The following is a 72,089-nucleotide window of genomic DNA, read 5'->3' as shown; positions in this document are numbered from 1 at the left end:
TATTTTTCATCCCTTATCGATGTTCTCCCTCAACCGTCATTCCCATTTGATTACTGGGCCTCCAAATTAGACACCTGGCCAGAATTGGCAGAATATGCATTGCAGGAGCTTGCTTGCCCGGCAGCAAGTGTCCTATCAGAAAGAGTATTCAGTGCTGCAGGTTCAATATTAACCGAAAAAAGGACTCGTCTGGCTACCCAAAATGTTGACGATCTAACATTCATTAAAATGAACCACAACTGGATTTCGAAATCTTTTGCCCCACCTTGCCCGGCCGACACCTAGCTTTCCTATGAAAGGCTCTTGCCTGTGAATTACTTTTCTAATGTCTAATTTGCTGCAGCTGATTGTACAGCATACGACATGTTTACACCTCCCTAAATGGCCAAACTCCCCACACGGGGCCGTGGTATCGCGACTTGGCGCAAGCACCCGTGAGACTGCTGTTTGTCTGAAGAGGTGGGTGTGCTCGCTTTTGGTTGACGGCATTGCTACTGGGTCCCTCATAGTACAATGTAGTGTCTCTGGCGGTGGTGGTGCGCACCCAACGTCAGACACACCGTTGTAACATGAGGGGCCCTGGGGCGGTCCCGCCGGCCTCTAGAGAGTTCCCCCCTACCCCAGCTCAAAATGTGCTCTACCACATGCAAAATTATGTCGCACAGCTCCACCAATCTTTAGTCTATTCGCTGACATCATTCAATGTCTGGCACTGACAATACAAATTTGTAGACATCTATGATGCAACTTAAAGTAGTCTGTGTCTGTGTCCTATATTGGCACCATTAAATAGTTACTGCCAAATTACTATGTCAGAAACTCAGCAGATGAGCCCACCCCTGTACCTAAGTATGCCACCTTTTTTTTTGTTTTGGTTGTTTTGCGAGACATTAACATCTATTTATATTTTGGGAGTACTGGGACAGACACTCCTTGCACTACTCCTCCACTCACCACCAAGCTGCCCGTGTATCCATGTAACCGCTGTAAAACTGCCATGAGCCTATTGTTTGTTATTTTAGGCCTTTGAAGCCTGTCTGCGGTCCCTCCTTCCACTAGTCCTCCACTGACCAGACCACTGCTGCCCGTGTACCCCTGGAACCAATTATAAAGTGCCTACAGCCAGCCCATTTTTTTATGTTAGGCCTTTGAAGCCTGTCTGCGGTCCCTCCTTCCACTAGTCCTCCACTGACCAGACCACTGCTGCCCGTGTACCCCTGGAACCAATTATAAAGTGCCTACAGCCAGCCCATTTTTTTATGTTAGGCCTTTGAAGCCTGTCTGCGGTCCCTCCTTCCACTAGTCCTCCACTGACCAGACCACTGCTGCCCGTGTACCCCTGGAACCAATTATAAAGTGCCTACAGCCAGCCCATTTTTTTATGTTAGGCCTTTGAAGCCTGTCTGCGGTCCCTCCTTCCACTAGTCCTCCACTGGCCAGACCACTGCTGCCCGTGTACCCCTGGAACCAATTATAAAGTGCCTACAGCCAGCCCATTTTTTTATGTTAGGCCTTTGAAGCCTGTCTGCGGTCCCTCCTTCCACTAGTCCTCCACTGACCAGACCACTGCTGCCCGTGTACCCCTGGAACCAATTATAAAGTGCCTACAGCCAGCCCATTTTTTTATGTTAGGCCTTTGAAGCCTGTCTGCGGTCCCTCCTTCCACTAGTCCTCCACTGGCCAGACCACTGCTGCCCGTGTACCCCTGGAACCAATTATAAAGTGCCTACAGCCAGCCCATTTTTTTATGTTAGGCCTTTGAAGCCTGTCTGCGGTCCCTCCTTCCACTAGTCCTCCACTGACCAGACCACTGCTGCCCGTGTACCCCTGGAACCAATTATAAAGTGCCTACAGCCAGCCCATTTTTTTATGTTAGGCCTTTGAAGCCTGTCTGCGGTCCCTCCTTCCACTAGTCCTCCACTGACCAGACCACTGCTGCCCGTGTACCCCTGGAACCAATTATAAAGTGCCTACAGCCAGCCCATTTTTTTATGTTAGGCCTTTGAAGCCTGTCTGCGGTCCCTCCTTCCACTAGTCCTCCACTGGCCAGACCACTGCTGCCCGTGTACCCCTGGAACCAATTATAAAGTGCCTACAGCCAGCCCATTTTTTTATGTTAGGCCTTTGAAGCCTGTCTGCGGTCCCTCCTTCCACTAGTCCTCCACTGACCAGACCACTGCTGCCCGTGTACCCCTGGAACCAATTATAAAGTGCCTACAGCCAGCCCATTTTTTTATGTTAGGCCTTTGAAGCCTGTCTGCGGTCCCTCCTTCCACTAGTCCTCCACTGGCCAGACCACTGCTGCCCGTGTACCCCTGGAACCAATTATAAAGTGCCTACAGCCAGCCCATTTTCTTATGTTAGGCCTTTGAAGCCTGTCTGCGGTCCCTACTTTAAATACTCCTCCACTGACCACCAAGCTGCCTGCCCGTCTATCCATGTAACCGCTGTAAAACTGCAATGAGCCTATTGTTTGTTATTTTAGGCCTTTGATAGCCTGTCTGCGGCCCCTACTTGCAATACTCCTCCACTGACCACAATGCTGCCTGGAGTGCCTGCCTGTGTATCCATGTAACCGATGTAAAACTGCCATGACTGCCTACTGTTTGTTATTTTAGGCCTTTGATAGCCTGTCTGCGGCCCCTACTTGCAATACTCCTCCACTGACCACAATGCTGCCTGGAGTGCCTGCCTGTGTATCCATGTAACCGATGTAAAACTGCCATGACTGCCTACTGTTTGTTATTTTAGGCCTTTGATAGCCTGTCTGCGGCCCCTACTTGCAATACTCCTCCACTGACCACAATGCTGCCTGGAGTGCCTGCCTGTGTATCCATGTAACCGATGTAAAACTGCCATGACTGCCTACTGTTTGTTATTTTAGGCCTTTGATAGCCTGTCTGCGGCCCCTACTTGCAATACTCCTCCACTGACCACAATGCTGCCTGGAGTGCCTGCCTGTGTATCCATGTAACCGATGTAAAACTGCCATGACTGCCTACTGTTTGTTATTTTAGGCCTTTGATAGCCTGTCTGCGGCCCCTACTTGCAATACTCCTCCACTGACCACAATGCTGCCTGGAGTGCCTGCCTGTGTATCCATGTAACCGATGTAAAACTGCCATGACTGCCTACTGTTTGTTATTTTAGGCCTTTGATAGCCTGTCTGCGGCCCCTACTTGCAATACTCCTCCACTGACCACAATGCTGCCTGGAGTGCCTGCCTGTGTATCCATGTAACCGATGTAAAACTGCCATGACTGCCTACTGTTTGTTATTTTAGGCCTTTGATAGCCTGTCTGCGGCCCCTACTTGCAATACTCCTCCACTGACCACAATGCTGCCTGGAGTGCCTGCCTGTGTATCCATGTAACCGATGTAAAACTGCCATGACTGCCTACTGTTTGTTATTTTAGGCCTTTGATAGCCTGTCTGCAGCCCCTACTTGCAATACTCCTCCACTGACCACACCAATGCTGCCCGTGTACCCCTGGAACCTATTTAAAAGTTCATAGAGCCTAGTTATATATTTTATTTACTATTAATAAGGCCATGATGGACTACGCTGTACCACGCTACAAGCTAACCAGTCGACACTTCTTTTGCGAGAAAAGCCATCCCAACCCTCCACCAGCATGTAGAAGACCGCATTGTCCATGCACTCTGGCAATCTGTGAGTACAAAGGTGCACCTGACAACAGACGCATGGACCTGTAGGCATGGCCACGGAAGATTACGTGTCCATTACGGCGCAATGGGTTAATGTGGTGGATGCATGGTCCACAGGGGACAGCCTACTAAGTCTGTCTGCAGTCCCTAATTCAAATTGTCCTCCACTGTCTAAATCGGAGCTTCCACCTTCTGGCTTTCGGCCTATAGTATCAGAAATTAAACTGCATTTGGCCTTCAACTTTGGTTAGGGCCTACTAACGGCTTCTGCCCCTCCCTGGTGTTGCCCTCAACTAAATAAAGCTGAGCTTCAACCTTCTGCTCCAAATTACCATTTTAAAAAATGCAATAGGCTTTTCCGGCCTACTAAAGGTGTCTGTCTGTGTGCCCCTGCCTGGTGTTGTCCTCAACTAAATAAAGCTGAGCTTCAACCTTCTGCTCCAAATTACCATTTTAAAAAATGCAATAGGCTTTTCCGGCCTACTAAAGGTGTCTGTCTGTGTGCCCCTGCCTGGTGTTGTCCTCAACTAAATAAAGCTGAGCTTCAACCTTCTGCTCCAAATTACCATTTTAAAAAATGCAATAGGCTTTTCCGGCCTACTAAAGGTGTCTGTCTGTGTGCCCCTGCCTGGTGTTGTCCTCAACTAAATAAAGCTGAGCTTCAACCTTCTGCTCCAAATTACCATTTTAAAAAATGCAATAGGCTTTTCCGGCCTACTAAAGGTGTCTGTCTGTGTGCCCCTGCCTGGTGTTGTCCTCAACTAAATAAAGCTGAGCTTCAACCTTCTGGCTCTCATTAAGTGGTTTTAAAAAAAAAAAATGGTGGTTAGGGCCTACTAACGGCTTCTGCCCCTCCCTGGTGTTGCCCTCAACTAAATAAAGCTGAGCTTCAACCTTCTGCTCCAAATTACCATTTTAAAAAATGCAATAGGCTTTTCCGGCCTACTAAAGGTGTCTGTCTGTGTGCCCCTGCCTGGTGTTGCCCTCAACTAAATAAAGCTGAGCTTCAACCTTCTGCTCCAAATTACCATTTTAAAAAATGCAATAGGCTTTTCCGGCCTACTAAAGGTGTCTGTCTGTGTGCCCCTGCCTGGTGTTGTCCTCAACTAAATAAAGCTGAGCTTCAACCTTCTGCTCCAAATTACCATTTTAAAAAATGCAATAGGCTTTTCCGGCCTACTAAAGGTGTCTGTCTGTGTGCCCCTGCCTGGTGTTGTCCTCAACTAAATAAAGCTGAGCTTCAACCTTCTGCTCCAAATTACCATTTTAAAAAATGCAATAGGCTTTTCCGGCCTACTAAAGGTGTCTGTCTGTGTGCCCCTGCCTGGTGTTGTCCTCAACTAAATAAAGCTGAGCTTCAACCTTCCGGCTCTCATTAAGTGGTTTTAAAAAAAAAAAATGGTGGTTAGGGCCTACTAACGGCTTCTGCCCCTCCCTGGTGTTGCCCTCAACTAAATAAAGCTGAGCTTCAACCTTCTGCTCCAAATTACCATTTTAAAAAATGCAATAGGCTTTTCCGGCCTACTAAAGGTGTCTGTCTGTGTGCCCCTGCCTGGTGTTGCCCTCAACTAAATAAAGCTGAGCTTCAACCTTCTGCTCCAAATTACCATTTTAAAAAATGCAATAGGCTTTTCCGGCCTACTAAAGGTGTCTGTCTGTGTGCCCCTGCCTGGTGTTGTCCTCAACTAAATAAAGCTGAGCTTCAACCTTCTGCTCCAAATTACCATTTTAAAAAATGCAATAGGCTTTTCCGGCCTACTAAAGGTGTCTGTCTGTGTGCCCCTGCCTGGTGTTGTCCTCAACTAAATAAAGCTGAGCTTCAACCTTCTGCTCCAAATTACCATTTTAAAAAATGCAATAGGCTTTTCCGGCCTACTAAAGGTGTCTGTCTGTGTGCCCCTGCCTGGTGTTGTCCTCAACTAAATAAAGCTGAGCTTCAACCTTCTGCTCCAAATTACCATTTTAAAAAATGCAATAGGCTTTTCCGGCCTACTAAAGGTGTCTGTCTGTGTGCCCCTGCCTGGTGTTGTCCTCAACTAAATAAAGCTGAGCTTCAACCTTCCGGCTCTCATTAAGTGGTTTTAAAAAAAAAAAATGGTGGTTAGGGCCTACTAACGGCTTCTGCCCCTCCCTGGTGTTGCCCTCAACTAAATAAAGCTGAGCTTCAACCTTCTGCTCCAAATTACCATTTTAAAAAATGCAATAGGCTTTTCCGGCCTACTAAAGGTGTCTGTCTGTGTGCCCCTGCCTGGTGTTGCCCTCAACTAAATAAAGCTGAGCTTCAACCTTCTGCTCCAAATTACCATTTTAAAAAATGCAATAGGCTTTTCCGGCCTACTAAAGGTGTCTGTCTGTGTGCCCCTGCCTGGTGTTGTCCTCAACTAAATAAAGCTGAGCTTCAACCTTCTGCTCCAAATTACCATTTTAAAAAATGCAATAGGCTTTTCCGGCCTACTAAAGGTGTCTGTCTGTGTGCCCCTGCCTGGTGTTGTCCTCAACTAAATAAAGCTGAGCTTCAACCTTCTGCTCCAAATTACCATTTTTAAAAATGCAATAGGCTTTTCCGGCCTACTAAAGGTGTCTGTCTGTGTGCCCCTGCCTGGTGTTGTCCTCAACTAAATAAAGCTGAGCTTCAACCTTCCGGCTCTCATTAAGTGGTTTTAAAAAAAAAAAATGGTGGTTAGGGCCTACTAACGGCTTCTGCCCCTCCCTGGTGTTGCCCTCAACTAAATAAAGCTGAGCTTCAACCTTCTGCTCCAAATTACCATTTTAAAAAATGCAATAGGCTTTTCCGGCCTACTAAAGGTGTCTGTCTGTGTGCCCCTGCCTGGTGTTGTCCTCAACTAAATAAAGCTGAGCTTCAACCTTCTGCTCCAAATTACCATTTTAAAAAATGCAATAGGCTTTTCCGGCCTACTAAAGGTGTCTGTCTGTGTGCCCCTGCCTGGTGTTGTCCTCAACTAAATAAAGCTGAGCTTCAACCTTCCGGCTCTCATTAAGTGGTTTTTAAAAAAAAAAATGGTGGTTAGGGCCTACTAACGGCTTCTGCCCCTGCCTGGTGTTGTCCTCAACTAAATAAAGCTGAGCTTCAACCTTCTGCTCCAAATTACCATTTTAAAAAATGCAATAGGCTTTTCCGGCCTACTAAAGGTGTCTGTCTGTGTGCCCCTGCCTGGTGTTGTCCTCAACTAAATAAAGCTGAGCTTCAACCTTCTGCTCCAAATTACCATTTTAAAAAATGCAATAGGCTTTTCCGGCCTAGTAAAGGTGTCTGTCTGTGTGCCCCTGCCTGGTGTTGTCCTCAACTAAATAAAGCTGAGCTTCAACCTTCCGGCTCTCATTAAGTGGTTTTAAAAAAAAAAAATGGTGGTTAGGGCCTACTAACGGCTTCTGCCCCTCCCTGGTGTTGCCCTCAACTAAATAAAGCTGAGCTTCAACCTTCTGCTCCAAATTACCATTTTAAAAAATGCAATAGGCTTTTCCGGCCTACTAAAGGTGTCTGTCTGTGTGCCCCTGCCTGGTGTTGCCCTCAACTAAATAAAGCTGAGCTTCAACCTTCTGCTCCAAATTACCATTTTAAAAAATGCAATAGGCTTTTCCGGCCTACTAAAGGTGTCTGTCTGTGTGCCCCTGCCTGGTGTTGTCCTCAACTAAATAAAGCTGAGCTTCAACCTTCCGGCTCTCATTAAGTGGTTTTAAAAAAAAAAAATGGTGGTTAGGGCCTACTAACGGCTTCTGCCCCTCCCTGGTGTTGCCCTCAACTAAATAAAGCTGAGCTTCAACCTTCTGCTCCAAATTACCATTTTAAAAAATGCAATAGGCTTTTCCGGCCTACTAAAGGTGTCTGTCTGTGTGCCCCTGCCTGGTGTTGTCCTCAACTAAATAAAGCTGAGCTTCAACCTTCTGCTCCAAATTACCATTTTAAAAAATGCAATAGGCTTTTCCAGCCTACTAAAGGTGTCTGTCTGTGTGCCCCTGCCTGGTGTTGTCCTCAACTAAATAAAGCTGAGCTTCAACCTTCTGCTAAATAAACCTTCTGCTCCAAATTACCATTTTAAAAAATGCAATAGGCTTTTCCGGCCTACTAAAGGTGTCTGTCTGTGTGCCCCTGCCTGGTGTTGTCGGCTCTCATTAAGTGGTTTTAAAGAAAAAAAATGGTGGTTAGGGCCTACTAACGGCTTCTGCCCCTCCCTGGTGTTGCCCTCAACTAAATAAAGCTGAGCTTCAACCTTCTGCTCCAAATTACCATTTTAAAAAATGCAATAGGCTTTTCCGGCCTACTAAAGGTGTCTGTCTGTGTGCCCCTGCCTGGTGTTGTCCTCAACTAAATAAAGCTGAGCTTCAACCTTCTGCTCCAAATTACCATTTTAAAAAATGCAATAGGCTTTTCCAGCCTACTAAAGGTGTCTGTCTGTGTGCCCCTGCCTGGTGTTGCCCTCAACTAAATAAAGCTGAGCTTCAACCTTCTGCTCCAAATTACCATTTTAAAAAATGCAATAGGCTTTTCCGGCCTACTAAAGGTGTCTGTCTGTGTGCCCCTGCCTGGTGTTGCCCTCAACTAAATAAAGCTGAGCTTCAACCTTCTGCTCCAAATTACCATTTTAAAAAATGCAATAGGCTTTTCCGGCCTACTAAAGGTGTCTGTCTGTGTGCCCCTGCCTGGTGTTGTCCTCAACTAAATAAAGCTGAGCTTCAACCTTCCGGCTCTCATTAAGTGGTTTTAAAAAAAAAAAATGGTGGTTAGGGCCTACTAACGGCTTCTGCCCCTCCCTGGTGTTGCCCTCAACTAAATAAAGCTGAGCTTCAACCTTCTGCTCCAAATTACCATTTTAAAAAATGCAATAGGCTTTTCCGGCCTACTAAAGGTGTCTGTCTGTGTGCCCCTGCCTGGTGTTGCCCTCAACTAAATAAAGCTGAGCTTCAACCTTCTGCTCCAAATTACCATTTTAAAAAATGCAATAGGCTTTTCCGGCCTACTAAAGGTGTCTGTCTGTGTGCCCCTGCCTGGTGTTGTCCTCAACTAAATAAAGCTGAGCTTCAACCTTCTGCTCCAAATTACCATTTTAAAAAATGCAATAGGCTTTTCCGGCCTACTAAAGGTGTCTGTCTGTGTGCCCCTGCCTGGTGTTGTCCTCAACTAAATAAAGCTGAGCTTCAACCTTCTGCTCCAAATTACCATTTTAAAAAATGCAATAGGCTTTTCCGGCCTACTAAAGGTGTCTGTCTGTGTGCCCCTGCCTGGTGTTGTCCTCAACTAAATAAAGCTGAGCTTCAACCTTCTGCTCCAAATTACCATTTTAAAAAATGCAATAGGCTTTTCCGGCCTACTAAAGGTGTCTGTCTGTGTGCCCCTGCCTGGTGTTGTCCTCAACTAAATAAAGCTGAGCTTCAACCTTCCGGCTCTCATTAAGTGGTTTTAAAAAAAAAAAATGGTGGTTAGGGCCTACTAACGGCTTCTGCCCCTCCCTGGTGTTGCCCTCAACTAAATAAAGCTGAGCTTCAACCTTCTGCTCCAAATTACCATTTTAAAAAATGCAATAGGCTTTTCCGGCCTACTAAAGGTGTCTGTCTGTGTGCCCCTGCCTGGTGTTGCCCTCAACTAAATAAAGCTGAGCTTCAACCTTCTGCTCCAAATTACCATTTTAAAAAATGCAATAGGCTTTTCCGGCCTACTAAAGGTGTCTGTCTGTGTGCCCCTGCCTGGTGTTGTCCTCAACTAAATAAAGCTGAGCTTCAACCTTCTGCTCCAAATTACCATTTTAAAAAATGCAATAGGCTTTTCCGGCCTACTAAAGGTGTCTGTCTGTGTGCCCCTGCCTGGTGTTGTCCTCAACTAAATAAAGCTGAGCTTCAACCTTCTGCTCCAAATTACCATTTTTAAAAATGCAATAGGCTTTTCCGGCCTACTAAAGGTGTCTGTCTGTGTGCCCCTGCCTGGTGTTGTCCTCAACTAAATAAAGCTGAGCTTCAACCTTCCGGCTCTCATTAAGTGGTTTTAAAAAAAAAAAATGGTGGTTAGGGCCTACTAACGGCTTCTGCCCCTCCCTGGTGTTGCCCTCAACTAAATAAAGCTGAGCTTCAACCTTCTGCTCCAAATTACCATTTTAAAAAATGCAATAGGCTTTTCCGGCCTACTAAAGGTGTCTGTCTGTGTGCCCCTGCCTGGTGTTGTCCTCAACTAAATAAAGCTGAGCTTCAACCTTCTGCTCCAAATTACCATTTTAAAAAATGCAATAGGCTTTTCCGGCCTACTAAAGGTGTCTGTCTGTGTGCCCCTGCCTGGTGTTGTCCTCAACTAAATAAAGCTGAGCTTCAACCTTCCGGCTCTCATTAAGTGGTTTTTAAAAAAAAAAATGGTGGTTAGGGCCTACTAACGGCTTCTGCCCCTGCCTGGTGTTGTCCTCAACTAAATAAAGCTGAGCTTCAACCTTCTGCTCCAAATTACCATTTTAAAAAATGCAATAGGCTTTTCCGGCCTACTAAAGGTGTCTGTCTGTGTGCCCCTGCCTGGTGTTGTCCTCAACTAAATAAAGCTGAGCTTCAACCTTCTGCTCCAAATTACCATTTTAAAAAATGCAATAGGCTTTTCCGGCCTAGTAAAGGTGTCTGTCTGTGTGCCCCTGCCTGGTGTTGTCCTCAACTAAATAAAGCTGAGCTTCAACCTTCCGGCTCTCATTAAGTGGTTTTAAAAAAAAAAAATGGTGGTTAGGGCCTACTAACGGCTTCTGCCCCTCCCTGGTGTTGCCCTCAACTAAATAAAGCTGAGCTTCAACCTTCTGCTCCAAATTACCATTTTAAAAAATGCAATAGGCTTTTCCGGCCTACTAAAGGTGTCTGTCTGTGTGCCCCTGCCTGGTGTTGCCCTCAACTAAATAAAGCTGAGCTTCAACCTTCTGCTCCAAATTACCATTTTAAAAAATGCAATAGGCTTTTCCGGCCTACTAAAGGTGTCTGTCTGTGTGCCCCTGCCTGGTGTTGTCCTCAACTAAATAAAGCTGAGCTTCAACCTTCCGGCTCTCATTAAGTGGTTTTAAAAAAAAAAAATGGTGGTTAGGGCCTACTAACGGCTTCTGCCCCTCCCTGGTGTTGCCCTCAACTAAATAAAGCTGAGCTTCAACCTTCTGCTCCAAATTACCATTTTAAAAAATGCAATAGGCTTTTCCGGCCTACTAAAGGTGTCTGTCTGTGTGCCCCTGCCTGGTGTTGTCCTCAACTAAATAAAGCTGAGCTTCAACCTTCTGCTCCAAATTACCATTTTAAAAAATGCAATAGGCTTTTCCAGCCTACTAAAGGTGTCTGTCTGTGTGCCCCTGCCTGGTGTTGTCCTCAACTAAATAAAGCTGAGCTTCAACCTTCTGCTAAATAAACCTTCTGCTCCAAATTACCATTTTAAAAAATGCAATAGGCTTTTCCGGCCTACTAAAGGTGTCTGTCTGTGTGCCCCTGCCTGGTGTTGTCGGCTCTCATTAAGTGGTTTTAAAGAAAAAAAATGGTGGTTAGGGCCTACTAACGGCTTCTGCCCCTCCCTGGTGTTGCCCTCAACTAAATAAAGCTGAGCTTCAACCTTCTGCTCCAAATTACCATTTTAAAAAATGCAATAGGCTTTTCCGGCCTACTAAAGGTGTCTGTCTGTGTGCCCCTGCCTGGTGTTGCCCTCAACTAAATAAAGCTGAGCTTCAACCTTCTGCTCCAAATTACCATTTTAAAAAATGCAATAGGCTTTTCCGGCCTACTAAAGGTGTCTGCCCCTCCCTGGTGTTGTCCTCAACTGAACAAAGCTGAGCTTCCACATTCTGGCTTTCGCCCTATACTATCAGATATTGAACTGCATTTGGCCTACTAGTGTGGTTAGGCCCTTGAAACAGTGTCTGCTGCTCTTGGGTTTGCTACTCCACTGAACAAAGCAATGCCGCCTGTTTAGTCCTGTTACCAATTTTGAACTGCATGTAGCCTACTTTATTCTTTGGCCCTATATCTGTTTCCTCCTCATCCTGCCCATTGCCCAGCCACTGCTAAATGAGTCTGCTGGTACATTGACCTAGACCACTACATTCCCCTTGTACTCTACACAGCCAGAATCTGACCCTGCTGAAAGTAAGGTTCCCCTTCCCGCATGTTATACCACCTTACACAGGGACAAAGAGGAAGGTGCAGATGAAAGTGCAGGTTCCTTCATCAGGTGGGGGGGCATACTCGTTGGCGACGTCACTGGCACAGGGCCCCTCAGAGTACGCAAAAGTGACGCTGCTGGTGGGAGGCGCCCCCGCCATGCAAACACACCGCCGTACTTTGAGGGGCCCTGTGCCAGTGGCAATGCGAACGAGTGGGCCCCCCCCTGCTTGCTCAGGATCACAGCACTTGCAACGTTTAAATACTTACCTTTCCCTGCAACACCGCCGTGACGTAGTCCGCATTTCCTGGGCCCACGAAAAACTTGAGCCAGCCCTACTCCCCCCACAACTTTCCCCCAATTCCCTATGCCCAACTATTATTATACAGTTAATTAAGATTGGCAAGCTTCAGAAACAAGAATGGATGTTTTTGGCATTAAAATGGGCACTGTAGGTGTTTTCCTGGCCTCCACTCACTGCCGACTATGCTTCCCCATTGACTTGCATTGGGTTTCGTGTTTCGGTCGATCCCCGACTTTTAGCGATAATCGGCCGACTGCACTCGACTCGACTCTGGACAAAATCGGGTTTCCCAAAACCCTACTCGATCTTAAAAAAATGAAAGTCGCTCAACCCTAATCTCCAGCATTAGATAAAAATGTCAGAGAGCACAGCAATGTGATCAGCCTTTTCTTACCTCAGCACACCAGGTATTTCCAGTATTACATCTGAAAAACACTGTGGACAATAGTGTGAGTTGGATCGTCTTACCTCAGCACCCCTGGTATCTCTGGTAAAAGATCAGAAAGACCAGGATGAACAGCAGTGTGAGCAACCTCTTCTGACCTCAGCACCCTGGTATATGCAGTATTTGACCAGATAGACAATATGAACAGACTCTTCTTACCTCAGTACCCCTGGAATCTCTGGTAAAAGATTTGAAAGACCAGGATGGACAGCAGTGTGAGCAGCCTCTTTTTGACCTCAGCACCATGCTATCTCCAATATAATGTCAAACAAATATGGTGAAAGGCAGTGCAAGCAGCATTTTCTTACTACAGCCCTCTTCCTATCTAGAGTGTTAGATCAGACAAAAATGATGGAAGGAAATGTGTGCAGCTTCTTACCTCAGCACCACTGGTATATCCATTATTTGATGAAAAACAAAGTGCAGATAGCTTGCTTGCCTAAGCACCCCAACAGTGTGAGCAGCCTCTTCTTACTTCAGCACACTTAATATCTAGAATATTAGATCAGCCTGTTCTTACCTCAACACCCCTGGTATCTTCAGTATTAGATTGGAAACACAGTGTTAGGAACAGCCTGTTCTTACCGCAGTACTCCTGATATCTAGAGTATTAGATCAGACGGACACGGTGGAAGGCCATATGAGCAGCTTTTTCTTACCTCAGCACTCTGGATCTCCAGTATTAGATAAGAAAGACATGATAGTCAGCAGTGTGAGCAGCCTCTTCTAATCTCAGCATCATGGTATATCCAGTATTAGATCAGAAAGACAGGGTGGGTATCAGTATGAGCAGCCTCTTCTTACCTCAGCGCTATGGTCTATCCAGCATTATATCAGAAAGACCTGGTGGACAGCAGTATGAGCAGCCTCTTCTTATCTCAACATCACTGGTATCTCCAGGATTAGATCAGAAAGAAAGGGTGGACAGCAGTGTGAGCGGCCTCTTCTTACATGAGTACCATGGTCTATCCAGCATTACATCAGAAAGATCAGGTGGACAGAAGTGTGAGCAGCCCCTTCTTATCTTAGCACCATGGTTTATCCAGTATTATATCAGAAAGACAGGGTGGACAGCAGTGTGAGCTGTTTATTCTTACATCAGCACCACTGGTATCTCCTGTATTAGATCAGAGAGACAGGGTGGGCACTGGGCAGCAATGTGATCAGCCTCTTCTTACTGCAGCACCCGGGTCTTTTAGGTATTAGATCACATTATCTACTGGGAGTACAGCTTCCTACACATGAAGAGATGGGGAAGGACTTCATGCTGCACATGCTCACATCTTAACATTCTATGACAGGTTTCTGTCAGTGTAGCAAGATGTTTTATTTATTTCATAAAGCGAAAAAAAGAAGGTAAGCAGCACTCACCGATCTTCTAAAACAGGTTTGTCCTTTATTCAATCATAATAAAATCTTCACGGCTCGGGGGTGTGCAAAGATAAGAGTGTGCAGGTCCAGACGAAGGCCGTTTCGTGCCGGTATGGCGCTTCTACGGGTCACCCGTAGAAGATCGGTGAGTGCTGCTTACTTTCTTTTCTTCGCTTTATGGATTGCATCTCAATGTTTTTTCGGTAAAGCACCCGAGATCTAGAGGCAAGGTTCAGCCGCAATCAGGTGTGCCCGGTTCCCTAACCCAGACAATTGGTGGTGCTGTCATCTGTTTTTCTTCTGAAAGATGTTTTATTTATTTATTATGCTTTTACTTATATTACGCCAACAAATTCCGCAGCATTACAGACATCGTCATCACTGTCCTCGATGGGGCTCACAATCTAATATCCCTAACAGTTACCTAGAGGAGCAGAGGTGCGGGGGCCCATGTGTTTAGTCATAGCAGTGATGTCCAAATATTGGAAAAGTATCGTAGTATTCTCTACAGCATTACCAATTTACTGTACAACTGTTTACATGTTGTTTCATAAAGACTTTTTTGAAAATAAAAATTAAAACCCAAAAAATAAAAATCTGATACTTGGCATTTCCTCTATTCATCTTAATAAAGGTAATAGAAATTAGGTCTTGCACTGTCAATGTTACAGGAAAGATTAAAGCGGTTGTCTCAAGTTTGTTTTTCCGAAGCGCACAACTCCTCTGGTCTCCCGCTTTCCTGGGTTTGGTATGCTCCTGAAGATTAATAGTTCGGGTTGGTGGCATGGCTATGTCAATAGTTCACAGTCCAGGCTCCACAATGTTCTCCAAGGCAGCTTTGCATATGCAGCATCAGAGGAGTGCAGGAGCTCTGACGCGACCAGCCAGCTTCAGAGCAGGGCATACAAGCTTCATATCAAACAGCTTGCAATGACGTCCTATTTGCCTAGGAAACTTGCCACTGCTGAGGTGGACATAAGTTAGGCAGTGAACTGTAAACTTTTAATTTAAAAATCCCTTTATACTTGAGAATGGAGAAGTGGTAATTTTCAAAAAATGCTTGTTTTTACAAGTATTTTGCAATTTTACCCATTTGCTAAACTGAGACAAGGGGGTTGTACAGGAATAAGATATTAATTGCACTCTACATCATTACTGGTCAGTTGTACTCCAGTTCCACGGCCACCAAAAGTACACAGTGTACGTCGTCAGAACATCACAGCTCCATTCATGGTGTAGTGGTCAATCTTGGGTACTGCAGTTCTGTATCTAGTGAATGTCTACTACAAAGTGTAAAGAGCTGTAGTGTTCTTGTTCCTTATATCTGTACTTTTGGTGGCTGCGGGAATTGTTAACAATTAATCGGTCGTGATGCCAGACCCCACCGATCTGATCTTGATGAACTATCCTTGGGATAGGTCAACATCTTAACCCCAGGATACACATTGCATACAAATCAATCGGCTCATCATCTGACCAGCAGCCATCTTGGAAGACTGTTCCATACACAGGAGAGCTCGCATGGCCAAGTACTCCCGTTTTCTCTATGACAACATGTCAGGCTTATATCTCCAGGTCTATGAGACAATATAATTGGCTATGCCGGACCAATATTTATCCCAAAAATAAATTGCCTTGTCCACCCATGCACTTTAGACTGTCAAAACCGTCGATATTGGCAGGCTTTGCCAACATTAGTCTAATGTGTAAATGGGCTTTAGCTCTGGACAATGCTTTTACATTTGTGAGAATACAGTAAGAGGATATGCTAAAAATGTAATTATTTTGAATACTGTAGAATTAGTTTAGGATTATAAATGATTATTGTGTTTTATTTTTTGATTTTTATTGTTTTATGCAAATTTCTGTGCAAATTCATTTGGACCTTTTTATTTAACACAGATCATGACCTTGCATTCCCTGTACCGTGCACTCTTGTTGATTATGGAGATCTCGCAGGAACAATTTGTACTGACCTGAGATACCTTAGTAAGGACAGACTTTCCAGCATAAACAAAATCCATTTTTACATAGTCAACTAAAAAAACTTCAAAAGATATACCCATAAAAAGACTTTAAAGGGAACCTGTCACACCCAAAATCGAAGGTGCTAAGCCCACCAGCATCAGGGGCTTATCTACAGCATTCTGGCATGCTTAAATGAGGAGGGAAAAATACCGGAAGAGAGAGAAAGTTTGAATATTTTTGTTAGGTGAGAGGTGACAGCCGGGGAAAGGGACTGGAGGAGATGTGACGGAATGGGGTCACTGGTGCAAGTGGTTGGGCGAAAAGATGCAAGGAGCCTGATTGCTTCTTCTTCAGTAACTGGTTCAAAGTCAGAGAGTGAGCTAGATGCAGTGGCAGTGCCGATAATGTCATAAATAATATCAACCAATAAAACTGGATTCAAAGGGAAAAAAAACTAGGAGTATTTGATGAAAAGCTGAATGCTCAGGAGGAAAAATCAAACGCATTTCATCATAGATCTTCAACATGCAGAAAATAAAATGTGGAAAAAAAGTATACTTGAAAAATTCCTTACTATATGTCACTTAGGCTACGTTCACATTTGCGTTGTGTGCCGCAGCGTCGGCGCCGCAATGCACAACGCAAACAAAAACGCAGCAAAACGCATGCACAACGCTGCGTTTTGCGCCGCATGCGTCCTTTTTTTCATTGATTTTGGACGCAGCAAAAATGCAACTTGCTGCGTCCTCTGCGCCCGGACGCGGGCGCCGCAGGGACGCATGCGGCGCAAAACGCAAGTGCGACGCATGTCCATGCGCCCCCATGTTAAATATAGAGACGCATGACGCATGCGGCGACGCTGCAGCGCCGACCGCAAATGTGAACGTAGCCTTAGCCATGATAAACTTTTGGCTGTCTGCAGCCACCATTACACTGTGTGCTCAATTTATGACGTTTCCACTTATGTGTCTTGCTCAGTGGTGGTTGGGTTTCAGCCTTTCTCACTTTGGCCAAGTCTCTGAGCACTGAACACCTTGTACTTCTGGGCCCTTAGGGAGGTTGCAGTTCTGGACAATGACAAAACTGGAGGATATTGGGTTCCTGGTCGCTTCACGTTTTATTCTTCTCAAATGTTTGGCAGCTAATGTGCGTCTTTTTTTTCAACAAGTTTTTACGACCCTGTTGACTATATACACCGAAAAAATAAAGGCTTTTAAAAAGGGCTATGTATAAAAACAATATTTTCTTTTAATAAGCAAAGTCTAAAAACCCCAAATATGGGTACATTTAAAAAGTGAGAAACCACAGAAAAAACAAGTGGTTGGTATACCTGGATATAAATGTATAAATTAGTAAGATTATTTGTGAATAATCAATGCAAAGGCTCAATCAAGGGTTCAATGTGGTCTGGGCCAGATGAAAAAGACTGAAAAAGAGAACGACTCATCAGAAAGATCTTCATCTGTAAATCGCCATCCATAACTAGACTGTAATCTCCTATGTGTTCTGCAGGACTCTGATCTAGTAAAGATGAGCAAAACCAAGCTTAAAAGTTCAGGTTCACACTGGACAGCTAGTGTCCGGAGTTAAACCCTGAACATGGACTTCTCCCGGAAGTCTGTTGCAATGTTTGGTGTTGCAGAGAGAGAGGGAAAAAAAATTTACAGCTCAAAAGTCCAGGGCCTTTTGGGTTCGGGTTCTGGTTCAATTTTTCAGGTACAGTTCTGGTACCCGAATCGAACTTTGGAAGAAAGTACAGGTTGGGTACCAGAACCCGAACTTGCACGGGTCTGTCTGCTAATCACTATATCTACCACTAAAGGTGTGCTCAAAAGCTTGCATACCCAGGCGGAATTTTTGCTTTCTTGGCCTTTTTTCAGAGAATATGAAAGATAACACCAAAACTTTTTCTCCACTCATGGTTAGTGGTTGGGTGAAGACATTTACTAACTGTGTTTTCTCTTTTTAAATTATATTGACAACCCAAAACATCCAAAAGACCCTGATCAAAAGTTCACATACCCTGGTGATTTTGGCCTGATAACATGCACAGAAGTTGACACAAATGGGTTTGAATAGATACTAAAGGTAACATCATCATCTGTGACCTGTTTGCTTGTAATCAGTGTGTGCATAAAAGCTGAGTGAGTTTCTGGGATCCAGACAGACTCTTGCATCTTTATGGATTGTGAGTCATCGGGAAAACAAAAGAATTGTCAATGGATCTACGGGAAAAGGTAGTTGAGCTTTATAAAACAGGAAAGGGATACAAAAAGATATCTAAGGAATTGACAATGCCAGTCAGCAGCGTTCAAACTGTGATTGACAAATGGAAAATTGGGGGCCATACACGGTATTAAGAAAATGGGTATGTGAACTTTTGATCAGGGTCATTTGGATGTTTTGGGTTGTCATTATAATTTAAAAAGAGAAAACACAGTAGTTTGACAATAAATAGCTTCACCCAACCACTAACCATGAGTGGAGAAAAAGTTTTGATGTTATCATTCTTATTCTCTGAAAAAAAGGCCAAGAAAGCAAAAATGTTGCCGGGGAATGTAAACTATTGAGCATAATTGTATATGTTCACCATATGGCGGTTATATCAGTTTTGGCCTTTGTATATCCACTCTTAGGCTGCACCACCATAGTTGCAATTATGGTTACCTGGTTAGGGGCCCACTGAGATGTTTTGCCCCCCATGAGCTGAACCTCTAGCTATGCCTCTGCTATAAACCTTTTGAGGCTTCTGTGATCACGACTCAATATCTTAGCAATTTCAAGTGCTGCATCCCTCTGTAACAATGTTATAATTTTTGACTTTTCATTCATTTAAATCTCTTTTTTGGGATTCTGCACACTTTGATAAAGGGCGTTGTATCCTTAGCCTGGATGCTCCCTCATTACACAATCACCTGATATGCTTCATCCAATAGGCATTCAAGTTTATTCAGCTTGGCTTTGGAAACTCTGGACAAAAATGATATGATCAAAATCCTGATTTGCCTAATAATTCTGCACACAGTGTAAAGGGATCTTATTAAAGAGAAATTAGTAACAAAAATGATGAAAGCTGCATAAATCCGTCTGCAGGCTCCGCAGACTCCACTAGGTGGGTTATGTGTAGTGGGTCCTGGAACAATTGATTTTACATAGCTTTCAATTAGTCAGTGATGTTAATAAACAGGCGTGCATTTCACACACAATAATAGTTCATCAGAAAGAAAAATGTTCTAATTCACAGGCTGTCAAGTCATGAGAGGTATTAATCCGCAAAAATAAATTGTCCAGCGAGGATAATCTTTTGGATATGGATCTTTTTGGCACGACCATGAAGATTATAATGCCAAGCCAGCTAACTGCTGGGAACATAGTTGATTTGCATTTCATTAGCTAATCTGTAACTCATGCTAACCTAGAACACAACTGCTTAGAGAAGTGGTTCAGGAGAGACATCAATCGCTTAAAGGGGTTGTTCGACCTTAGCCTACAAGTCTGCAGTCACTCAATGTGATTGCAAACTTGTGGATCCTCACAACTCGTGCATTGTGTGCTGTGAGGGTTCTCCGGTGGCGGCGCCTAGACCTGGCAGTCATGTGACCGCAAGTATGAGATTTGCGACTAAACTCTGTCTAGCATCACTCAACACAATTGCATTGAGTGAGACTACGCATAGTCGGTATGTGACCGCATGTGTGCAAATCAGATACTTATGGTCACGAGCCTGATGCTCCCAGCACCAACACCGGAGAATTCTCACAGGGCACAGAGTGCGTTATGTGAGGATTCATAAGTCTGCAGTCACTTACCCACCTCAGCTGCAGCAGAACATCATAATACACCTCTGATGATGTCGAACAACATAATACACATCTGAGCCACAGCAGAACCTCATATTAGACACCTCAGCAGCTGCAGAATCTCATAATACACATATACTAAACAACTTAGCTGCTATAGAACACCATAATACTAACCTGAGCTGCTACAGAATCTCATAACATGCATCAGCTGCTGCATAACATTATAACGCACCTCAAGTGCTGCAGAACCTCATATTAAACACCTCAGCTGCTGCAGAACTTCATATTAGACACCTTAGCTACTACAGAACCTCAAAACCTCTGCTCCAGAATCTCACAATACCCACATCAGCTGCTGTAGAACCTCATAATACCCATCTAAGCTGCTGCAGAACCTTATAATACACTACTCCACTGTTGCATAACCTCAACCTCATAATACCCTCTTAAGCTGCTACAGAAGCTCATAATACACACCTCATCTGCTGCAGAACCCCATAATGCACAAATCAGCTGCTGCAGAACATCGCAATACACAGCTCAGCTGCTGCAGAACCTCATAATCCACCTCAGCTTCTGCAGAACTTCATAATACACACCTCCACTGCTGTAGAACAATATAATACCCACCTCACATGCTGCAGAATATCACAATACACACCTCAGCTACTGAAAAACATAATACATCCTCTGCTGCTGCGGAACGCCATAATACACACCTCTGCTGCTGTAGAACATCATAATACACCCCCTGCTGAAGAACACCATAATACACCCTCTGCTTCAGAACATCATAATACACACCTCTGCTGCTGTAGAAAATCGTAATTTACACCTGAGCTACAGCAGAACTTCATATTAGATGCCTCAGCTGCTGCAGAACCTCATAATATGCCTCAGCTGCTGCAGAACGTTATAATTAGAGTTGAGAGAATTCCCTCTTATTCGGCAAGCTATAGCGCTTACCGAATAAGCTGCAGAGGGAACCTGGCTTCCTGGATTGCGCCGGCTGATCAGCGCCGCAACTGCATGTGTCGCTGCTGTGTCACAGTACATGCATGGAGAGCCTGTGTGTAGGGCTCTCCATGCATGTGCTGTGACTGTGACACAGCCGCAACACATGCAGCTGCAGCGCCGATCAGCTGATCAGCCGGAGCGCTCCTTGTATCCGGTTTCCCAAACAATTTTACTGGCAGTTGTGGGCAAAATTTTTGTTGGCTTACCTGACCTCAGCTGCTGCAGAACATTATAATTAGAGTTGAGCGAATTTGCTCGGGTTCCCTCTTATTTGGCAATCTATAGCTATAGCTGATACAAGGAGCGCTCCGGCTGATCAGCTGATCGGCGCTGCAGCTGCATGTGTTGCAGCTGTGTCTCAGTCACAGCACATGCATGGAGAGCCCAACAAACAGGCTCTCCATGCATGTACTGTGACTGTGACACAGCTGCGACACATGCAGTTGCGGCGCTGATCAGCCGATGCAATCCAGGATGCCGGGTTCCCTCTGCAGCTTTTTCGGTAAGCGCTATAGCTTGCCAAATAAGAGGGAACCCGAGCAAATTCGCTCAACTCTAATTAAAATGTTCTGCAGCAGCTGAGGTCAGGTAGACCAACAAAAATTTTGTCCACAACTGCCAGTAAAATTGTTTGGGATGCAAAGAAAAACCCATAAATAACATCAGCTGAAATACAGAACTCTCTGAAAACTAACGATGTGGCTGTTTCAAGATGCACAATAAGGAGGCACTTGAAGAAAAATGGGCTGCATGGTTGAGTTGCCAGAAGAAAGCCAATACTGTGCAAATGCCACAAAGTATCTTGCCTACAATACACAAAACAGCAGAGAAACAAGCCTCAAAACTTCTGGAACAAGGTAATTTGGAGTGATGAGACCAAAATTGAACTTTTTGGCCACAACTATAAACGTTACAGTTGAGAGAGGTCAACAAAGCCTATGATCAGTGGTGGGATTCAGCCGGTACGACCCGGTACGGGGCAGCCGTTTACTAAAATTTCTATCTGCCAGCGTTCTGGTAATTGAAAATGGTTACCACGCCTCCGGACGGGTTGCTGTGCTGCTGGTGGGGATTGTTCACCCCGGGAGGGTGTAAACTACAATCCCCATAATGCAGTTCGCTCACACCGGAAGCGCCTCTACTGCAGGGCACGGGTAGAGTGGCGGTTAATGTGAGTGGCCGAGATAACTAGTAAACGCAGTGGCATGGTGGGAGGAGACTGGGAGCTATCGGCTGCCATGGTAACAGTGAGACGCCCCGTGCTGTGCAGCAGCTGCGGTTCCGGCCTGAGCGCGGCTTTGTTATGAGTCCCACTCCCAGCAGGAGCCGTGTATGAGGCGGCCCGGCGCTGCGCTATGGTGAGTGAGCCCATCATCTGGGGTCCTCCAGGGTCATGTGACCGGCGCCTGGGATTCACTGCTGACTTCTGTATTTCAGGCTGCCAGGAATAAGGCTGGATTTAAGGGTGAGTGCGCCGCTGTGTACTTGTCACTTAAGGTGCCGTTACACTGAGCAACTTACCAGCGATCGCGACCAGCGACATGATCGCTGGTAAGTTGCTGTGTGGTCGCTGGGGAGCTGTCACACAGACAGCTCTCTCCAGCGACCAAGCGACTTCGGCATCGCTGAAACTGTCTTCAGCGATGCCGAAGTCCCCATGTAAAAAAAAAAAAAACACTACATACGCACCTTCTGTCGTCCTTCATGTCCCTCGGCGCTTGCCGCACTGACTGTGTCTCAGCGCCGGCCGGCCGTAACAGCGGTGCCCAGCGGTGAACCGCTGTTACTGCAGGTTCACCGCTGGGCTTTACGGCCGGCCGGCGCTGAGACAGTCAGTACGGCAAGCTCCAGGGGACGTGACGGACAACAGACGGTGAGTATGTAGTGTTTTTTTTTTACTTTTACCATGGTATCCATGGTAAATATCGGGTTACTAAGCGCGGCCCTGCACTTAGTAACCCGATGTTTACCATGGATACCAGTGAAGACATCGCTGGATCGGCGTCACACACGGCGATCCAGTGATGTCAGCGGGAGAGTTGCGACGAAAGAAAGTTCGTCCACTCTCCCTGCAACCAGCGATATCCCAGCAGGATCCAGATCGCTGCTGCGTGCCAAACATAGCGATATCGCTATGTAGGACGCTGCAACGTCACGGATCGCTGGCGATATCGCTGCAACCTCGCCCAGTGTGACGGTACCTTTAGGGATTTGCAATATTTCCTATGAATTATGTGAAGGACTGGTGCAGTAATTACCCAAACATACCTCTCCGGACGTTATAGTCCCCAGCCTGAATCTGCCAGGGCATGCTTGGAGTTGTAGTTCTACAACTGGACACTGCATAACTTACAAGGTTTTGTCAAATTTAGCAATTTTCAAACTCAATTTTTGTGCCCTTAAGGCCGGGATCACACACAGGGCCATATTTGCCACTAGGCACGCGAGGGCACGTGCCTAGGGCGGCGACATTGCGGGGGGGGCGGCACCTGAGCAAGGTTTTTTGGTTTTTTTTAGTCCCGGGTCACAAACGCGACCGACCGACCCCGCCCGCCTCCGAGTCCCACCCTCCCTCCTTGAAGACGATACTCACCCTGCTCCAGCGATGCCTGGTCTCAGCGTCTGTAGCGCGTCCAGAGTGAGCGGTCACGTGGTACCGCTCATTAAAGGTCATGAATATGCGCATATTCATGACCTTAATCAGCCGTACCACATGACCGCTCACTCAGGAAGAAGGCGCTGCGGCGGGACAGAGCCAGAGGGAGGATGTCGGCGCGGTGTGTGGGACAGCTGACAGGTGAGTATGGGGGGCGGAGGGATGAAGGAGGAAGGTAAGCCGCCCGAGCCATGCAAGATGGGAGAAGGAGCGGGGGAGGAGGTGGAGAGATGAGCCATGCATACCGGGGAGTATGAGCCATCAGCCATGCATATGGGGGGGGGGGAATATGAGCCATCAGCCATGCATACAGGGGGGGGAATTATGAGCCATCAGCCATGCATACAGGGGGGGGAGAATTATGAGCCATTAGCCATGCATACAGGGGGGGGGAATTATGAGCCATGCATATGGGAATATGAGCCATCAGCCATACATACGGGGGGGGGGAATTATGAGCCATGCATACAGGGGGGGGGGGGGTGGAGAGATGAGCCATGCATATGGGGGGTGGGGGGGTGGAGAGATGAGCCATGCATACAGGGGGAGGTGGAATATGAGCCATGCATACAGGGGGGAGTGAATATGAGCCATGCATACGGGGGGGGGGAGTATGAGCCATGCATACGGGGGGGGAGTATGAGCCATGCATACAGGGGGGGGTCATTATACAGTATGGAGAACTGTGTGTGGCCATTATACAGTATGGAGCATCATGTGTGGCCATTATACAGTATGGAGCATCATGTGTGGCCATTATACAGTATTGAGCATCATGTGTGGCCGTTATACAGTATGGAGCATCATGTGTGGCCATTATACAGTATGGAGCATCATGTGGCCGTTATACAGTATGGAGCATCGTGTGGCCGTTATACAGTATGGAGCATCATGTGTGGCCATTATACAGTATGGAGCATCATGTGTGGTCATTATACAGTATTGAGCATCATGTGTGGCCGTTATACAGTATTGAGCATCATGTGTGGCCATTATACAGTATGGAGCATCATGTGTGGCCATTATACAGTATGGAGCATCGTGTGGCCGTTATACAGTATGGAGCATCGTGTGGCCGTTATACAGTATGGAGCATCATGTGTGGCCATTATACAGTATGGAGCATCATGTGTGGTCATTATACAGTATTGAGCATCATGTGTGGCCGTTATACAGTATTGAGCATCATGTGTGGCCATTATACAGTATGAAGCATCATGTGTGGCCATTATACAGTATGGAGCATCGTGTGGCCGTTATACAGTATGGTCCATGACTTTAATACCGTATGTCACAACGTATTCTTGTCATTAAGGGAGACAAACTGCTTCCAAAAATATGAATCGTGCCACTGGGTGTGGCTTATTAGTATGGGCGGGGTTATTGAAAATGGGCGTGGCCAAAATTCCGGCCGCCGCGACTTAGAGGACCTGTTGTTAAAAATTTGAATCCCACCCCTGCCTATGATGAAAGGAACACCATTCCTACTGCAAAGCACGGAGGTGGATCGCTGATGTTTTGGGGATGTGTGAGCTACAAAGGCACGGGAAACTTGGTCAAAGTTGAAGGAAAGATGAATGCAGCACGTTATCAGCAAATACTGTACGCAAATTTGCACTCATCAGCCCGGAAGCTGCGCATGGGACGTACTTGGACGTTCCAACATGACAACGATCCAAAACACAAGGCCAAGTCGACCTGTCATTGGCTACAGCAGAACAAAGTGAAGGTTCTGGAGATGCCATCTGTCTCCTGACCTCAATATAATTGAGCCACTCTGGGGAAATCTCAAGTGCGCAGTTCATGCTAGACAGCCCAGGAATTTACAGGAACTGGAGACTTTTTGCCAAGAAGAGTGGGCAGCTTTACCATCTAATAAAGAACCTCATCCACAACCACCACAAAAGACTTCAAGCTGTTATTGATGTTAGAGGGAGCAATATACGGTATTAAGAAATGGGGTATGTGAACTTTTGATCAGAGTCATTTGGATGGTTTGGGTTGTCATTATGATCTAAAAATAGAAAACATAGTAGTTTGACAATAAATGGCTTCACCCAACCACTAACCATGAGTGGAGAAGAAGTTTTGGTGTTACCATTCATATTCTCTGAAAAAAGGCGAAGAAAGCAAACATTCTGCCAGGGTATGCACATATTTGAACACAACTGTATGAATAGCGATATGGGCCAAAAAGAAAAAACTCAATGTGGGAATAAGTCTCTGATGTAAGAAATTAAGGGCTCTCTATGCTTTATAGTAGCACAAAACAATCTTAAAATGTCCTGAGGTCCTGATGATATGAAGTGAGGGACAAATGCTTTTTATTTAAAAGCGCTGCTTTTCTTTCAGAAACAGCACCATCCCTGACTGTGGGTTATGCATGGTATTGCAGCTCATCTCAATTCACTTCAAAAGAGCTTAGCTGCAATACCTGACAAACTTGTAATCTATGGTCCGGGGTTGTGCTATTTCTGAAAGAAAGCAACCATGTTTTTCTAATCCTGGACAAGCCTTTAACCCCTTCACGACATGCGCCGTACATGTACTGTGCATGTCGTGTCTCTCCCTTTGATGTGGGCTCCGGCGCTGAGCCCACATCTTTCCTGGCACATGTCAGCTGTTTTGAACAGCTGACATGTGTCCCCAACAGCCGCTGGTGGAATCGCGATCCACCTGCGGCTGTTAACCAATTAAATGCCGCTGTCAATCTCTGACAGCGGCATTTAATGTTATCACGCCAGAAGCGCATCACTAATCCCTCCCATTAGCACCCGTGTCACAAGACCGTGGGTTGCTGAAGGGTCTGCAGGACACCCCTGTTGTTGTCATTGCCGTATTAATATGAGTGTCGCCCAGCGGTTGGAGCTCATAGCAAGTGAGCATTTCTGCTACACACTGATCATCGTCAGTGTGTAGCATAGCCGATCGGGTTATGGCAGCTTCTAATCTCCCAGACTACTGAAGCATGCAAAATGTAAAATAAAATGTTTTAAAAATATTAAAAAAATATAAAAGTTCAAATCACCCTCCATTCGCCCCATTTAGAATAAAACAATAAAAAATAATAACAAATACACATATTTGATATAGCTGCATTCAGAATTGCCTGATCTATCAATCTATAAAATCTATCCAATCTATCCAATCGGTAAACGGCGTAGCGAAAAAAAAAGTCAAAATGCAGAATTACGTTTTTTGGTTGACGCAACATTGCATATAAAATGGAATAACTGGCATTCAAAAGATTGTACCAACACCAACAGTGTATCATTAAAAACGTCAACTCAGCTTGCAGAAAATAAGCCCTCACCCAACCCGAGATCACGAAAAATGGAGGCGCTACTTTTTTTTTTCTTTTAACAAGCCTTGGATTTTTTTCACCATTTAAATAAAAACAATCTATATATGTTTGGTGTCGAGGAACTCATAATGACATGGAGAATTATACTGCTGGGTCAGTTTTAGCATTTGGTAAACAAGGTAAAAAAAAAAAAAACAATTGTGGAATTGCACTTTTTTTTGCAATTTTACCGCAGTTGGAATTATTTTCCCATTTTCAAGTACATGATATGGTAAAACCAATGGTGTCATTCGAAAGCAAAACTCGTCCTGCTAAAAACAAACCCTCACATGGCCATATTGGCGGAAAAATAAAAAAGTTATGGCTCTGGGAAGAAGAGGAGTGAAAAACAGAAGAGCAAAAACGAAAAAGGGCTGTGGCGTGAAGGGGTTAAATAAACAATAATCAAGCCTAATGGGCTAGGAACGGATTACACAACATGGCAGCGTAAATTACACTGTATAAAAAAATTCTAACTTTAAGGTATAATGACATCATGGAAATATTCTGATATTCTGGAAGGATTTGGTGCCTATCTTTAATTGGAAAGGTAATGGATGCACTTTCTATTCTGTAATGCCTCCGATAGTTTGATTTCTTCCTTTGAACACAACCACTTTATAAAAGATTCGGTTGGTGGTTGGAACCACAGGCACAAGGGACCAGCTTACCAATTTCCTGTTAAGTTTGTACAGTACATCAATGTCCTCTAGAAAATGACATCAGCTCATGGCATGGAAGGAATTTTTGCAACCAGGCTCTTAGACTGCTAATGTTCTGGAGATAGCTGTGGGCCCAAAAACCCTTTAATGGTGGCATAAAGCTGCATAATGTGCATCAGATGAATCACATTAGATGACCCAAAAAGGTATGTAAAACAAATGAAAAAAATCAGCTCACCCAAAGTAGGATATCCCACATGTGCAGAAAAGAGGAAATCATTTCAAATGTACAGTAGAAGTTTATTCCAAATTCATAAAAATCCAATCCAGCATGGTAAACCCCCCGGGTCCTGGTTGTTACAGTGGCATTGCTGTCCTCACGGAGAGGGTGATGTCACCCTTGGAAGCAATGAAGGATTCCTTTTATCAGGTATTCACAAACATGCAACATGTTCTTACTCCAGGCCAGAAGGGGGAGCTCTGATCCAGTTTGTTGGTGCCTCCCCTATATATACTTTGGTCTGGAGGGATAGTTAGTCAGTCTGTCAGAGAGGCAGAGGAGAGAGCAAGTGAGGGGCCATGCAGCCATGAGAAGTGCTGCAGTTCCTGGAAAGAGAGAAAGGAAAGCAGAACTGATTGTAGAGAGCGTGAAGGAGGAAAGAAGTAAAGGTGAAGTTAAGAGCAGTAGAGAGAAGCTGCGACTGGGCTTCCTCCACGCTGAGCGCAGATACCGGTAGCCGGACGACCGAGGTTGTGCAGTATTCTACATCTCAGAGCAGAAACCGGCGAGACAGCAGATTGCAAGCTACCTGTCCACCATACACCTGAAGACACAGTAACACATAGAGCCCGGGTCGTGATACAGATCCTGCAAAAAGGCTCGAGTTACCTATCATACAGGTATTGTCCTACCAAAAGGGGGACAAAGAAATAACGTGAGGAACTTGTGTGAGGACTAAGCCAGCAAGGGACTACAACACCACAGCGCTAGTAGGAAGGCTTCCAACCCCATCTGGTAAGGGGGATTCCAGATTCACTTCCAAGCCGGCCGGACCTTACCTGCACCCGTGATCTGGTACCCTGAACTGTGGCTGCCTGAGCCTTCAGTAAAAAGGTAAAGAGACTGCAACCCTGTGTCCTTCATTTCTTTCTACACCACCTGTCCCCACTACACCAGGAGCCCTTGGGACCCAGCTTCACTTGTGGGAAGTCAAACCATCATAGCTGCCATAGTATCACCCCAGAGGACCCCTTTAAGCAGCTTTGGTCATCACTGACCGAGAACCACAGGTGGTGTCACAAACAAACTTTATTCACAAAATCCCTTTAAAGACATTCCCTTTTACTTGAGCACCCAGGGCCACGGAACGGGTCGCTGCCGCCGTGACCCATCCCCCTTTAAGTAACAGACCCGGTACCGAGTACCTCACGGCCCTGGCGGGAGTTCCAGACTTAGTCTTTATACATAGCTATATGCTGCTATGTTCTACTGCTAATGAACAGAAGCTGCATATTAAAGGGAACCTGTCACCCCCAAAATCGAAGATGAGCTAAGCCCACCAGCATCAGGGGCTTATCTACAGCATTCTGGAATGCTGTAGATAAGCCCCCGATGTATCCTGAAAGATGAGAAAAAAGAGGTTAGATTATACTCACCCAGGGGAGGTCCTGCTGCGGTCCAATCCGATGGGCCTCGTGGTCCGGTCCGGGGCCTCCTATCTTCATAGGATGACGTTCTCTTCTTGTATTCACACTGCGGCTCCGGTGCAGGCGTACTGATTTGTCCTGTTGAGGGCAGAGCAAAGTTCTGCAGTGCGCAGGTGCCGGGCCTCTCTGACCTTTCCCAGCACCTGCGCACTGCAGTACTTTGCTCTGCCCTCAACAGAGCAGACAAAGTACGCCTGCACCGGAGCCGCAGCGTGAAGACAATAAGAGGACGTCATCGTAAGAAGATGGGAGGCCCCGGACCGGACCGTGACGCCCATCATACCGGGACCGCCCCTGGGTGAGTATAATCTAACCTCTTTTTCTTATCTTTCAGGATACATCGGGGGCTTATCTACAGCATTACAGAATGCTGTAGATAAGCCCGGGATGGCAGTGGGCTTAGCTCATCTTCGATTTTGGGGGTGACAGGTTCCCTTTAATCTTATACATCTTGATGTGTAGGTGTATGTTCATGGAGCGCCTCCAGACGCAGGGCCGCGGGGTACTCGGTACCGGGCCTCTCTGTCTCGGTTCTGGGGTTGTCACGGTGGCTAGACCCGGTCCGTGACCCTGCTAAGGGGCGTCCAATGAAAGGTGTGATGGTGGTGCGTGGTGCAAGGCGCGATGAATAACGAGGACACAGGGTTGCAGTCTCTTTACCTCTTTACTGAAGGCTTCAGGGTCCGCAATCCAGAGCACTGCTAACAGGGCTGGCTGAGACCGGCCGGTCCGAAGGCACATCCAGAGATCCCTTTGCAGGTGGAAATCAGTGCCTACCTTCTAGCGCCAGTGTGTTGTAGTACCTCCCTGCTGAGCACTACGGGATAGTCCTCACAACTGTTGTGTCCGTTTCTGATGTTCTCTTCTCCGACCCCCAGATAATATGGATAGGACGCACCTGTATGACGGGGTAGGCCTGGAGTTATTCTGGGACCCTAGAGACGCCCCTCTCCCGCAATTGCCTCCTTTGTCTTCGTTAGGTGATTTAGGTGAGACAGCCAACCTATAGTTAACTGTCCTGCCGCTGTTTGAAGTAGTACGTAGAGTCTCTTACTTCCTCGGTGCTCCGGCCACCGGCTACACGCCTCAGAAGGATGTTGCCACGGTCTTAAGGGCACGACTCCTTCTGGTTCTATCTCCTCTGCGCTGTGATCTCGCTTCTCACTTCTCCCGCAATATACTCCACTTTCGTATCATCTCTAAGGAGCCTGCCGCTATACCTTACAGGCACGGCTCCGTAACAATCTGTCCTTTTTGCTAGGCCGCTGTCAGGATCCCACCCCTGACAGGTCCTTTCCCGAACTCTCCCGGGCTCTTTCTCCCTAACTTTCTGTCCAACTCCCAGTTTTACCAAAGTGTGAGGAGTGGCCTAATAGATAGAACCACCCCCCCCCCCCCCGGTGGCAGGAGTGTGGAGTGTAGTGTGTGTCTGTGATACCTGATCAGGTGAACTCCTTTAGTGCAATCAGACGTAACATCACTCCCCTTAGTGGCAGAGCGACATTACTGCAACGACCAGGACTCTGGGGCGCTGCACTCACATGTTGCCTTTTTGCAGCAGTTTTTTCTGCACCAAAAAAAAAACAAAACAGATTGGTGGCAATAAAAGCGCTGTGTGCATTTTTTGCAATGTTTTTTACTTGTTTTTTTTACCCATTCTGATTGAAAAGTGCTGCTAAAATGCTGAACAAAAGGAAAAGCTGCATCTTGGAAAAAACAAAGCAGGGTTCAAAATATGCATGAAAAAAACAGTGTGTACATGATTTCAGAAATCTCATTGATTATGCTGGTACTGTAAAACGCTGCATATTTCATGCAGCAAAAACGTTCCACAAAAAAAGCTACAAAAACGCCACGTGTGAACATACCCTAGGATGTGCAGTAACCAGACAATAAAGTACTGATATTAACAAAATATTTCTGCATAAAATATAATGATTATTTACCCTTGAGCCTATAGGAACACATCTTGGCCCCTATTTCTCCACTGGCCTAATCTTACTTCTCAGATAAGTAAAGTAGCCCAACTACATGTAAAAAGGCATGTAATAGTCAGGTGTGCACTGGAGAGGGCACTGCAATTCTTATACACGTGGCACTGCCAACCCCAATCTATAACATTTAGCTTTAATTTTATTCTTTGGGCATTAATGTGTGTGGCCATAGTCAATATTTAGATGTGTTTTAGGTTTAGCAGTCAGTTTCACATTGCCCGTTATGTAAGCCACTAGATGGTGGCCTGATTCTAACGCATCGGGTATTCTAGAATATGCATGTTCACATAGTATATTGCCCAGCCATGTAGTATATTGCCCAGCCACGTAGTATATTGTCCAATCACGTAGTATATTGTCCAGTCACGTAGTATATTGCCCAGTTACGTAGTATATTGCCCAGTTACATTGTATATTGCCCAGTGACGTAGTATACAGCACAGAGCCGAGTAGTATATTGCCCAGCCACGTAGTATATTGCTCAGTTACGTAGTATATTGCCCATTTACATTGTATATTGCCCAGTGACGAAGTATATTGCCCAGTTACATTGAATATTGCCCAGTGACGTAGTATACAGCACAGAGCCACATATTATATTGCCCAGTTACGTAGTATATTGCCCAGCCACGTAGTATATTGCCAAGTGACGTAGTATACAGCACAGAGCCACGTAGTATATTGCACAGCCCATGTAGTGTATTGCCCAGCCACGTATGACACAGGTTAAAAAAATAAAAAATAAACATATACTCACCTTCCGCAGGCGCGTTGTAGCTCTGTCGCCTGTGTGGGGTGCAGGCGGCAGCTTTCGGTCGCGCAGGACCTGTGATGACATCGCGGTCACATGACCGTGTAGCGGTCACATGACCGTGATGTCACGGCAGGTCCTTTCCGCGCAGGCCTTGTGATGACGTCGCGGTCACATGACCGTGACTTCATGGCAGGTCCTTCTGCCAGACCATTCTTGCCACCGGAACGTTCCGCTTGCATCGCGAGGAGCGGGAAAGGCGGCGTAGGTGAGTATATAACCATTTTTTATTTTTTAAATTATTTTTAACATTAGATGTTTTTACTATTGACGCTGCATAGGCTGCATCAATAGTAAAAAACTTGGTCACACAGGGTTAATAGCAGCGGTAACGGAGTGCGTTACCCGCGGCATAACGCGGTCCGTTACCACCGGCATTAACCCTGTGTGAGCGGTGACCGGAGGGGTGTATGCGGGCGCCGGGCAGTGAGTGCGGGGAGTAAGGAGCGGCCATTTTCTTCTGGACTGTGCGCGTCGCTGATTGGTCGTGGCAATGGTAGTGGGCGTTTCGCCACAACCAATCAGCGACTTGGATTCCATGACAGACAGAGGCCGCGACCAATGAATATCCGGGACAGACAGACGGAAGTACCCCTTAGACAATTATATAGTAGGATGTGATTTTAACTAATCTCATATTCAGGACCGTATTTCCATAGATGCATACATTACACTTGTGCCAATTTCTAACTTTAGGAGTATAAGCTAACTGGAGATGCCATAATCTGACCTAAAGCTATCCCGATCTCATATCATTAACCAGAATCCTCCCTTTTTGCTAATAAAGTCCAAAGACTGAAACAGATTTGTTGACAGATGAGTCTGAGGTTATCTAATACCAAAACTCTTGATCAGTACAAGATAAGTAAATACAAAGTTCCTCTACTTTTTATGTATTATTACATCCCATTCCTAAACTAGGATTTTTAATATGGGCTTAGGGATTTGTTTTGGAGCTATAACCAGATCTTCTGTAAAGGCTTTCTTTTTGGAGTTGAATTTGGAGAGTATTTGTGTTGTTAGACAACAAGTTTTGAATCAAAATTGGGGGTCCTAATGTATCTCAAAGGCTTTTAGTGGTGTCAAGGTTGGGATCCGTGCAGCCACATCAAACTAATCAAACCATGTCTTTATAGCCCTCGCTTTGAGCACAAGGGCATACTAATGCCAAAATTGGAAATGGGCAGAAAATTGGTTAAAATACTTAATTATGTAAAATATCTATGCATTTTGGAGCATTAAAAAGGTTGTCCATTAAAGGGACCCTGTCTGCAAGAAATCACACACCAAGCTATTTATATGTGCATGTAGCTCTATCAAAGACAAGTCCATCAATACTTTTATATGGCCAGTACATCCCTCCGTTACTGAGAAATCAGTGTTTGAACTGATATGTAAATGAGGCTGTGGATCTGAAGCCTCTGTCACTACAGCTCTATTCCCCTCTCTGAGATGACTCCTCATGCTTGACTGACAGCCTGTAAGCTCTGTGATTTCAAGCAAAGCAGTAGTCAGTCATGCAGGAGGGGCCGGCGCTGGGTAGGATATAGAGGAGTAAAGAGGCTTTAGATCTACAAAAGTTATTCAGCATATTAATTCAAATGCTGATTTCTCAAGAGTCGAACAATGGACTGACCATGTGAAGGTATTGCATGACTTGTCTTTGAAAAAGCTACATGCACATATAAATAGTTTAAGGTGTGGAATCCGGCTTACTAATTCCCTTTAAATGCTTTAGTTCTCTGCCTAAAGTAATAAAAGCTTTTACTTACCTTCACTGACATTGCACTCAGACATCCCAGTTTCATCCATAGGAAGTGTGAATCAAGCAGCCCACCAGCGGCCACTGATTAGCTGCAGCACTAATGTGGCATAACATTGTCACAAGAGAGCTGCCGTGTGAGGAGAGTCTAAGTTTTGCTTATTCTCCGCAGCATTTAACAAGGTCCATGTACTAGACAACCCCTTTCATATTTTCTTTCCATAAAAATAAAAGACATAGTCAATACCCGAAAACAGCCCCATACCATTATCTCCTTTTACACCAAGTTCTACAGTATTCACTATGTATATGCGGCGCCTGACGGTCCTGGTCGTCGTAGTGGTATTGCTTTCCTCTCGGGGAGAGTGATGCTACATTTGGAGGCAAAGAAGGATAACTGCATCCAGGTATCACAAACAAGCAAGACATTTCACACTCCAGGCCACCAGGGGGAGCTTCTGCTCCTATTTATTAGGGCACTCCCCACATACATAACTGGTAGTCTGTAGGGAAAGTTAGACAGTTCCAGACAGTTCCAGACAGGAGTTGGTTCCTGACAGCCTTGCTATTATATATATATGGATATATCTATAGATATATCTATGGATATATCTATAGATATATCTATCTATCGATATATCTCTATCCATAGATAGATCTATCTATCTATAGATCTAACTATCTATCTCATTCCTTCCTTCTATCTATCTCATATCTATCTATCTATATATCTAGCTATCTACCTACCTATCTACCTACCTACCTATCTATCTAGATGGTACATCAATGTCCTGAGTTGTGTATTGTGGAGGGTCCTACACTACTCTCTCATCACTTTGGACATGAATGGGGTTCCTTGATTTGTCAGGATCTCCTTTGGCAGGCTTGTCTGGGAAAAGATATGGACTAGTTCTTGGGCTATTCTGGCAGAGAAGTTTATTAGGGGTACCTCCTTTGGGTATCATGTCACATACACCAGGATCACCAGGATATATTGATGTCCTCAGGCAGACTTTACCAAGGGTCCAACTAGATCCATGGCAATGCAGTCATACAGGACCTCTACCAGCACTAGGGGACTACGAAAGTGAAATACTGGTGCTGTTAGCTGACCAGTGGAACAGGATCTACAATAGTTCGAAATCTCTGTGATATTCAAGCCAGTAGAACCTACGAAGGATCAACTCTTGGGTTTTGTCTACGACCAGATGACCGCCCAAGACATGACAATGGGCCATGTCTAACACCCTATGCCTATAAAGAGCCCTGGTACTGTAATATCAATTGGTGGGGGATGTGACTCCTACCAGGGTCACCAAATTCCCTGTGTCCAAGAGTCCAGACACCAATACACCATTTACTGTCACGGGACATGCCTGCGGCACCTTTCCGAGGTGACAATCAAAACTGCAAGCCGGATAAGCGTAATACGAACTGCGCTGCGCTAGGCTGCAGTCCATCGGTTCGGTGGACATGGGACAACAATCGGCTACACGCCCAAGACCCTGAAACTTCCAACAATTTAAGTCCTTAAGCCCAACCTTCGGCAAATACTCAGCGGGCCCTTGTGACCTTGGATGCCCCCATTTGTGGCTTGAGTACCCCTTTTTTGAGAGTCAGTCTCCTTTTGGGTACCCCAGTATGGGGATATGATGACACATGGTTTACCTAATGACTTCTCGACCACCTGGTACCTTTCCACTAGGCCAACCACATATTCCGTATTGCGAGGATCTCCATGGGCAACCCAGGTCTGCTCCAGTCTTGGAAGGGCGTGAATAAATCTGTAAATAACCATGCTCTCGATCATCTGGACTGGGGTGGAGAACTCACGCTGCAACCATTTCTGGACAAAATATATAGTAAGTCAAACATTTTCGAGCGAGGGGGTTTGTTGCCGAAATGTGCCCAGTGGTAGACCCGTTGTGCCCTGACAAAGTTGCTCCTAAGCATGTCAATATTTCTGTGTTCAGTTTAGCATACTCCATTGCATCCTGTAAGGTCAGATCATAATAAGCCTTTTAAGGCTCACCAATTAGATAGGACACCAGTACCTCCGCCCACTGCTCCGGCAGGAGCTTTTCCCGCTCTGCAACTTTTTCGAAAACAGTTAATAATGCCTCAACGTCGTCACCCAGGGTCATCTTTTGCATGGCATGTCTTACCGCCTTCCAGATGTGTGAGTCATCACCTGAACATGGGGGTGGGGTGGTCACCCTGCCACAGATTGCATCTGTGAGGAGTTCCATCTGCCATGTAAGCACATCTTGATGCTGCTGCTGGAGCTGCTCCACCAACAATTTATTTGTTTCCTGTTGTGCTAGTTGTTGTTGTTGCTGGGCTTGCTGATGCTGCTGGCCTTGGACCAGGTGCTTGATTAGCTACTCCATTTTGCCTGACCGCACTTCTGTCATTATAACCACCTGCACCCAGGACATGTAGCTAGTCCACAGCCATCACAGTTTCTTCCTTGAGATCTTGTCCGCACTTCTAGCACCAACTGTAGTGGATCGGCTCACTCAGTTGCTTAATGAGGTACTCAGAGAAATGTTTTTCATTTAAATCTTCAACTGGTTTAATACAAATATGCTTCATAAACCAGTCTGAAATAAAATATAACACATATTCAGTCTTGTTGGCACAAACAAACAGTACTCATTACACTCCATATAACTGTGGGGTCTGCCTGCTCAGAAAGCAATGTTCAGCTTTGTTTGACAAGAGCACAACTCTGGAGGTCAGCCCACCACCAGAGCACACAGAACTCTGAGTGAATCCAGAGGTTAAACTTTTATCTCCTGGACCACACCCTAGGATGGAGATATATGAACAGCTGACCCGCTCAACTCTTAAGCTGTTCACAAAACCTGGCCCTGTAATGGCCGATTATCCCCCTCTCAGCACATAACCTGATTGAGCAAACTTCCAGGTTCACATCACTGAAGCTAGTAACCTCAGTGAAACACATCTCCCATAGTCTATTTTGCCAGTTATTTATTCTTACACCAGCCAGAGGAGGACGCATCTGGGTAGCAGCACAAGTGAATATTGTGTAAAGGCATAGTGGCAAATATTATTGAATTTCAGGGAGTGCAGTGGCAGTTTACTTCTGAAGCACATTGGCCTTTATTATTTAATTCTAGGGGAAAGGATATTCTATTTCTAAAACCAGGGGAAACATATCATTTACTTCAGAAGACACACTGGCTTTCAGGGGGGAAATGTGGTCATTATTTTTAATTTTGGCTCAGTGGTAATAATTATTTATTTCAAGGGCATAATGTACGTAATTATCTAATTATGTGAACACAGAGGACAATATTATTAATTTCACTGGACATAGTAAACATTATTATTCACCTCAGGGGGCATATTCTATAACATAATTCATTTCTAGGGGCATAGCAGTTTGTATTATTTCTTTCAGTGACACAGTGGACATAATTATTTATTTTGGGAGCACTGTGAAGAGTAATCTTTATTATTATTTTCAGGGAGAACAAGTTGTAGCATTATTATACTCAGGGGCTATGGTGTATGGACCTATTCTTTTCAGGCGGAACTGTATGTCGCAGTATCCATGCATGGCAGTATTCAGTGTCACAGTATTCAGAGATAGCGTAGATGGTAAGGATCCAAAGACATAAGAATTGTCTGAAATAAGTCTTCATGAGTCTAGGCTAAATGGAGAAGAAACTGAAAGAAAATTAGTCAAAGCTCTGATGTCACCTGTGAGTCATCAAATAAAAAATGTTTTTCCTGTCTCTCTATTTTATCAGTCCTGTACCGATATGGTCTGCATTGAGTTGATTTCAGGCATCTAGTAGCATTCTAAGCATTCTAAGTCTTACCATGGCTCAATTCACTCACTGCTGGCATTTCTCACATTAAAGAGGTTGTCCACTACTTTATCATTGATGGCCTATTCTTAGGATGGGTCATCAATGTCTGATCGGTTGGGGTCCGACATCCGACAATTGCGGTGCAGCTCTGTCTTCTGATTGTGGCCGCCGCAGGGTAATGCACATCCACCTCTTATTGATTTGAATAGGAAGCGGATGTGCAGCACCCAGCAGCCACTATCAGAAGACGGAGCAGCTCCGCAATTGAGTATTTCCAGACGGCGAACACCAAGAACATCTAATTGGCAGGGGTGCAGGCTGTTGGACCTCGACCGATCAAACATTGATGACCTATCTTAAGGATAGTGAAAACCTCTTTAAAGGGACTCTGTCACCTCAAATTGGCGGGATATTTAAATGACATTTTACCTGTCCAATGGGCGGCGTTTCATCTTCATTTCTCCACCCCGTCCGTCCCTGTTGTCCGCAATATGTTAGTGAATTAGAGTACTTGTGCTCCATAGTTGGCGCATGAGCAATGCAATCTTCGGTCGCGCACGCGCAGTATGCTTTGCCCAACTGCGGGCAAAGCCGAAAAGCATTACTGCGCATGCGCATGCGCCCGCGCACTATGTCCCGCAAGTAAGTAATGTTTTTCGGCTTCGCCCGCAGTTGGGCAAAGCATACTGCGCGTGCGCGACCGAAGATTGCATTGCGCATGCGCCAACTATGGAGCACAAGTACTCTAATTCACTAATATATTGCGGACAACAGGGACGGACGGGGTGGAGAAATGAAAATGAAACGCCACCCATCGGACAGGTAAAAAGTAATTTAAATATCCCACCAATTTGAGGTTACAGAGTCCCTTTAAGTGTAGATCCTGCTGTAAAAATTGTAATTCCACCCCTAATGTCTTTTTAAAGTTACACACCTATATATAATCTGTAACAGGGTGTTCAAAGGTGGATTTGATTTAGTAGGTTTTTTCTTAATATTTTAGCAGAACTCTACGTCTTCATTTCTATACACTTTTATTTAGCTAGGAACCTAAAACTTTACAGGGATACTCTGACCAAAGGTAAAGCTTCCTCTGTGCTTAAGAAATTAATTCCGTGTATATGTTTCTATATCTTTTTGCTTGAGTCTATGGGAATCTCTCTGTAATCCATAAAGGCTCTAGATTTTCCTGTATGACAAAGTTTTAGAAAAGGATAGAAACTGTTATCACATTCCCTGATGATAATTAGACAGCTCTTGTTTTACAGCTATAATAAATGTAAAAGACGACTGGAGAATACGAATGTTAACGATAACTGTATTCTTAGTGACTCTTAGCAGGCAGAGACAGTACTGGTTCTAGCTACTCTTGTAATGTTGTGTTGGGGCATAAAGGGATTGACAATAGAGGAAGAGAAAGTAGGATAACATTTAAATTTCAAAATGGTGTCTGATCCATAGCACACAGAAGGCTGAATGTCAAGAAAGTGGGTTCAGTATATATTAAAGGAATCCAAAGCTTCATATTCAATCAAATGGGGAGGTAGGTTGGTATGATGAAAATCTGTCCTTTCACTGGAGCCCTCTTTAAGGAGTAGGTCCCTCCTTTGTAACATTTTTATTGTATAATACATCTAAAATGAAAAATGAAGCAACTTTGCAAATTGTCTTGACTACTGATGTGTCTACAAGCTCCTAAGCAAACCTGTGTGGAGCTGCCACACAAAATGATAGAGAAATTATATTTTTTATTTACAAAACTGGTTTCTTTGATTTTTCATTTTAGATTCATAAAAAAAAATGGTTATCTGTAATATGATTTTACAGTTTTGTGCATCGATACCCAGCATGGTTTTTATCATTATCAGCTAAACTGCAGACTTCCAGGGTTCCGGAAGTTGCAGGACATGAAGCTTGTTTATAATTGAGTAGACAGACTTTCTGGATTGTGACCAAAATCTCTATCTACATTGTTGTAATGCTTATTTTTTTCCTACTGTGCAGACTATATCATATAAAAAATTAAATTACAACATGTATGAAAAAGTGTATTTATTTTATTATACATTGCTTATATAGCGCCATCATATTCCGCAGCACTTTACCAACATTATCATTGCTGTCCCCATTAGGGCTCACAGTCTAAATTCCCTATCAGTAGGTCTTTTGAGTGTGGGAGGAAATTGAAGGGTGCGGAGGAATACTACGGGGAGAACATACAAACTCCTTGCAAATGTTGTCCTTTTTTGATTTGAATCAATAGGGGGCAGAGCTGCAGTAGGTTTTGCTGCGTTTTTTGCTTCATATTTGCTGTATTTGCTGCGTTTTGTTGTCTCCTGTGCATGCAAGTTTAGCGTTCCCCAAAAAATCATGATGCAACTTCCTTAAGGTTTTTGCACCAAAACCATAGCAAAACCTGATACCTGCGGTTTTTGCTGTGTATTTTGCTGGGGTTTTGCACTTACTCACTGCTTTCTATGGGTGAAAAAACGCTGAAAGAAGTGACATACTGCAGTTTGCAAAAACGCAGCCGTTTTCCAAAAAACAATCTGTATGAATGAAATTTCTGAAATCTCATAACTTTTGCTGGTACTGTAAAAAGCAGCTTAAAATTTGCATTAAAAAATGCAGTATGTGAACATAGCCAAAGGTACAGTTTGTTAAAATAAGCTGTTTAGAAAGATTGGCCTTCTCTGTCTTTTTTGCTTGTTTTTTTCTGTCTACTGCTGATCTAAAACATGTTTAATGCTCATTGCTCTTTGATGGCCATTTCATACATACTATTACTCTGGGGCAAATATTCTGCTACTAAATGAAAATGATCATAAACCACAATAATATTTATATTGTACTTCCATTTCATTATTTTTACCAAATCACAAACACTATTTGCAGGAATATTGTCTGGAAAGGAACTTGTATAGTTGTATATCTATATATATAATTGTCTAAGGTCCACTTCCGTCTGTTTGTCTGTTTGTCTGTTTTCCACTTCCGTCTGTTTGTCTGTATGTCTGTAATAGAAATCATGCGTCGCTGATTGGTCGCGGCCGGCTGGGCGCGACCAATCAGCGACAGGCACAGTCCGGCCGCGAATTGGCCCCTCCCTACTCTCCTCCATTCAGCGCCCACATAGCGTTTCAGAAGTCCATTACACAGACTGCGTTACACCGCGGCATAACGCAGTGTAACGCAGTCCGTTAACGGTGCCATTAACCCTGTAAGTGTTACCAACGTTTTACTATTGATGCTGCCTATGCAGCATCAATAGTAAAAACATATAATGTTAAAAATAATAAACAAAAAAATTAATAATTATATTGTCACCTTCTGTCATCCGTGCGAGACAGCTACATGATCACGGGTTATTGCCGCAAGGCATTACTGGGAACGGAGCATCACGACGAGCATCGCTAAAGGCCTGGGGTGGATCCAGGTGCCGCCGGAAGGTGAGTATATAACTATTTTTTATTTTAATTCTTTTTTTAACAGGGATATGGTGCCCACATTGCTATATACTACATGGGCTGTGTTATATACTACGTGGGCTATGTTATATACTGCATGGGCTGTGTTATATACTGCATGGGCTGTGTTATATACTACCTCGCTGTGCTATATACTATGTGGGCTGTGCTATATCTTACATGGCTGTGCAATATACTGCGTGGCTGTGTTATATACAATGTGGCCAGTGTTATATACTGCGTGGGCTGTGCTATATACTACGTGGCTGTGCTATATACTATGTGGGCTGTGTTATATACTGCGTAGGCTGTGTTATATACTGCGTGGGCTGTGTTATATACCATCTAGTACTGTATAATCCTATACGATTGTGCTCAAAAGTTTACATACCACGGCAGAATTTTTGTTTTCTTGGCCTTTTTTTCAGAGAATATGAATGATAACACCAAAACTTTTTCTCCACTCATGGTTAGTGGTTGGGTGAAGCTATTTATTGTCAAACTACTGTGTTTTCTCTTTTTAAATCTTAATGACAACCCAAAACATCCAAATCAGGGGTGTCAAACTGCATTCCTCGAGGGCCTCAAACCATGCGTGTTTTCAAGATTTCCTTCTCATTGCACAAGGTGCTGGAATCATTCTGTGCAGGTGATTAAATGATCACCTGTGCAATACAAGGAAATCCTGAAAACATGACCTGTTTGCAGCCCTTGAGGAATGCAGTTTGCCCCTTTAACATCCATGACAGCTTGAAGTCTTTTGTGGTGGTTGTGGATGAGGTTCTTTATTTTCTCAGATGGTAAAGCTGCCCACTCTTCTTGGCAAAAAGCCTCCAGTTCCTGTAAATTCCTCGCCTCTTATATTTCCGTTAACAGATGACGGACCTGATTGGGGGCTTTTTTGTGGATTGATTTGAAGCTTTTGTTAGGAACATTTTACATACCATTTAGGATCACATTTATCCGGCGCGCTACACTCAGCTCTTTGGCGTTTCCATCTAAATCTCCAAGTGACGTGAATCAGATGAAACCCCAGAGGGATCCATTCACTATAATGAGGCAGCAGACTTACTCTGGACTCCGCCTGGCTTTTGTTCAGGTATTGCATTGAAATAAATCTAAATTGCAGACATTTTGAGTACCGGATTTTTTGATTTGTGCATGATAAGGGAGTGGTATCCCTCTCCGAGCACCCACCTAGTTACAGAGTGATGTGCATTATATTTTTATACTAGCTGAAGAGCCCGGCGTTGCCTGGGCATAGTAAATATCTGTGGTTAGTTATAGCACCTCACTTCTCTTATTTTCCCATCACGCCTCGCATTTTCCCCCTCACATCTCTCATTTTCTCCCTTACACCTCTCATTTTCCCCCTCACTCCTCTCATTCCCCCCTCACTCCTCTCATTCCCCCCTAACACTTGTCACTTCGACCTCACATCTGTCATTTTCCGATCACTCCAGTATTTTCCCTCACTCCTCTCATTTTGCACTCACACCTTTTCATTTTCGCCTCACACCCCTCATTTTCACCTCACATCTCTCATTTTCCCCTCAGTGTATACATGTTTGTCATCTCCCTTATATATAGTATACACCTTTATGTCATCTCCTGTATATAGTATATACCTGTATGTCATCTCCCCTGTAAATAGTATATACCTGCTGTATGTCATCTCCTCCTGTATATTGTTTATACCTATGTGTCATCTCCTCCTGTATATAGTATATACCTGTATATCATCTCTTCTGTATATACTATATACCTGTATGTCATCTCCTCCTATATATAGTATATACCTGTATGTCATCTCCTGTATATAGTATATACCTGTATGTCATCTCCCCTGTATATAGTATGTACCTGCTGTATGTCATCTCCTCCTCTATATACCTATGTGCCATCTCCTCTTTTATATAGTATATACATGTATGTCATCTCCTCCTGTATATAGTATATACGTGTGTCATCTTCTCCTGTATATAGTATATACCTGTAAGTCATCTCCTGTATAAAGTATATAACTGTGTGTCATCTGCTCCTGTATATAGTATATACCTGTGTGTCATCTCCTCCTGTATATAGTATGTACCTGTATGTCATCTCCTCCTGTATATAGTATATACCTGTGTGTCATCTCCTCCTGTATATAGTATATACCTGTGTGTCATCTGCTCCTGTATATAGTATATATCTGTGTGTCATCTCCTCCTGTTTATAGTATATGTGTGTCATCTCCCCTGTATATAGTATATACCTGTGTGTCATCTCCTCCTGTATATACTATATACCTGTGTGTCATCTCCTGTATATAGTATATATCTGTGTTTCATCTCTTCTGTATATAGTATGTACCTGTATGTCATCTCCTCCTGTATAACTCCTGTATATAGTATATATCTGTGTGTCATCTCCCCTGTATATAGTATATGCATGTGTGTCATCTCCCCTGTATATAGTATGTACCTGTATGTCATCTCCCCTGAATATAGTATATACCAGTGTGTCATCTCCTCCTGTATATAGTATATACCTGTGTGTCATCTCCCCTGTATATAGTATATATGTGTGTGTCATCTCCTCCTGTATATAGTATATACATGTATGTCATCTCCTCCTGTATATAGTATATACCTTGTGTGTCATCTCCCCTGTATATAGTATATATGTGTGTCATCTCTCCTGTATATAGTATATACCTGTGTGTCATCGCCTCCTGTATATAGTATATATCTGTGTGTCATCTCCTCCTGTATTAGACCTCGTTCACACGTTATTTGCTCAGTATTTTTATCTCAGTATTTGTAAGCTCAATTGGCAGCCTGATAAATCCCCAGCCAACAGGAATCCCTCCCCCCTGGCAGTATATATTAGCTCACACATACACATAATAGACAGGTCATGTGACTGACAGCTGCCGTATTTCCTATATGGTACAGTTGTTGCTCTTGTAGTTTGTCTGCTTATTAATCAGATTTTTATTTTTGAAGGATAATACCAGACTTGTGTGTGTTTTAGGGCGAGTTTCATGTGTCAAGTTGTGTGTGTTGAGTTACGTGTCGCGACATGCATGTAGCGACTTTTGTGAGATGAGTTTTGTGTGGCGACATGCGTGTAGCAACTTTTTGTGTGTCGAGTTGCATGTGACAGGTTAGTGTAGCAAGTTGTGTGCAGCAAGTTTTGCGCATGGCGAGTTTTATGTGTGGTGCGTTTTGAGTATGTGCAAGTTTTGTGTGAGGCAACTTTTGCATGTGTTGCAACTTTTTTGCATGTGGCAATTTTTCCGCGTGTGCAAGTTTTGCATGTGGCGAGTTTTCCATGAGGTGAGTTTTGCACGTGTGGCGAGTTTTACGAGAGCCTAGTTTTGCATGTGGCGAGTTTTGCGCGTGGCGAGTTTTGAGCGGCGACTTTTGTGTTTCGACTTTTATGTGGCGAGGTTGGTGTATGTGTGGTGAAATGTGTGCTGAGGGTGGTATATGTGTTCAGGAGAAGATACCGTATGCACTACCCCGTGAAGGTGCCCGGGTAGGATCCCACACCATGTGACAATATAAAATAAACCCGGCACTCAACTTAAGGTGGATCTCTTTTGTGTTTATTTGCAAAAGAGAAAATAAACGTTTCGGCCTTTGTTGGCCTTCTTCAGTAACGTGCTGCCTAAAGGAGCGAGGGATGATAAAGCAGTGCAATCCTGCCAGTGCCTGTAATCAGGAAAAAATTGGTGCAGGCTCACAGGGTCCGACTGTGGTAGAGTCTGGAATACTGTAAATGGCCTGTGTTGTGCTGTAACTCTGTGTCAGCGTGTGTCAGGCGACTGGCAGGATATTTTATATTGATATATGTGTTCAAGCACGTGGTAGTGTGTGGCGCATTTTGTTTGTGTGTTCATATCCCCGTGTGTGGTGAGTATCCTATGTTGGGGCCCCACCTTAGCAACTGTATGGTATATACTCTTTGCTAGCGCCGATCGCAGTCATTGCTGCAGGGTGTCAGTTCTCACATACAGCTGACACCCACACCTGACCATGGCGATGCTCAGCATGAGCCTCCGCAATCGCGCGCCGTACATATACTTCTATTTTCGGGAACACAGGTCCCGCAGAGCAGCATATGTACGGCACGTGTCGGGAAGGGGTTAATCTAATGTACATCCTATTATACAAGGCTGTCAATCACTGATTATTATCGTCTATTGGACCCCTAAGTATACAAAGAACAAGGATTTATTTGAATACTAATTATTCTGAATCTTTTCCCACAAAACTGTATACCTGCTCAGCTCTTTCTGCTGCTTGCAGATCATATATTCAACATGACAGGTTCCATTTCATCCTGTAGGGAACCACCGCTTTCCTGAATAGTAGGCAGTAGATAGTCATCTATTGTGTACTCAACAACTCTCTTTTGGCTGAGCCCAAAACATCATTGAAAGCAAATGCTTTGCACAATCTTCAGTGTCGTAGGACATTGTGGTTCATCAGTGAGTTTTATTTATTTATTTTCCTTATATTGGACCAACATATTCCGAAGTGTATTATAGACATCATCACTGTCCCCACTGAAGCTCACAAACTAGACCAAAATCTCTTACTGCCTTGTTGTAATGCTTGATTTTTTTCTACTGTACAGAATATATCATATAAAGAAATTCAAAAACACAATGTATGAAAAAGTGTATTTATTTTATTATGCATTGCTTATATAGCGCTACTATATTCCAAAGTGCATTTGACTTTATCATCACTGTCCCCGATGGGGCTCACAATCTAGATTCCCTACCAGTATGTCTTTGGAATGTGGGAGGAAATCGGAGAACCTGGAGGAAACCCACGCAAACATGGGGAGAACATACAAACTCCTTGTAGATGTCCTTGGTGGGATATGAACCTATAAACCCCCCAAGCGAGAGTGTTTATCACCAAGCTGCCTACTTTATTTTACTTGAGTTCAGTGACTTTGTGTTATCAAGACCAGTTCTTACTTTCCCTACGATACTGTTTATTCATAAATCCAGTGGCCAAGTAGGAACTTGTGGACATAGAAGCGCCCGTATTATGCCGTGTGAAAAATGCCTTAAACTGAGCCGGTTCTGAAATTAGAAGTCTTGTCAGGCGCATGGCAGCTCCCTGCAAGCCTAGGTTCATCCACCAAGGGCAGACTAGACATATCGATAACAACACCACTTTCCCTTACACCAGTGGGACATCCTAAAGACAACGCCTGATTGCAAGAAAACAAGTGGCCTTCAATTTATGTCGTGATCTTAGAAGTCCCGAAATGAAAGATTCTATGGCAACATCAGCATATCAAGCTCTGTGCATTTAGGTTCTCCATGTCCTTGGAGTGACCTCTATTGCCACAGACAGGAGAGATAAAGCACAGTCTAGGTTTGTCCCTGTTGCCAGCATTAACCATTTCCTGTTTAGAGGTACAAGACTATTGATTTAGGAATAATATTTTATTATTACTGTCATGTACAGTTTATTTCCTGGAGTAAATCTATTTTTTACAATCCATCCATTTCCTTTCGTGGGACATATTGTGTTTATACATCACAGAAAATGACTACTTTTAGGTGGAATTGCACTTATATATGAGCAGGAGAAAGAGTACACAGGAACGCTAGGATAGGGATGGGTGTTAGATTGCAATTTAACATGTAATGACTCATCAGAAAATGCCAGCTCGTTCATAGCAAGAGTCTGGAGTCGTAATTTTTTTTTTATAAATGATTTATTTATGATAATCAATCATATATCATTTATTATCACATCATCGGCACAGATCAAAAACACAGAAGAAAGCAGCGGGGCTTAGAATGTCATTGTGTACAGCTACAGACTGGATTGCATTAATTAGGAAAATATCAAAGTGGACAAACAGTTCCACGTAGATAACACAATAAGTGAATAAAAGTGACTGCTACATCTGCACAGTAGCTTTCATAGACATTCCAAGGCTCAATAACACACAGTACCAAGGCTATGCACAGTAGCGCCCATCCAGAGGCACTGATGTGCCTGAACACACTGTTCTGTGGGGGGTGAGGAGGATGTTGTTTGTCTCTCTGCTGTGCTTCTCTCCCCATCTGCCCCTCCCTCGCCACCCCTCCCCTTCTCCTTTATGCCCTCACCTAACTGACCCCCTCACCCCCTCCTCTTCTGTCCTAGATTTAAGAGTTCTGGCTCCATTCCCTCTATTACTCGCTGTGAAAGTCAAGGGAGAGACCGTGCAAAGAGGGAGGAATTGTGAGAGTCTGTAAGAGGCCCAAAGACTGCAACAAATAACTGCGAGAGAAAGACACCTAAAGTGTCGGAGGCTCCGGAAATACCATGCAAAGGCCCCAATAAACAGACAAAGCAGGGTCCTATAGGAAATCCATAACCATTATCCCCGTGGCAACAACTACCAAACTTGCTAATAAAACTATCGCATTCCTCATGTCTGCTATGCCTCACTTTTTGTATCCTCATATCAAGAGAAATGTTTATGAGACACATTTAATATGCATATTGCCTCTTCAGAGAGCTCTATAGCACCATATGTTGGAAGCAGCAATCCTACAAGTTTCTATCGACCCTTTAACAGGCCTTGAAATGTGATAAAAGCCAAACCGGAACCTCAATTTGCAGACACAGTGTTTCGGGGTATTGCCCCTCGTCAGTGCAAAGTGTGAGATCTGATTTGGCTAGGTGAGAGGCTCTGGACTGTGGTCTAAGAGGTAAGGCTTCTCCTTGTGGAGAGTGACATACCAATTCTGGCATGTCAAGGTAAGGAGGCTTATTCACCGTGCAATGCTCCTCTGGGAAATTTCGAGACACATTTGAATTCTCTGTACAAGTACTTTGTCTCCTAAGTATACCCTCAGCCAGAATCGTATATGGATAAATGATACTTATTGTAAGTGTTCTGAAATACAGAATATTAACATGAAAGTGAATTAAATGTCACTACAGCTCTATTCCCCACCCAGAGCCACCTCCTCCCACTTGACTGAAGGCTTCCTTTGCCTGAAGTCACACAGCATAGAGACTGTCAGTCGAGTAGGAGGAGGCAGTGCTGAACAAAGAGAATAGAGCTGGAGTGACAGAGGCTACAGATCTTCAGCTTCATTTGCATATCAATTCAAACACTGATTTCACAGTAATGGACTGGACATGCAAAGGTATTGCTGGATTTGTCTTTAAGGCTATGTTCAGCAGGGTTTTTTATGCCACGTTTTAGCTGCGTTTAAGCTGCTTAGAAAAAGCAGGTTTTGCTTAGTTTTTGCTGAGGTTTTGATGCATTTTTTACTGCAGTTTTTGTCAGGGTATATTTGTCTCTTGTGCATGCTGATAAAGTTTAGTGCATAAAAAAAAATCAGATTTAACTTTATCAGATTTTGACACGAAAAACTCAGCAAAACCTGATACCTGTGTTTTTTGCTCAGTTTTTGCCCTCAATGGGTGAAAAAACGCTGAAAAAAACACTGAAACAAGTGACATGCTGCATTTTGCAAAAACAAAACTGATGACAAAACAGTCAGGAAAAAAAAAAAAGTGTGCATGAGATTTCTGCGTGTGAATTCTTGCTGACAGGTTCCCTTTAACATTCACTCCTGCATTTAATATAAATGTTGTACTCATCCTTCGTCCTCCAACGAAGGCGGGTGGAGTTGATACAAAAAAGTTCTATTTTTGTCTCATCTGACCACATGACCTCCTCCCATGCCTCCTCTGGATCATCCAGATGGTCATTGGTGAACTTCAAACGGACCTGGTCATGTGCTGCCATGAGCAGGGGAACCTTGCGTGCCTTGCAGGATTTTAATCCATGACGGCGTAGTGTTTTACTAATGGTAATGTTTGAGACTGTGGTGCCAGCTCTCTTCAGGTCATTCACCAGGTCGTCCTGTGTAGTTCTGGGCTGATTCCTGATCTTTCTAAGAATCTTCCTTGCCAAATATTGCATGGAGCCCCAGACTGAGGAAGATTGACAGACATCTCGTGTTTCTTCCATTTTCTAATAATTGTGCCAACACTTGTTGCCTTCTCACCAAGCCGCTTGCCTATTGTCCTGTAGCCCATCCCAGCCTTGCGGAGGTCTACAATTTTGTCCCTGTTGTCCTTAGACAGCTTTCTGGTCTTGGCCATGGTGGAGAGGTTGGAGCATGATTGATTAAGTGTGGACAGGTGTCTTTTATACATACAACGAGTTCAAACAGGTGCAATTAATACAAGTAATGAGTGCAGAGTAGGAGGCTTCTTAAAGAAAAACTAACAGGTCTGTGAGAGACAGAATTCTTTCTAGTGATCAAATACTTATTTAATGCAATAAAATGCTATTTAATTATTTAATAATCTTACAATGTGATTTTCTGTTTTTGTTTTTTTTTTATTTTAGATTCTGTCTCTCTCAGTTGAAGTGTACCTACAATAAAAATTACAGACCTCTCCATTCTTTGTAGGTGGGAAAACTTGCTAAAATGGCAGATTATCAAATACTTATTTTCCCCACTGCATATAATGTACAAAATTATAAAATGATGCTTCAGCTATTTCTGTTTTAAGCCGAATAGAAAAGAAAAATTGAGTTATGGTTCTATTTTCTTCAGTTATTTATGGTAGCCATTACTCTTTTGCCTGTGACCCATAAATTGTCTGTCTCTGTCCGTCACTCTATGTCCCTGACACAAATCAGGGTCCTATTGGAAATCTATAACTATAATGCCCTGAGGAAACAGCCGCCCCCATTTGCTTATAAAACTGTCATATTCCCCATGTCTGCTATGTCCCAGTCTTTGTAACTTCATATCACTAGAAGATGTTCATGAGAGTCGTTCTTATTCTCCGTCCACGCTTCTTAGTGTTTGTTTTCTGGAAAATGGACACTGGAATCATTGACATTGAGTTTGCAGTGATGATGTGAAGACTGCTATGTGAAAAATTAGCAGGACAAGTAAACCATCTACATTTATCTTAACAGTGAAATAAAAGGCAAAAAAAGAAGAATCTGATTAGAAGAACAATTATAAAAAAAGACACATTGGAAGGTAAGATAAGACTGGAAACATCTTATAGGAGGACAATTAGAGCAAACAACACTGAAGACCTGTTCTACAAGGTGAGAGATTCTAGAAAATATTCCATCTCTCTGTACAATCTTCTCTCTTTAGGACTCTTCCCCTTCCTTCTAAACTGTCTATTTCATGATGAAAGCCAAGATCTCACAGTTGGAAAATAACAAGATGGAAATCAGCCAAAAACAAGAAAGGGAGAGATAGAGAACCTGTTTGTATTGAAAAGGGTGCTAACAATGAATGTTTAGCCTTTTGTACTTATGGACAAAATCGTGGGTTACTAGCAACTCCCTGAATCATTACTGAGGGTATCACACCAAAAACCTATAGAGACTCTTATCTACACTATAACTCTAGGGTGTATTCATATGAAGAGATACCTAGAATGTGATGGTCTTTACAGTGTCTAGTCCTACATATAACCAATGTGTTCTCATTGTGTCCGGAGAGATAAGTGGGGTGGGAGGACGGCTGCTTTACAATAAGGAGATAGCAATTGGTCATGGTTTGGTGGGAACTCTCCATGATACTCGTTCATGTGACACACCCGCATATGCACGGCGGCAAACTACAGGTGCAGTCTCGTTTAGACGGGCTGTAACCACTACCATGTCCCATTCCCCTGTTGCTAGCCCTAGGGAAAGAACATATGCCAAATTAAACAAGTAGAGGAAGCAATGCAGCAATATAACCCAGCCTTACCACACACCCCTAAAAAAGATCAACTGCTCACATACTGACTGACAAAAGTTTACCTAAGTTATTAACTCCAGTTTTCCATGAAAACACAAAATGTGGGGCTGACCATTATTCCTAAGGTACATATACAAAGGTTATAAAGGTTAGGTTATATTTTTATATATATTTTTCTTCTGAAATTCTATATAAATATATATTAATGGGTGAATCATATTTATTTTTCTACTATTTTTTATTTTGCTACATAATACTGTATCGTAGAGTTACTACAACCAGGTCCCAACATTAATTTCTAAAACTATTATATGAATTGGAGAGATCCAATGATAGATCAGAGCACACGTAGTACTGTTCAGAGTATCCTGTCCGAGAGTATCCAAGAGGGCAACAAAATTATCACCTTTGACGATAAAGAAAGGTCATGTCCATAAAACCAGTACATTGAAAGATTAGTGTGTAAGCAATATCTTATTGCAATCACCCTCTGAAAATCATCTACTGCAAAGATGATTGATGCTGACAAACACCATAGTTGTAGCTATAGAAGGTGATGGTGTTGCTCCACAAACAGGATATGCCAAAAGCGTGAATTTGGGGACAAGACTGTAAGGCAGGCACGGGTGCTCTGCTGGTAGAGTCAAATAATTCCAAAGTCTGTGGTGTTCATATGGCATGTGGTTTATTATCGACTATATGTGGCTATTGTTGTTGTCCTGAGGAAAAGGAGACCTCGAAACGCGCCAAGAATAAACCAGATACTGCATGAACACCAGAGACTTTGGACTCTACCAGCAGCGCAGCACTAGCTGCCTTCATGTCTTTTCCCTGATAACTACGTTAGATTTTCCAACCAGCAGAGCACCAGCAGCTAGATACCTTACTAAGTGTTTATACGAAATGTGCTTCTCACAACTAAATCAGGTGTCAAAATATGGCTCCTTTATCTGGATAATGCCCTGTGTGTCCATTTTTAGCATTTCTTTGAAAAGTATGAATTTGCTATGCACATGGCATTTCAGCCAGAAGGTGGCTATATAGCTGCTGCTATTAGAAATAGGTTCATTTGTGTGTTTTTAAAATAATAGCTGATTATATTAAATGGGCTGTCTACTTCTTATATGTCACATAAGCCACGTAATGTTGAACAAATGGAAAGTTGGAATCCGCTTACTAGCCCATCTATATACTGTAAGCTAGAAAACACATTACTCTGCCCCTTAAAAGTGCCTGCAGTATTCTTCTTGTCAAAGTTAAGGTTCATCAGTGGTAAATATTGGCTAATATATTAGCAAATTGCAACTGAAAGCGAAATAAGTTCCCAGACCATATGGGAAGGTAGCAGAGGTGTAGCTAGGAGTTGTTCACAGGGGGCGAAAAAAACATCTGCTATATTTTGTAGCCTCTATATAGTCAAATAGATCATAGTAAATAATGGCCACTGTGTGCACCCTAGAAATAAATAATGCACCCCTGTGTGTCCCTTTCAATGTATTAATTCCCTGAGTATCTCCTTACATTATTATTATATACTTTAAAAGCACCATTAATTCCATGGTGCTGTACATGTGAAAATGTTTACATACATGTAAGATACATAAAATTAAACAAACTGAAAGACTGGTACAGAGGGCATAGGACCCTGCCCTCATGGGCTTACAATCTACAGAGAAGAAGGCAATAGGTCAGTGGATTGCACAAGCTCTGGTGCTAGTGAGGTGGCGGTGGGGTTGTTGTAGGTGGTAAGCTTTCCAGAAAAGTTTTCAGATGTCATATGAAGGTTTCAAATGAGGGAAACAAGCAGACATGCTAAGGCATTGAATTGTAAAGGATGGGGATGCACGGGGAAAGTCTTGGAGGTGACTGGGGGTAATGTACGAGAGCGGAGGAGAGAATATGGGCTTGTGAGGACTGGAGATTATGTGTGGGGAGGTAACAAGAGATTAGTTTGGAGATGTATGGAAGTTGCAGAATATGGAGGGCCTTAATTTGCAGGGAGGAGAGGCGGAGGAGTAGCCAAGGGAGAGTGGATTAACCGGGCAATGGAGTTAAGGATAGGCAAGAGAGGTAGGAGACTGTTAATAGAAAGGCCCCAGATGAGGTTATTGTAGTAGTCAAGATGGGAGATGATGATGCAACAATTTACTAGCTTCAGGGTTGAGAAAAGTAATAATTCTGGAAATATTTTTTATTTGCAGTTCGCAAGATGTGGTAAATGCTTGGATGTGTAGTTTGAAGGACATAGCAGGTTCAAAGGTTACATTGAGGCAGCGGACGTCCGATACAGGGGAAAGAGTGATGTAATTTATAATGACAGACAGATCAGGTAGAGGGGTTGAGTGAGATGGAGAAAAAAATCTGAGTTTGGTTTTTGTCCACATTTAGGAAAACATGATGAGAAGAAGGAGAATATGGCTGATAGGCACCCCGGGATTTTGGATAGCAGAGAATTGACATATAATGTAAAATTGCTCAAAGTGCCCACATATCAAGTAATAAATAATAATGCCCCCTGAGTGACTCCACTAAAAGTAAAATTCCCCTGAAAGCCCCTTAACAATTAATAATGCCCAAGTTCCCCAGAAATCATAATTGCCATAGAGAGCCCTCTGAAAAAGTAACAATGCCCTGAGTGCACCTAAAAAGCAGTAGTGCTCCAAGTGCCTGCTGAAAAGTAGTAATACCCCAGAGAAATAAGAAAAAAAATAAAAGTTTACTCGCCAAATGCTGAACTGCCAGGATGCTGACAAGCTGTGTGTGATTCTGCTTATAGGCCTAAAGCTGCACGCAGACTACAAGATGCAGACTGGTACATAAGTTGGTGCTTACCTGGGTGATTCAGGTGGGCCCAACCGCTAGCTACCCTACTAGGAGTTAGGTTTCTCCAGAGCACCTGCTCCTCACTATCACTCCCACAAACGAGGGAGCTATTCACATAAAGGCAATAGACTAGTGAATTGTCAAAAATGGACAATTGTTGCTCTTATTTTATTCCTGCTGAATACTCAGGGAAGGAGTAGGAATAAAATAAGAGCAAAGGATGCTCGGGAAACATTTTGGAGGTGATTGGGTGAGGAGAGTGGAGGAGAGAATAAGGTCTTGTAGCCTATAATCAGGGAAGCAGTAGGAATAAAATAAGAGCAAAAACTCTACAATTTTGACCTGATGACAGGTCCTCTTTAAAGTGTCCTTATATATCTGTCACCCTAATTTTCCCATTCACTTCAGAGGGATTTCATGACTACAAAGTCTCTAAGGTCTAGCATTCAGAAGAGACTTCTTTCTTCGTACCAACTAATGCACATACCACCCCTAACGTCTCGCGATAAGTCAGAGGACTATTATTTTAAAGACTTAAAGGACTCAGGAAAAAGTTGTCAGCAGACAGGCAGCATTTCATTCTCGAAAAGACATTATCCCTGATTGAAGTGTGGTTTATATAATGTCTGTAATATACCTCACCTTACGTGACCAACCTTCCATTAGTGACCTCCCATATACCCAGTCCTCATTCTGTGCTTACCCCTTTGGAGGTTTCTCCCCACCCTGTTTTCTATTTGTTATTTTAGTAAAGATTATGCTTTTATTAACTTGCTGGAATCACTTTTTGTGTCCTCTGGCGGCGTTACCACTACCGTCAGGGATAGTGTCTTTTCTAAATTACATTTGAAGGGTCTAGTATCTTCTTTTTGGACATTTTTGATTTAACATTTCATTCTAGCCTACAGCGTTTTTTTTGTGTGCAGAAATATTGGAGGACCTTTATCGTGGTGAATGCCTCAGCACTTCGTTCTGTGAGAACCTTTACTATCATGATCGGAGATAAAGACCCCTAGGCTGACCTGTTCTCACAGGACACACCTGTTACTGAAATATACAAGCTGAGCAAGTAGGAGACCTGAGAAACTACTCCTGTGATTGAGTATGCTAATGGCATGCACTGTACTCAGAAAAAGACATGAAGTCAGGTGGAGACCTCCAGGAGACGGCTCAACACAGACATATCTTTGTCCCAGCTCACTCTGTCACTTCCACAGATTCCTTGGCAGAAAGAACTCTGTGTTCTGCCAATGTATCCACTTCATTTAAACATATAGTGCTCGTCTTTCCCCGCGCTCTGCAATTCCATGTAACTGACAAGCTCTCTGTTCTTCACTGTAATGTCAAAATGGAGACATTTCTGCTACGAAGTGACAGCCTTAATCTGGTTACTAAGAGAAGACTCTATAAAGCCATTGCAGAACAGCCTTGACTCCTAGTGTTCTTCAACTATTTTCTTAAAGGGAATCTGCACCAGGATTTTCCTGCCCCAACTGAGAGCAGCATGATGTAGGGGCAGGTCCCCTAGTTCCAGCAATGTATTACTTACTGGTCTGTGTGGTGTATTTTTTTTTTTTTTTTAAATCACTGTTTTCTCTGCTGCCGATCTACTAGTTCTTTGAGTGCTGCGCTCTGTACAAGTTCCCACATAACACTGACTGACAGCTTTCAGTGTACACTGTACATAGGCAGAAAGCTCAAGAAAAAAAACCCAAATGAGCAAAGACAATGTAGTAAGTAAATAAATACATGTAAATAACATAGAGTATTTAGTTTTTATCTATTTTGATTAAAAAAAAAGTGAAAAAGCCATCCAACCGCAACAAGGTGTACCCAATCGGGATGGTCCTAGCCTATCTCTAGTATTAAACCCTCACCTTGTCTCAGCCAACCTCAATACAGATAAGGGCAGAGCAGGATAGAAACCTGACCATGGGAAGCAATAAACGGTAGATGAAATGCACAGCTCAAAAAGAGGGAGCCATGCCCACTTTTGTACAGAGTACAAGAAACTACAGCAAAACCAAGAAAATGAGCAGGAACTTAAGTTTGTATACATACTTCCCATTGGTCAAAATAATGTTAACTAAGTACCCCATGATATTTACATGTACTATTACTATTTATTTACTTACGTACTACAGGGTATGCGCTCATTTTGTTTCTGTTTTGTCTATGAAATGGCCACAGCATGGCTCATCTCTTTAGTTTTGCTATAGGCAGAAAGTTGCCAATTAGTGGTAGTGGAGGGGTTATATTGACTTCATGGATATGGAGCACTACACGCAGGGCTGCCACTAGAAATTTCGGGGCCCCATACTGGCAAAATTTCCGGGGCCCCCTTGAGACTCCGCCCAGGCTCCACCCCAGCTCCGCCTCCACGCTCCACCCCTCAAACTGTCCACAGTCCCACCGCTCTCTCTTGGAAAATCTCCACTTCTCACCTATCACACAGTTCCCATCACCAGATCACACATGTAGCCGGCAGCTTTTGTTTTGGCCAATAGATTTTTTTAAGCCACCAAAATGACAAGGTAGACACTTTTGGCCGGGCCCTACTCTACTGTAACCTATTAAATATTTGTTAAAATATGCAGTACAATTTAGGTATATTTTTATTTTTCAATTTTTAAAATGACCTATAATACCACATACAAGGAACAAATACCACAGCACCATGACCAGACACCATATTATCACCACAGTGACCTATAATACTATCTACAAGGCACAAATACCGCCACACCATGACCAGATGACATATTACCACCACAGTGATCGAATAATATCAAATACAAGGAACAAATACCACAACATCATGACCAGACCACATATTACCAACACATAGTGACTGAATACTACAATACTGATCAATAATAAAAAAACACAATACTATCACCATAAGTGCCATTATACACAGGAGATCTGTACTTAGTATGCAGTGTCTGTGTACAGATAATACAGTGATCACTAGTGACATTATACACAGGAGCTCTGTATATAGTATATAGGTAATCCAGTGATCACTGGTGATATTATACACAGGACCTCTGTATATAGTATACAGTGTATAGTGTCAGTGTATAGGTAACACTGACTTACCAGTGACGTCTCTAGGTGAAGTCCTTCATCTTTCATCCCGCACAGACCGCCATCACTTCATGCAGCCAGGACTCGTTTCTGCAGGAAATAACAGTTATCTCGAGTTCCACTGGCAGAACACATTACTTAATTTTCCCAACTTCTACATTACACCACATGAAGAAGGCGACACAGTGTCAATCTACACAGTAATAGGACCGCCCCTCCATTTAAAACAGTGTACTCAAAAAATAAAATAAATACATCACTGCAGTAATAATATCCCTTAATTAGCCCCTATGGTAATAATATTCGCCATCCTAGCCCCCGTGTGTCTCATTACTAGGGTCAGCCATATGTTCTCCCATCCTGCCCTAATGAGTATCCATCCTGCCCCATATGATCTCCCCATCCTGCCCTAATGAGTATCCATCCTGCCCCATATGATCTCCCCATCCTGCCCCATCTGTCTCCATCGTATCCATCCTGCCCCATGATCCTGCCCCATCTGTCTCCAATCCTGCCTCCAGTGTCTCCAATCATGCCCGTATCACCATTCTGCCCCGTCTCCAATCAGGCCCCCATTTCTCAATTCTGCCCCATCTGTTTCCATTCCTGCCCCAGTGTCTCCAGTCATGCCCCAGTGTCTGTCATCCTGCCCCGTGTCTCCAATCATGCCCCCCCTGTGTCCAGCTTTCTGCCCCTGTGTCCAGCTTTCTGCCCCTGTGTCCAGCTTTCTGCCCCTGTGTCCAGCTTTCTGCTCGTGTCCAGCTTTCTGCCCCCGTGTCCAGCTTTCTGCCCCTGTGTCCAGCTTTCTGCTCGTGTCCAGCTTTCTGCCCCCGTGTCCAGCTTTCTGCCCCCCTGTGCCCAGTTTTCTGCCCCCCTGTGCCCAGCTTTCTGCCCCCCTGTGCCCAGCTTTCTGCCCCCCTGTGCCCAGCTTTCTGCCCCCGTGTCCAGCTTTCTGCCCCCCTGTGTCCAGCTTTCTGCCCCCCCTGTGCCCAGCTTTCTGCCCGTGTGCAGCTTTCTGCCCCTGTGTGCATCTTTCTGCCCCTGTGTGCCTCCAGTGTCTCCAATCATGCCCGTATCACCATTCTGCCCCGTCTCCAATCAGGCCCCCATTTCTCAATTCTGCCCCATCTGTTTCCATTCCTGCCCCAGTGTCTCCAGTCATGCCCCAGTGTCTGTCATCCTGCCCCGTGTCTCCAATCATACCCCCCTGTGTCCAGCTTTCTGCCCCTGTGTCCAGCTTTCTGCCCCTGTGTCCAGCTTTCTGCCCCTGTGTCCAGCTTTCTGCTCGTGTCCAGCTTTCTGCCCCCGTGTCCAGCTTTCTGCCCCCGTGTCCAGCTTTCTGCCCCCGTGTCCAGCTTTCTGCCCCCCTGTGCCCAGTTTTCTGCCCCCCTGTGCCCAGCTTTCTGCCCCCCTGTGCCCAACTTTCTGCCCCCCTGTGCCCAGCTTTCTGCCCCCGTGTCCAGCTTTCTGCCCCCCTGTGTCCAGCTTTCTGCCCCCCCTGTGCCCAGCTTTCTGCCCGTGTGCAGCTTTCTGCCCCTGTGTGCATCTTTCTGCCCCTGTGTGCATCTTTCTGCCCCAATGTCCAGCGTTCTGCCCGTGTCCAGCGTTCTGCCCATGTCCAGCGTTCTGCCCGTGTCCAGCGTTCTGCCCGTGTCCAGCGTTCTGCCCGTGTCCAGCGCTCTGCCCCCCTGTGTCCAGCGCTCTGCCCCCGTGTCCAGCGCTCTGCCCCCCTGTGTCCAGCGCTCTGCCCCCCTGTGTCCAGCGCTCTGCCCCCGTGTCCAGCGCTCTGCCCCCGTGTCCAGCGCTCTGCCCCCCGTGTCCAGCGTTCTGCCCCCCTGTGTCCAGCGTTCTGCCCCCCCTGTGTCCAGCGCTCTGCCCCCTCCTGTGTCCAGCGCTCTGCCCCCTCCTGTGTCCAGCGCTCTGCCCCCCGTGTCCAGCGTTCTGCTCCTCCTGTGTCCAGCGCTCTGCCCCCTCCTGTGTCCAGCGTTCTGCCCCCCCCCTGTGTCCAGCGCTCTGCCCCCTCCTGTGTCCAGCGTTCTGCCCCCTCCTGTGTCCAGCGCTCTGCCCCCGTGTCCAGCGTTCTGCTCCTCCTGTGTCCAGCGCTCTGCCCCCTCCTGTGTCCAGCGTTCTGCCCCCCCCTGTGTCCAGCGCTCTGCCCCCTCCTGTGTCCAGCGTTCTGCCCCCTCCTGTGTCCAGCGCTCTGCCCCCTCCTGTGTCCAGCGCTCTGCCCCCTCCTGTGTCCAGCGCTCTGCCCCCTCCTGTGTCCAGCGCTCTGCCCCCTCCTGTGTCCAGCGCTCTGCCCCCTCCTGTGTCCAGCGCTCTGCCCCCTCCTGTGTCCAGCGCTCTCCCCTGGCCCCCCCCCCCCCCCCCGGATCGCCGCTCTCAATTAAAAAAAAAAAAAGTTCTACTTACCTCCCGTCCCGCGCTCCTGCTCTCTGCACGCAGCTGCAGCGTGCACTCGCCGGCGACTGACAATGAAGTCAGACGCCGGCAACATGCACGCTGCGGCTGACATCAGCTGCCAGCCTCAGATTGGCTGGCGGCTGTTAACTATTGAAGTGCGGGCTTGGGCCCACACTTCAATAGCGCTGCAGCGCCGGCCGCAGCTAAGGGCCCGGGTAGGGGCCCGATGGGCAGATGAGACGGGGCCCGATGCGGGCCCCTCTGCCCACCGGGCCCCATACGCCAGTCACGGCTGTAATGCCCTGATGGCGGCCCTGACTACACGGCACGGGACAACAAGTCCTCTACTGAAAATCTTCTGCTGATAAAACTGATTTTATTGAAACTACAGCAAGCAGCCTAGTAAATGACACATAGCTGGAATAACAGTTTCTCTCTTTACTTTATGCTGCTTAGATTAGGTGGCAAAAACCTAGTGACAGATTCCCCATTAGATTTGCACAAGGGACTATAGAAAATGTGACTAGTGCCACTAGTGTATGTCACAAAACTGTACAAAGAATATATCACTCACAACAATTCCTGTCTCCAATAATTTTACATTTATTACACCAGAGCCAATTTCATAGGATGGCATTTAACACGGTCACGATTCCTCCTATTAGTGTGTCTGGACGCAGTGAATGACAGTTCTTTCGTCCAATCTAGGACAGGGGCCTGCTGCGCTGTCGGTATGGTGGTTGACAGCTCATCTATCCAATCAGATGCTGGGGTGTCTGAGCTGTCAGTGGCCTGAGTGACAGTTTAGCCGTCGAATTAGGACCAGTATGTTCCAGGTCTTCATCCATGTGTCTCTAGTTCAGAGTAGTTACCTGGCTATTTAGTCAGCTCTCTTTCTTAGATTACAGCCAAATGTAGCTTTGCTTAAGAGATGTTTTTGTGCTCTTAGTCTTGTATACTGATCTTTTCTGCTCGACTTTGGATTTGCCTTGACCTTGAGTTTGCCTAGCCCACTTGTTGTGATGCGCTACATTCTTGGAATTTTGACCACATGCTGTGCCCTGACTACGCCTTTATATCACCCCACGAATGATCTACCCTCCTGACTTTTGACCTTGGACCTCTTGACTATCCAGCCTCGTGGGTCATCCACAAGTAGTGACTGGCGTCACAAACATAAGCCAAAAGTTATAACCAGGACTGATGGCATGCATATTTTAATCAACATTTAGCATCCAAGTTTATACCACCACCTATTATAGTTAACAGATTTAAAGCTACCCTAGACCCTAGGACTGAAAAAATGACTGTACATTTGTCAAGCATAGTCACCCTACCTAGCGACCTCCAATTGTCTTCAGTAACCAGATCAGCGTTTCACTCCTCCTGCTTCTAAGGTGTCTGCCACAGTGGCATGTAGAGTTCAGTGATAAGTCTAAACCTCGTCTCACGCACCTTTCCTATGATGTAGCATGGACTTACAGGAAGCAGTAGCAGTCGAACACCAATTTGAGCAGAGGTGGAGGAGGCAAATAAAGGGCACCAGGTATTTTGATTATACAGTACATGTGAACACACAGTTACTTTTCTTTTCTAGCAGGGATTTTTGCTCTGAACTTGAACCCTAATACGATTAGACTATTCAGTAAAACAAAGTTTGAAACTAAAGAAAATTGTTAGTGTACTAGTTTCAATATCTCCTGGTGATCAAATTATTGTTTCCTTATGGTAAAGTTAGTTCCAAAACTGTTAGTTGACACACATCAATTTCAGTAATCAATGTCTATGGTGCAAACAGTGCCTTTAAACAGATGAAGACTGGACCATTTTCCCCATTCATGAACAGGCACATTTTCATCTTCTTTTGCACACTTTTTAAGAGCTCTAAAGTTTTCCTTATTTGGTTATTCAAAGAATTTGTCTCTTTTTTTCTCATGATATGTGGGGCCTAAATTTTATGATGTGAAATATTCATACATATGTTATTTGTACCTGATACATGGAGAAAATGCAAAGGAAAAAGCAATATGTATGTTTTTCATATGTTTTAAATCACTTATAAGATCACAAGGGACCACTAAAATACCTTTTACATCTTTCCCCCTTTGTGTATCAATTATTTTTATATATCTCACATTTTGTTTTGTTTTTTTGTTAGTTTTTTGGTGCAGGATGGGGTTGGAAGTAGTATTTTGGATTGACGGTGGCATTCTTCCTTTTTTATTTTTATTCATTCACTCATTTATTCTTTGTCAGAGACAGCTGGAAGATCTCGCAGTTACAGTCATGGCCGAAAGTGTTGGCACTCTTGAAACTGTTCCAGAAAATTGAGCATTTATCCCAGAAAATCATTACAATTACACGTTTGGTTTACACATTTATTTCCTGTGTGTGTATTGGAAGAACACAAAAAAAGCAAATTGGATATAATTTCACACAAAACCACAAAAATGGTCCGGACAAAATTATTGGCAACTTTCCAAAAATGTGGGTAAACAACTGTGTTTCAAGCATGTGATGCTCAATCAAACTCACCTGTGGCAAGTAACAATAATGAAAGTCACACCTGAAACCAGATAAAAAGGGGAGGAGTTGACTCAAATTTTGCATTGTGTGTCTGTGTGTGCCACACTAAGCATGGAGAACATAAAGAGAAGAAGAGAACTGTCTGAGGAGTTGAGATTCAAAATTGTTGAAAAATATCAACAATCTCAAGGTTACAACTCCATTTCCAGGGATCTTAATTTACCTATGTCCACGGTGTGCAACATAATCAAGAAGTTTACAACCCATGGTACTGTAGTTTATCTCCCTGGACGTGAATGGCAGAGTAAAATTGATGAAAGGCTGCAATGCAAGATAGTTCGGATGGTGGATAAGCAGCCCTAATCAAGTTTCAAATTAATACAGAGTGCATCAGTGTCTCCGTGAACTATCTGTTGACATTTGAATGAATGAAAATGGTATTGCAGGAGACCCAGGATGATCCCACTGCTGACACAGACATAGTTTTCCAAAATGTGTGCGAGTAAGCCAAAATCCTTCTGGGAAAGCATATTGTGAAGAGATTAGACGAAGATAGATCTCTTTGGTAAAGCACATAATTGTACTGTTTATTAAAAAACAGAATGAGGCCTACAAAGAAAAGAACACAGTACCTATAGTCAAATATGGTGGAGGGTCAAAGATATTTTGGGGTTGTTTTGCTTCCTTTGGCACTGGGTGTCTTGACTGTGTGCAAGGCATCATCAAATCTGAAAATTACCAAAGGATTTTTGGTCGCAATGTAGTGCCAAGTGTTAGAAAGCTGGGTTTGAGTCCTAGGGCATGGGTCTTCCAACAGGACAATGACTCGAAACATACTTCAAGGAGCACCCAGAATTGGATGGAAACAAAGCACTGGAGAGTTATGAAGTGCTCATCAGTGAATTTGGAGCTAAATCCCATTGAACGCCTGTGGAGAGATCTTAAATTTGCTGTTTGGAGAAAGCACCATTCAAATATGAGGGACCTAGAGCAGTTTGCAAGTTTGCAAAAGAAGAGTGGTCCTAAATTATTTCGGCCATTACTGTATCTTCCTACTGTTGCCAGATTATCACGAACCAGCACTTCGCCGCCTCCAATCATCAAGGCAATTATGCAATTGGCTGATGACCGATGGATGCAGCCACAGCTGCTTTCACTACTAGGCTGGAAATTAGGGCACTCACAGTGAACATGTAGTATATACGCATCCGATTATAATGGATAACATCATTATAGAACTTTGGAGGCATGTCAACATTTAAGTGCATTTTGTATTGCTAATTTGTCTTGTAAGTGGAGCATTAGCCCCAGTTACAGGGCATATTCAGCCTCTTGTCTGTACTGCACAGCTGATCTCACTAGCTCCCTAAATCAGCAATCAGATACAGTGGGTATGGAAAGTATTCAGACCCCTTTAAACTTTTCACTCTTTGTTTCATTGCAGCCATTTGATAAATTCAAAAAAGTTCATTTTTTTCACATTAATGAACACTCTGCACCCCATCTTGACTGAAAAAAAAAACAGAAAGGTAGACATTTTTGCATATTTACTAAAAAAGAAAAACTGAAATATCACATGGTCATAAGTATTCAAACCCTTTGCTCAGACACTCATATTTAAGTCACATGCTGCCCATTTCCTTGTGATCTTCCTTGAGATGGTTCTACTCCTTCATTGGAGGCCAGCTGTGTTTAATTAAACTGATAAGACTTGATTTGGAAAGGCACACACCTGTCTATATAAGACCTCACAGCTCACAGTGCATGTCAGACCAAATGAGAATCATGGGGTCAAAGGAACTGGCCAAGGAGCTCAGAGACAGAATTGTGGGAAGGCACAGATCTGGCCAAAGTTACAAAAGAATTTCTGCAGTACTCAAGGTTCCTAAGAGCACAGTGGTCTCCATAATCCTTAAATGAAAGAAGTTTGGGACCACCAGAAGTCTTCCTAGACCTGAGTGTCCGGCCAAACTGTGAAATCGTGGGAGAAGAGCCTTGGTGAGAGAGGTAAATAAGATGGGAGAAAGTTCCACAAAGTCAACTATCACTGCAGCCCTCCATCAGTCGGACCTTTATGGCGGAGTGGCCTGACAGAAGCCTCTCCTCAGTGGAAGACATATGAAAGCCTGCATAGAGTTTGCTAAAAAACACATGAACGACTCCCAGACTATGAGAAATAAGATTCTCTGGTCTGATGAGACGAAGATAGACCTTTTTGGTGATAATTGTAAACGGTATGTGTGGAGAAAACCAGGCACTGTTCATCACCTGCCCAATACAATCCTAACAGTGAAACATGGTGGTGGCAGCATCATGCTATGGGGATGTTTTTTAGCTGCAGGGACAGGACGACTGGTTGTCATTGAAGGAAACATGAATGCGGCCAAGTACAGATATATCCTGGATGAAAACCTCTTCCAGAGTGCTCTGGACCTCAGCCTTGGCCGAAGGTTCACCTTCCAACAAGACAATGACCCTAAGCACACAGCTAAAATAACAAAGGAGTGGCTTCAGAACAACTCTGTGAGCATTCTTGACTGGCCCAGCCAGAGCCCTGATCTAAACGCAATTGAGCATCTCTGGGAGACCTGAAAATGGCTGTCCACCAACGTTCACCATCCAAACTGACGGAACTGGAGAGGATCTGCAAGAAAGAATGGCAGAGGATCCCCAAATCCAGGTGTGAAAAACTTGTTGCATCATTCCCAAGAAGACTCATAACTGTACTAGCTCAAAAGGATGCTTCTACTCAATACTGAGCAAAGGGTCTGAATACTTATGACCATGTGATATTTCAGTTTTTCTTTTTTAATAAATTTGCAAACATTTCTACATTTATTTTTTTTTTCAGTCAAGATGGGTGCAGAGTGTACATTAATGAGAAAAAAATGAGCGTTTTGAATTTACCAAATGGCGGCAATGAAACAAAGAGTGAAAAATTTAAAGGGGTCTGAATACTTTCCGTACCCATTGTAAAGCACTAACACATTTTGTGCATTTAGTGATGTGCATAAAGAGGTCAGGAAGGGGTAATAAACCATCTCTGCCTTCACCTAGGGGAGTCTGACTGTCTCTGAACCGTTGGTTTCCTGATCTTACATAATCCCCTTGCGGATATTCTAAAATGTCCTTGCGGATTCATATGTGGATCACTCCTCTATTTTAAAACTGTGGCAGGTCAGCAAGTTGTTAAAGGGTTTGTCTGGACCACCATTTTTTATTAATTCAAGGCCCAGGGTGATATAAAAATAGAAAAATATATTCTTACCCACTTTCCCCATACCGCTGCCTTTACTAGTTGTTCCCTATTGTGGCAGGCTCTTTTTTTTTATAAAGGGTCTGGGAGGCCCATTAAAGAAGCCAAAGAGTTGGCAGGTGGCATATTATCTTCTTGGAAACTATTTAGGCTCTGTTTAGACCAGTGTTTGAAGTTCAATTGCTTCCATCAAAAATACTGCACTACTTTGGTAAAATGCCAAGCCCCATGGCAGGGATGTAAAATATCAACAGTAGAAGTAAAGGAGAAACCAAAAGGAAAGGAGCTCATAGTGCAAGTACATTAAATGACAATTGGAAGGCTGTAGGTTGTGAATAATGGAGGCTCACCTTAGTGTAAAGCTTAGGATGAGATAAATACAGCCAATGTCCTTGTTATACGACTATGAACCAAGTGTAGGAGATTAATAATTTTGTGGAGAACAAACTGCTGAGTTGGACATTCAACCAGGTGCAGAGCCCCATGGCAGAAACAGGAAGAACCTCATTCTAGTCAATGGGATATGTTGGAAGTTGGTGGAATCTGTCATGCTATCCTTCAATTCTGTTGTGTACATTGTTTTTATTCTATAATCCAGCAGGATAATTGAAATAAACAATGAAGAGCCCTATATCCTCATCTACAAAGATAAAAAAAAAATTATTCAGTTAATAACGAGTAAGAACTGATAAGAAATGCTCATGAATATATGGCCATATCCTTAATGACCTTGACGACTTCCTCACAATTTTCACTAACCACTCATCACTGTATACATCATTTGATTGGTGTACATAACAAAACTCTTTTAAGTTTCCAGAATGTAAAATGACTGCACACTTCCAAACATTTATATGTGGCCCTTACAATCAATATCTCTAGCATCGGCATTCATAAGCTTTGGGGAAGTGTTGTGAATTTGGATTCTGGGCTCCCCCGGTGGCTACTGGTGGAATTGAACTGGTGTTTTCATCTTCTCTGTTCACCTGTTCCCATCAAGATGTGGGAGTCGCTATATAACCTTGCTGCTCTGTTAGTTGCTTGCCGGTCAACAATGTTATCAGAAGCCTCTCTGTGCTTGTTCCTGCTCCTAGACAACTACTAGATAAGTTGGACTCTTGTCCATGTTTGTTTTTGCATTTTTGTTCCAGTTCACAGCTGTAGTTTCGTTACTGTGTCTGGAAAGCTCTTGTGAACAGGAATTGCCACTCTGGTGTTATGAGTTAATGCCAGAGTTTTAAAGTAATTTCTGGATGGTGTTTTGATAGGGTTTTCAGCTGACCATGAAAGTGTCCTTTCTGTCTTCTGCTATGTAGTAAGTGGACCTCAAATTTGCTAAACCTATTTTCATACTACGTTTGTTATTTCATCTTAATTCACCGCCAATACATGTGGGGGGCCTCTGTCTCCTTTCGGGGTATTTCTCTAGAGGTGAGCTAGGACTAATATTTTCCTCTGCTAGCATTATTTAGTCCTCCGGCTGGTGCTGGGCATCTAGAATCAACGTAGGCATGCTACCCGGCCACTGCTAGTTGTGCGTTAGGTTTAGTTCATGGTCAGCTCAGTTCCCATCTTCCAAGAGCTAGTTCCTATATATGCTGATGCTATGTTCTCTTGCCATTGAGAACATGACAGTTTGACCGGCCCACTAAAGGGTTAAAATCCTTGGCTGAGAAAGGAGAGAAATAAGAAGTCTGCTGAGAATTTTTTTTTTTTTCTCCTTCTAATCTTTGAATGGCTCTGTGTCCACCTGTTTGTAATGGATCTTCAGAGTGTAACTGCAGGTTTGAATAATCTCGCCACGAAGGTACAAAATTTGCAAGACTTTGTTTGTCATGCACCTGTATCTGAGCCGAGAATTCCTTTGCCGGAATTTTTCTCGGGGAATAGATCTGGGTTTCAGAATTTTCGAAATAATTGCAAATTATTTTTGTCCCTGAAATTTCGCTCTGCCAAAGACCCTGCACAGCAGGTCAGGATTGTGATTTCCTTGCTCCGGGGCGACCCTCAAGACTGGGCTTTTTCATTGACACCAGGGGATCCTGCGTTGCTCAATGTGGATGCGTTTTTTCTGGCCTTGGGGTTGCTTTATGACGAACCTCATTTGGAGCTTCAGGCAGAAAAAACTTTGATGTCCCTATCTCAGGGGCAAGATGAAGCAGAAATTTACTGTCAAAGATTCCGTAAATGGTCTGTGCTTACTCAGTGGAATGAGTGCGCCCTGGCGGCGACTTTCAGAGAGGGTCTCTCTGATGCCATTAAGGATGTTATGGTGGGGTTCCCTGTGCCTGCGGGTCTGAATGAGTCCATGACAATGGCTATTCAGATCAATAGGCGTTTGCGGGAGCGCAAACCAGTGCACCATCTGGCGGTGTCCACTGAGAAGTCGCCAGAGAGTATGCAGTGTGATAGAATTCTGTCCCGAAGCGAGCGGCAGAATTTTAGACGGAAAAATGGGTTGTGTTTCTATTGTGGTGATTCTACTCATGTTATATCAGCATGCTCTAAGCGCACTAAAAAGCTTGATAAATCTGTTTCCATTTGCACCTTACCGTCTAAGTTTATTCTATCTGTGACCCTGATTTGCTCTTTGTCATCTATTACCACGGACGCCTATGTCGACTCTGGCGCCGCTTTGAGTCTTATGGATTGGTCCTTTGCCAAACGCTGTGGGTATGATTTAGAGCCTTTGGAGACTCTTATTCCTCTGAAGGGGATTGACTCCACCCCATTGGCTAATAATAAACCACAATACTGGACACAAGTAACTATGCGTATTAATCCGGATCACCAGGAGATTATTCGCTTTCTGGTGCTGTATAATCTACATGATGATTTGGTGCTAGGATTGCCTTGGCTGCAATCTCACAACCCAGTCCTCGACTGGAGAGCTATGTCTGTGTTGAGCTGGGGATGTAAGGGGGCTCATGGGGATGTACCTGTGGTTTCCATTTCATCATCTATTCCCTCTGAAATTCCTGAGTTCCTGTCTGACTATCGTGACGTCTTTGAAGAATCCAAGCTTGGTTCATTACCTCCGCACCGAGAGTGCGATTGTGCCATAGATTTAATCCCGGGTAGTAAATACCCAAAGGGTCGTTTATTTAATCTGTCTGTGCCTGAACATGCTGCTATGCGAGAATATATAAAGGAGTCCTTGGAAAAGGGACATATTCGTCCATCGTCATCTCCCTTAGGAGCCGGTTTTTTCTTTGTGTCAAAAAAAGACGGCTCTTTGAGACCATGTATCGATTATCGGCTTTTGAATAAAATCACTGTAAAATATCAATACCCATTGCCGTTGCTGACTGATTTGTTTGCTCGCATAAAGGGGGCCAAGTGGTTCTCTAAGATTGACCTTCGTGGGGCGTATAATTTGGTGCGAATCAGGCAGGGGGATGAGTGGAAAACCGCATTTAATACGCCCGAGGGCCACTTTGAGTATTTAGTGATGCCTTTTGGTCTTTCAAATGCTCCGTCAGTTTTCCAGTCCTTTATGCATGATATTTTTCGCGATTATTTGGATAAATTTATGATTGTGTATCTGGATGATATTCTGATTTTTTCGGATGACTGGGACTCTCATGTCCAGCAAGTCAGGAGGGTTTTCCAGGTTTTGCGGTCTAATTCTTTGTGTGTGAAGGGTTCTAAGTGTGTTTTTGGGGTACAGAGGATTTCCTTTTTGGGATATATTTTTTCTCCCTCTTCCATTGAAATGGATCCTGTCAAGGTTCAAGCTATTTGTGATTGGACGCAGCCCTCTTCTCTTAAGAGTCTTCAGAAATTTTTGGGCTTTGCTAACTTTTATCGTCGATTTATTGCTGGTTTTTCGGATATTGCTAAGCCATTGACCGATTTGACTAAGAAGGGTGCTGATGTTGCTGATTGGTCCCCTGACGCTGTGGAGGCCTTTCGGGAGCTTAAGCGCCGTTTTTCCTCTGCCCCTGTGTTGCGTCAGCCTGATGTTGCTCTACCTTTTCAGGTTGAGGTCGACGCTTCTGAGATCGGAGCTGGGGCAGTGTTGTCGCAGAAAAGTTCTGACTGCTCCGTGATGAGGCCTTGTGCCTTCTTTTCCCGTAAATTTTCGCCCGCTGAGCGGAATTATGATGTTGGGAATCGGGAGCTTTTGGCCATGAAGTGGGCTTTTGAGGAGTGGCGCCATTGGCTTGAGGGGGCCAGACATCAGGTGGTGGTATTGACTGACCACAAAAACTTGATTTATCTTGAGACCGCCAGGCGCCTGAATCCTAGACAGGCGCGCTGGTCATTATTTTTCTCTCGGTTTAATTTTGTGGTGTCATACCTACCGGGTTCTAAGAATGTTAAGGCGGATGCCCTTTCTAGGAGTTTTGAGCCTGACTCGCCTGGTAACTCTGAGCCCACAGGTATCCTTAAGGATGGAGTGGTATTGTCAGCCGTTTCTCCAGACCTGCGGCGGGCCTTGCAGGAGTTTCAGGCGGATAGACCGGATCGTTGCCCACCTGATAAACTGTTTGTTCCTGATGATTGGACCAGTAGAGTCATCTCTGAGGTTCATTCTTCTGCGTTGGCAGGTCATCCTGGCATTTTTGGTACCAGGGATTTGGTGGCAAGGTCCTTCTGGTGGCCTTCCCTGTCACGAGATGTGCGAGGCTTTGTGCAGTCTTGTGACGTTTGTGCTCGGGCCAAGCCTTGTTGCTCTCGGGCTAGTGGATTATTGTTGCCCTTGCCTATTCCTAAGAGGCCTTGGACGCACATCTCGATGGATTTTATTTCAGATCTGCCTGTTTCTCAGAAGATGTCTGTCATCTGGGTGGTGTGTGACCGTTTCTCTAAGATGGTCCATTTGGTTCCTCTGCCCAAGTTGCCTTCTTCTTCCGAGTTGGTTCCTCTGTTTTTTCAAAATGTTGTTCGTTTGCATGGTATTCCTGAGAATATCATTTCTGACAGAGGGACCCAATTCGTGTCTAGATTTTGGCGGGCATTCTGTGCTAGGATGGGCATAGATTTATCTTTTTCGTCCGCTTTCCATCCTCAGACGAATGGCCAGACCGAGCGGACTAATCAGACCCTGGAGACATATCTGAGGTGTTTTGTGTCTGCTGACCAGGATGATTGGGTTGCTTTTTTGCCATTGGCAGAGTTCGCTCTCAATAATCGGGCCAGCTCTGCCACTTTGGTGTCCCCGTTTTTCTGTAATTCGGGGTTTCATCCTCGATTTTCCTCTGGTCAGGTGGAATCTTCGGATTGTCCTGGAGTGGATGCTGTGGTGGAGAGATTGCATCAGATTTGGGGGCAGGTGGTGGACAATTTGAGGTTGTCCCAGGAGAAGACTCAGCTTTTTGCCAACCGCCACCGTCGTGTTGGTCCTCGGCTTTGTGTTGGGGATTTGGTGTGGTTGTCTTCTCGTTTTGTCCCTATGAGGGTCTCTTCTCCTAAGTTTAAGCCTCGGTTCATCGGCCCGTATAAGATATTGGAGATTCTTAACCCTGTTTCCTTCCGTTTGGACCTCCCTGCATCCTTTTCTATTCATAACGTTTTTCATCGGTCATTATTGCGCAGGTATGAGGTACCGGTTGTGCCTTCCGTTGAGCCTCCTGCTCCGGTGTTGGTTGAGGGTGAGTTGGAGTACGTTGTGGAGAAAATCTTAGACTCTCGTGTTTCCAGACGGAGACTCCAGTATCTGGTCAAGTGGAAGGGATACGGCCAGGAGGATAATTCTTGGGTGAATGCATCTGATGTTCATGCCTCTGATCTGGTTCGTGCCTTTCATAGGGCCCATCCTGATCGCCCTGGTGGTTCTGGTGAGGGTTCGGTGCCCCCTCCTTGAGGGGGGGGTACTGTTGTGAATTTGGATTCTGGGCTCCCCCGGTGGCTACTGGTGGAATTGAACTGGTGTTTTCATCTTCTCTGTTCACCTGTTCCCATCAAGATGTGGGAGTCGCTATATAACCTTGCTGCTCTGTTAGTTGCTTGCCGGTCAACAATGTTATCAGAAGCCTCTCTGTGCTTGTTCCTGCTCCTAGACAACTACTAGATAAGTTGGACTCTTGTCCATGTTTGTTTTTGCATTTTTGTTCCAGTTCACAGCTGTAGTTTCGTTACTGTGTCTGGAAAGCTCTTGTGAACAGGAATTGCCACTCTGGTGTTATGAGTTAATGCCAGAGTTTTAAAGTAATTTCTGGATGGTGTTTTGATAGGGTTTTCAGCTGACCATGAAAGTGTCCTTTCTGTCTTCTGCTATGTAGTAAGTGGACCTCAAATTTGCTAAACCTATTTTCATACTACGTTTGTTATTTCATCTTAATTCACCGCCAATACATGTGGGGGGCCTCTGTCTCCTTTCGGGGTATTTCTCTAGAGGTGAGCTAGGACTAATATTTTCCTCTGCTAGCATTATTTAGTCCTCCGGCTGGTGCTGGGCATCTAGAATCAACGTAGGCATGCTACCCGGCCACTGCTAGTTGTGCGTTAGGTTTAGTTCATGGTCAGCTCAGTTCCCATCTTCCAAGAGCTAGTTCCTATATATGCTGATGCTATGTTCTCTTGCCATTGAGAACATGACAGGGAAGCGTGTAAAGGCAACCAATGTCTATGGCTTACTTTAGTTTTGGAGCATTAGGAATTATTACACTGTAGATTTCATTTTAGCTGCAAACCTTGAATGCGTGATAAGAATATAGCTTATGTCATTCAATAGCAAGAAAGCTCTTTTATCTTTGAGATAACCAACCATGAACACATCCTGCTCATTTTACAGCTCATAAACCATTAATAAAACTGCTACTGTAGACAACTGCAATGCCTACAGTGGGGGAAATAAGTATTTGATCCCTTGCTGATTTTGTACGTTTGCCCACTGACAAAGACATGAACAGTCTGTAATTTAAAGGGTAGGTTCATTTTAAAATTGAGAGATAGAATATCCAAAATAAAATCCAGAAAATCACATTGTATAAATTATATAAATTTATTTGCGTTTTGCAGTGAGAAATAAGTATTAATACTTAGTGGCAAAACCTTTGTTGGCAAGCACAGCAGTCAGACGTTTTTTGTAGTTGCTGATGAGATTTGCGCACATGTCAGGAGGAACCTCGGTCCACTCCTGTTTGCAGATCATCTCTAAATCATTACGATATTGAGGCTGCCGCTTGGCAACTTGGAGCTTCAACTCCCTCCATAAGTTTTCTGGGATTAAGGTCTGGAGACTGGCTAGACCACTCCATGACCTTAATGTGCTTTTTTTTTGAGCCACTCCTTTGTTGCCTTGACTGTATGTTTTGGGTTATTGTCTTGCTGGAAGACCCAGCCACAACCCATTTTTAATGTA

The 72,089-nt window shown here is 44.2% G+C and overlaps 1 long non-coding RNA gene across 1 annotated transcript; it reads left to right on the top strand.

The window, feature by feature from the left end:
• The first annotated feature begins 21,760 nt into the window (after positions 1-21,760).
• Positions 21,761-47,352, top strand: LOC143793963 (uncharacterized). Its single transcript, XR_013220354.1, has 3 exons — positions 21,761-22,045; positions 22,125-22,152; positions 47,102-47,352. It is a non-coding gene; the product is annotated as an uncharacterized LOC143793963 (long non-coding RNA).
• Positions 47,353-72,089: the final 24,737 nt, after the last annotated feature.

The sequence above is a fragment of the Ranitomeya variabilis genome, chromosome 1 (assembly GCF_051348905.1).
Source record: "Ranitomeya variabilis isolate aRanVar5 chromosome 1, aRanVar5.hap1, whole genome shotgun sequence".
In the NCBI taxonomy this organism is placed as follows: domain Eukaryota; kingdom Metazoa; phylum Chordata; class Amphibia; order Anura; family Dendrobatidae; genus Ranitomeya; species Ranitomeya variabilis.
Note: the sequence above shows the minus strand (reverse complement) of the source record. Positions and strands in the feature narration are given on the sequence as shown.